The 71,744-nt window shown below is 38.6% G+C and overlaps 5 protein-coding genes across 15 annotated transcripts in view; 3 read left to right on the top strand and 2 right to left on the bottom strand.

Annotated features, from left to right (window-relative positions):
* The window catches only part of olfm1a (olfactomedin 1a), a 12,581-nt gene extending 7,190 nt beyond the window's left edge, over positions 1-5,391 (top strand). For both annotated transcript variants that reach the window (XM_017452594.3, XM_017452593.3), the window contains exons 5-6: positions 2,116-2,222; positions 3,798-5,391. In XM_017452594.3, coding sequence (XP_017308083.1) covers positions 2,116-2,222; positions 3,798-4,466 — 776 coding nt within the window. In that variant the 3' untranslated portion in view covers positions 4,467-5,391. The remainder of the gene's footprint in view (positions 1-2,115; positions 2,223-3,797) is intronic.
* Positions 5,392-21,900: 16,509 nt separating this feature from the next.
* On the bottom strand, positions 21,901-33,142 carry lix1 (limb and CNS expressed 1). 3 transcript variants are annotated; one of them, XM_017451275.3, is made up of 6 exons: positions 32,727-33,137; positions 30,544-30,707; positions 27,169-27,309; positions 25,846-25,941; positions 25,142-25,219; positions 21,901-22,760 (listed from the first exon to the last, which is right to left on the bottom strand). In XM_017451275.3, exons 1-6 carry the CDS (start codon positions 32,770-32,772, stop codon positions 22,362-22,364), a joined length of 924 nt encoding a protein of 307 aa, XP_017306764.1. In that variant the 5' UTR covers positions 32,773-33,137; the 3' UTR covers positions 21,901-22,361. The 3 variants fall into 3 exon arrangements, with proteins under 3 accessions (XP_017306764.1, XP_053530602.1, XP_047005868.1); XM_053674627.1 differs by lacking the exon at positions 32,727-33,137 and adding an exon at positions 31,558-31,930; XM_047149912.2 differs by lacking the exons at positions 25,142-25,219; positions 25,846-25,941 and having other exon boundaries at positions 32,727-33,142.
* A 3,571-nt stretch (positions 33,143-36,713) lies between these two features.
* Positions 36,714-49,574, top strand: lrrc8ab (leucine rich repeat containing 8 VRAC subunit Ab). The gene is made up of 4 exons (XM_017452539.3): positions 36,714-36,874; positions 37,966-38,270; positions 38,395-40,498; positions 45,506-49,574. The coding sequence occupies exons 3-4, from the start codon at positions 38,402-38,404 to the stop codon at positions 45,779-45,781; spliced, it is 2,373 nt and encodes a 790-aa protein (XP_017308028.1). The 5' UTR covers positions 36,714-36,874; positions 37,966-38,270; positions 38,395-38,401; the 3' UTR covers positions 45,782-49,574.
* Positions 49,575-50,970: 1,396 nt separating this feature from the next.
* Positions 50,971-60,524, top strand: zgc:101858 (SDR_c11 domain-containing protein). Of its 3 annotated transcripts, none has more exons than XM_047149737.2 (8): positions 54,597-54,820; positions 54,918-55,134; positions 57,703-57,881; positions 57,996-58,089; positions 58,222-58,291; positions 58,391-58,427; positions 58,520-58,583; positions 60,284-60,524. In XM_047149737.2, the coding sequence occupies exons 2-8, from the start codon at positions 55,081-55,083 to the stop codon at positions 60,440-60,442; spliced, it is 657 nt and encodes a 218-aa protein (XP_047005693.1). In that variant the 5' UTR covers positions 54,597-54,820; positions 54,918-55,080; the 3' UTR covers positions 60,443-60,524. The 3 variants fall into 3 exon arrangements, 2 of the variants coding, with proteins under 2 accessions (XP_047005693.1, XP_017307840.1); XM_017452351.3 differs by having other exon boundaries at positions 54,599-54,820; positions 54,964-55,134; XR_008393244.1 differs by lacking the exons at positions 57,703-57,881; positions 57,996-58,089; positions 58,222-58,291; ... (1 more) ...; positions 58,520-58,583; positions 60,284-60,524 and adding exons at positions 50,971-51,064; positions 51,323-51,397; positions 52,250-52,343; positions 53,251-53,318; positions 53,398-53,516 and having other exon boundaries at positions 53,594-54,820; positions 54,918-55,133.
* A 170-nt stretch (positions 60,525-60,694) lies between these two features.
* On the bottom strand, positions 60,695-65,230 carry zbtb26 (zinc finger and BTB domain containing 26). 6 transcript variants are annotated; one of them, XM_017452348.3, is made up of 3 exons: positions 65,059-65,219; positions 63,565-63,614; positions 60,695-63,425 (listed from the first exon to the last, which is right to left on the bottom strand). In XM_017452348.3, exon 3 carries the CDS (start codon positions 63,408-63,410, stop codon positions 62,184-62,186), a length of 1,227 nt encoding a protein of 408 aa, XP_017307837.1. In that variant the 5' UTR covers positions 63,411-63,425; positions 63,565-63,614; positions 65,059-65,219; the 3' UTR covers positions 60,695-62,183. The 6 variants fall into 6 exon arrangements, with proteins under 6 accessions (XP_017307837.1, XP_017307839.1, XP_017307838.1 ...); XM_017452350.3 differs by having other exon boundaries at positions 65,079-65,096; XM_017452349.3 differs by lacking the exon at positions 63,565-63,614 and having other exon boundaries at positions 65,079-65,230.
* Between the last annotated feature and the right edge of the window lie 6,514 nt (positions 65,231-71,744).

The raw sequence follows: 71,744 nt of genomic DNA, 5'->3' as shown, positions 1-71,744 counted from the left end.
TATCAAACTGCCATAATGAATAAGTCAAGGACTTCTGGACATAAAACCTTAATGCAGTTGGGGGAGGATGGATCAGATGGTGCTGTTAAACACATACAGATCTTCCATTTCTGCTCTGGGAATACGGGATTCATTTAATAGCAAATAGGATACTTTCACAGAAGTACAAAAAATAAATGACCATATATAAATAAAGGACTTCTGGAGACCTTAATGGATCAGATGGTGCAATAAGACATGGGCTCATCCTCCAATTAACACAAACTGTTCTGGGAATAGAAGATTCATTTAAAAGTAAATAGGATTTTTTGTGCACAAAATTACAAAGTAAAAAGAATGAAAGAGGAGTTAATCATACAATTTCCCCTGTGAACAGGATGGTTAATGATATATTTGGGTTGTTTATCTTAACTGGGATACACAATTATTTCCTGTGCAAGATGTAATTTATCTTTTTTTACATTAGTTTAGATACACACACACACACACACACACACACAAAAACACACACACACACACACACACACACAAAAACACACACACACACACACACAAAAACACACACACACACACACACAAAAACACACACACACACACACACACACACACACACACACACACACACACACAATATAATGGAGTCTATACATGCAATCACAAATACCAAGCAGCTCTTAAACAAGAGCTAGTGCGAACTGAGATTATATAAACACAAGACCTAGGTACTAATTTGCTTGCAGTTATATGATTTGTACTCAAAGGGTTTTTCAATTATCAGTCTATGGGAGCCCTTAAGGTTCCCATACAACAGATTGGTTCCCATTTAGAGACTAGAACTATTGACCATTCAAAGAACCATTGTAGTAATATGGTGGGTAGGAAATAATGCCCCCCTTTCATTTTTTGTTCATTTTTAAAAAATTCTATTCATGAGGAGTTATGGTCCTTTGAAATACAGTGTACTTGTCTGACCCATATAGTATATAAATGAGTGATTTTACAGGGCAATATTATTAAAACTAAAAAAATAAAAGGACAAGACCTCAATCTTGTTTACAGCACATTACAGAATAATTACATCAACATGTTCACTGGTTAAGTCCTGTATCTTTTGACCTACTATTTTAATGGGCTGTGTTTAGTTAGACATGCTCTGAAATCTTAGCAAAAAAGCTGGTCATAATTCTCTTTTGTACCACATAGGCCTATTAGCCAACATTTGTACATCAGTCTTCCAGGGATTGCCCATCTGTGATGAATATCTAAAAATTTATATATTAAATATTAAATTCCATAGAGCACTGCTTGAAAATGGGTCATGTTTGCAAAAGTAAAACCCTCAATCCCAAACCTACCCCCCCTCCCTCCTGCCCCCACACACAAAATTTCATAGATTATGGGATTACACTGGTCAATAATAACAGATTGCTGGTGCACATTGTATAGTGCATTGTGTTACACTATATTACACTCTATGCTATAGTCAACTATTTTATTCAATGTGTTGTAAAATGATTTACTACATGTCAGGGTGACATATAAGTCATTTCACCACATAGTATAAATTTGACAGCATGCATTCATTATATTTTACCCTGTTTGGTGAATATCTATACCTATACCTATATAGCAATAACAGAGCAAAAAAAATTAAATCACTGGTCTGAATTGGTGGCAATAAAGGTTTATTTAAGCCAAGCTATACAGATAATGTTTCACTGATGAGCACAAAAATGCTGCAGAGGGGAAGTAGTGTAAGGGCTAAAAATGGAGGTTTGGTAAGAGAATGCAGTGTCTGGTGCTCCCTACGGATTTCATATGAGGAGGGAGAGAAATAATGACAAGTGGAGTTTATTTTCAGCCATGGAAGGATGGCTGAAACCACTAGTGAAACAAAGAATCTGATCCTGACGCTCAAGGGTGTTCCATTGTGTGTGTGTGTGTGTGTGTGTGTGTGTGTGTGTGTGTGTGTGTGTGTGTGTGAGAGTGTGAGTGAGTGAGTGAGTGAGTGAGTTAGGGAGACAGAGAGGGATAGGGAGATAATATTCCACACTGCACATAGCACTTAATGGTCTCACTCATATAATTTTCAGTAATTTTACTTATTATTTGCAGCATGTGGAAAACTAACAGGAATAAGTGACCCTGTCACTATTAAGACATCTGGATCAAGATACGGCTCATGGATGACTGATCCCCTTGCCCCTGATGGTGACACCAGGGTAAGTAAAAAATGTTCCATGTAAATGTTTCAAAGGAACAATAAAGAGTTTAAAGCAGAAGGTGAATTGCATTAACATTGCACTGTGCCCTTGATTTACAGCTGATGCATGATACTGCAGTTTTAGGTCTAAATGTACTTTTTTGCCCCTTATCAGCATGCTTGTTTGTCCCAACATTATATATTGTTCTGAGCATTCTGTGGCTGGACCTATTTTACTAAGGCTCATTTAGATGCAAATGTTTGGTATAAATCTCAAAAGATATCATTAACTCAGCAGCAGAATCATTCCCATTGCCCAGTAAATGAGCACCTGTGTCAGTGCTTCACATACTGCAGTTGTTGTTTTTTTTTTGTTAGTTTATATGTTTATTAATATATATCCAAATAGATCTTCCAAGGCTGTTTTTGCCAGGGCTTTTTAGTGTTCCCTCTTTTAACTTTTTGCAATTTACTGAACATGGACTACTCATAACTCTTTGTTAAATATCAGTAGGGAGGTTGAGAACTAATCTAAGCCCTTTTCATATATTAATACATCACTTCAAAGCAAATAGCCTGCGGTGAGCCTGTAGGTATTTTAACTCCTCCGAGAGTAAGATCTAATAGAAAAGTGCCTGTTTTAACTGACTGATGAAGGGTGAGAATGTTGCCCATCAACTTAAAAGACACAACTCTTTCAACAAAGGTTAAAAGAACACCTATCTCAATTAAGGTTGATTATCATGTTAGGATACAAAATTAGGATTGTGTAAATTAGTTAATAATAATATTTGAATACATAGTTCATCAGTAAATTAATTAATTCATTCATTCATTCATCTTCAGTAACCACTTTATCCTGGTCTGGGTCCCAGTGGATCTGGAACCTATCCCGGGAAAACTGGGCGCTCAGTATTGATTCAGTATTGATTCCTGGATTGCATACATTTCTCACCAAACCTACATCACTTTCAAAATTACCAACCCGATCGCTAATGTCCAGTTTCATTAAAGAAACAGTGGACTTGTGCAAATGCAATTTCAAGCCAATACGGCAATGGGGAACTAGACCAAAGTAAGAGGTTATACACTATATGGCCAAAAGTATGTATACGCCTGACAGAGCACCTGTGCACAAAGCAAGGTCCATGAAAACATTGTGTTGCCAAGGCTGGTATGGAAGAAGTCGAGTGTCCTGTACCGAGCCCTGACCTCAACCCCACTAGAATATCCTTTGGGATAAACTGGAAAGCTGACTGCACACCAGGCCTCCTCACCTGACATCAGGGTCTGACCTCACTGTAATGATCTTGTTTCTGCATGGGCAAATCTCCACAGCATATATTTATATATATATATATATATATATATATATATATATATATATATATATATATATATATATATATATATATATATATATATATAAAGAGAGATAGATAGATAGATAGATACAGATATATATTATCTTTATTTGAATGTAATCTGGCTCAATGCTAAAGATAATTGGTTGTCATAGTATTTGGGTTTGAGAGTCTATCTCTGTAGTGTGATTCATAGCAATTTGATGACCATGCTGTTTTTCCACCATCAGGTTTATTACATGGACGGGTACCATAACAACCGCTTTGTACGTGAGTATCCATCCATGGCGGAATTCATGAACTCAGATAACTTCACCTCTCATCGGCTCCCTCATCCTTGGTCTGGCACAGGTCAGGTGGTCTACAATGGCTCCATTTACTTCAACAAGTTCCAGAGCCACACTATCATTAAGTTTGACATCAAGACGTCCATGATCAGTAAGTCCAGCCAGCTGGATTATGCTGGCTTCAACAACCGCTACCACTATTCCTGGGGTGGCCATTCTGATATTGATCTGATGGTGGATGAAGGAGGACTTTGGGCAGTGTATGCCACCAATCAGAATGCAGGGAACATCGTCATCAGCAAGTTAAACCCAATTACATTGCAGGTAATCAAGAGTTGGACCACTAACCACCCAAAAAGGAGTGCAGGGGAGGCTTTTATGATCTGTGGAACTCTCTATGTAACAAACGGCTACTCTGGAGGAACAAAGGTCTATTATGCCTTCCACACCAATTCCTCCACCTATGAGTACATCGACATCCCTTTCCAGAACAAGTATTCGCACATCTCTATGTTGGACTACAACCCAAAGGACAGAGCACTGTATGCGTGGAACAATGGACACCAGGTTCTGTACAATGTAACTCTGTACCACCTTATCCGCTCTGAGTAGACCCTGTCTGAGTGACTTCTCAAGCCACTTGAGATGTAGATCAGAAGAAGTACTGAAGAGTAGAAAAATAACCAGTGATTGTTCAATAAAAGAAGACGTCAAAATCTATTCAAAGTAATATTAGGCAATGATATAAACAGCTGCCAAAAGGTTATGCCTTTCTTTTTTAATATTTGGACACTGAGGTCACACTTTCTTTGATTGTGTTCTGAATTTTGTATCACAGAGTACTTGTACAGCTTTGTCTATGAATATGAAATAAAGCATCCTATTGGCAGAGAGAGGGAGAGAGGGGAAGTAGGTGCAGAAAGGAAGACATTACTGTTTATTTACACAATCATAGCCTTTGTATCAAAAGCAATCGATAACCTTTCAACACCAACTAAAGATATGAAGGCACTGACTGTTGGAGGAACCGTGTTAAAAAATACAATATCGTTGTGGTTGTATGTACTGTTTTGATTTTCTCAAGTTTTGCATGGACATTTGATAACACTGAGGTTCACATGGATGTATGTATTTCTCAGTAATATGGCACATGTATATGAAAAGGAGAGTAGATTAGCAATGGGTTTACATTATTTGCTGTGTTTTATTTATGTCTACTTTTCATTGACATTAACTGTGCATCTAAAATTGTTTCCATAGAATTTAAAGTTTTTATTTGGTAGTTTGGAATGTAACAAAAAAAAAAGGAATTTATCAAAACAATATATATGTCAGAAAAAAAGTATTACAATAGAATGTATCAAAAATGTATTTATGAGATAGCAGTCTATACTTTGATTGTATTTCAAAATTGACTTCACATATCAACTGTCTTCGTAGTTTAGAAGAGATTGATGGTGGCATCTAAAACTGTTGCGCTTGCATATGTGTTGTATCTGCAATGTGATTGATATCAATAAAACCAGTCTTTATTTTACAGGTGCCTTGTCATGGCTAGGAAATAAATGAGTGTTTGCATAAATAAATAATGAAGCACTATTGCCAAAAACATGTATCTAGCACAATAAACAAAAAAAATTAGTCTAAACAAGCATTAGAAAAAAAAAATCATAGTCATGTCTAATTTGGAGATGAAAGATCTCAATCTAATTTCAAAGTGAGCCCCAAAATCTCAGGGGATGTATGGATTAACCTGAAAAGTCTGATATAAAAATGACTAACCTGAATTAATTCTTCTAGCAGCTGGCGCCAGAATGTGATGACCTCATCTGTTAGACCACGGGGAAACAGCTGATCAGGAAACATACCCAGGCTGTGCCGTGTAAGACAAAGTGGCTCATTAGCCATATTCGGTACCCTAAAGGCTAAATAAAATTGAATTGTCCAGACTTCCTGTGCTACAGCAAAGTGAGCATCAATTTTTACTAGTGGAACACAGTAGCAGCCTGTAAAAGCGTCCAGCTTTCTTGGCAGCAATTCTCAGATTTAAATGGGTTTTTCTGTTTCTTTTTAACAAAAGAATCATCAGAAAAAGTGCAGCTTCAGCAGAATTCTAAGGTTGTTGGATATTACCCATCTTCTGCGGTATTATATAGCATTTTGACATCTAGAGAAAATACAGCTTTACATAAGGTGATTGTTTAGTCTTAAAGCATTCGGACCCACAGCATTCATTTCTTGTTTTCTTTGTATTAAAAGTGATGAGCAGAATATTTCCCGAAAGAAAGTTTCATCATTTCAGTGCCACGAATGGTAAATAAACATTTCACCCAGTAACAACAGTCCTTATTACACTGTAACATTTTCTTAAAGACTAGGGTAATATATAGGCCTTTGCTGCATTTTATATAAGGTTTTGATTGAAATATGACATGGGTCTTAATCTCAGCCAACATACATAATTTCAATCAGGACTGGAGTTCTAGACTTCATCATCAGAGTGACCTTTCAGAAGTAGTCTTCAGTCTCACCAACAGAAATAATACAGGCTTTAAATAACATCCTTACTGCAACCTCCATACTGAAGTAGTTACCCTCTTAGATGCATATTTAGAAAGAAAAGCTCTAATTATGTTTTAACCTGCATTTTTGCTAAGGGGGCAATTTAAAGGGTTCTACTAAGAACCAGTATGCAAATGGATACAGAGGAGCATCATACCCAAAGAAGGGTGCCATATAAACCCCTTTTTTTGCATGTTGGTTTGAAACTGATTATCTGGAAGCTGTATGTGGTTTTGAACTAGTTGCAGAAGAGACATCAGAACTAAGAGGGCAGTAAAATGTAATAAACTCGAGACCAGAAAGGGAAAGTGAATTTGGCACACACTCCAATTCTTTTTTGAATAAATTCCTTACAGGGCCACTTGGCAGACATTTATTTATTTAGTCCGTCATTCTCAGTAACCACTTTATCCTGGTCAGGGTCATGGCATTAGACGAGAATACACCCTCAATCACAGGACACATTGCACTCACTCATTCACACCTAAGCAGCAATTAAGAGAGGGGAGGGGGAGGGGGAGGGGGACCTAGCGAACCCAGGAGAAACTCATCCAGACACAAGGAGAACATGCCAAACTTACACAGCCAGCAACCTGAGCTCAGGATCGAACCAGGGACCCTGGAGCAGAGATGACAACGGCAATGAATTCTTTGGTCAATAAATACAATCGATATGTGTTCAAAAGTCTTTTCAAGCATGTTGTCTTGGTAGAAACTGATGTCTCTTCTGAGCAACAGCTATTGCAGCTTTTAACAGGTGTTACAGGTATAGCCAATGATTTCATTTGTTTTTTACTCCCATTTACAGAGCCAGCACCACAGAGACTGTAGTTTTTCCTCTGAGCAGATATCTTAATGTCAGCTGCCAGAGTGTAAAGAGAATTACAACAAAATGTTCTGGCTTAAACTTTATTTACCCCACCTTTAAATGGAGTCTAGGACAAAGTCAGTAATTACTATTAACTTTGATAAACCAGAAAAAGTGGCCCATTACAATAATCTGTCTAGTATTTTGTGCTCATTGTTTTCCTATTCAAAGAGACATATGCACAAAGCATAAATGACTTGAACTTATCCTAAGTGATAGAAGTCTTATGCACCTGTTTAACAAATCATACGTGCAGTTTTTAACACTGAAATAAGGTTTGCAACAACAGAAACATTAGTAAGTCTGCCCCATAATCATTACTTTAGAGGTGCAGATGGTGTTCTGACCATGAAACTGGAGCCAATAAGTCATTATGTTCCCTGGAGGCGAAATTCATTACTGTGAAAAATGCTTGTGGATTATATAATCAGTGCTTTTATTCATCCACTCTCTGACCTTTTAAATGAAAACAACTGGACTGATATTTAATCTCTGTAATTTCCAGTCAAGCTGAAAATGTTCTTATGTTCTATCAAGCTTATCAAGCAGAAAAACACAGCTGCTCACTTATCTGTTGTTCAGCTCTGTATTTCAAAAGCTGGGTTATTTCAGTAAAATCTGGTTGTATGCCAGTGAATGATGGATGCGAGAAAGAGGTGCACAACTGTAAAGTCATCAGAAAGCTAAGACAGTGGCTGGTTGTCCCTGTAGACATCCTAAATGTGCATTTATATTTTAGACTTGGACAGCATGTAATGTCTTCCTCTGCTGTTTCCACCCTTCATACCAACCACCCCCACCCACTCTCTGAATCCTCTCGTTCTATTCCCACATGGCTGGGTTTGCTTTTAACTGCTGCTTTAACTGTATTTTCATAGGATGTTCTAGCCATCTGATGTATTTGCTTCTAAAGCTTACAAAGCAGCTATGCTGTGTGTTTTCATATCTGCCCTCTATTAATTAAATTCACAAATTATCAGATGCAATTCACTTTTACATCACAAATCACTTTTTATAGTAACCAATCTTTTATGCACATTTTATGCTTCAATAAACATTACCTTCTATTTTGACTTCAATTTAGATATTTGTTCTTGCATTACTCCACAAGGAACATGAATTCCATTAAAATTTAAACCAAAGCCAAACATTTTCTTAACAAAGAATATAATCACCTTACAGTTCCTATCACCATCTTTCTCGTGTGTAATGATTTTACACTCCAGATGTTTCAAACCACTCTAAGTACCTTACCATGTCTGGCACTTACACCTGAGGTAAAAATTCACCCACTGCTAATGAATATATGAGGTTTAAATCTAATCGCTGCTATCAGTGACAAATCTGCAAGCTTTAAGGAAAATTAAACAGTGCAAGAACATTCATAACATTTTGTAAAATACTATTTCCATGCAATATTTTCAATCAAACAAAAAATGTCAATGCAAGAAGAAAGCCCACTTCAGAGAAATGGGTAACAGTTGATTACTCAACAGCATCTCACGTCTGCATGAATGCTGATGTGATTACAAATCCAGAGAGTCGTTGTAAATGTATTATGGTTTTTCATGCTTATCTCACCTTATTCTTACCATCCCCCCTCTCTTCAGACCTACAGTGTCTGCACATACCTCTGCAGCAGCCCCAGAGCAACACCTCGCCTATGACTGATAATGGCTTTCAGAAAGCTGAGCATCTGCTCTATGCTATTTTTGCCCCTTATTTCCTGGTCCAGCTCTGTATTGGGGAAAGTGCTGGGGGTAACAGACCTTACAAACACAAAGACTGAAGCAGCTCATTGAAGATGTCAGGCATAAGACTGCTGGGATCATCCAGACCTGTCCACACTGAAAAGCCTGTAAATGCTTCATAAACACATATCACTGTAACCCATATTAATAATTATTATTTATTTTAATGGTACGTTTCATATTAAAGTCATGTACTGGCGTTAACACCTTCAGGTCCCTTGTTCAATCGTAAGCTCACATTACTGTCTGTGTGGAGTTTCTGTGTGTGTTCTCATGTCTACCTGGGTTTCCCCTAGGTACACATGAGCATGTGAATTTTGTGTGTGTGTGTGTGGGTGGGGTGTGTGCTAGGGAGATGGGGGAAGTGCCCTGTGATGGACTGGTTTATTCTAGCTTCAAGCCCAGTGTTCCAGGGATAAGCTCCATTGTATAGAATGCCTTTGTAAGCTGTAGCATTACAATTTCCATTCAATGAAACTAAATGGCCCAAACCTATTGCAGCATGACAATGCCCCTGTGCAAAAAACAAGCACCATGAAGACATAGTTTGCCAATCTGAGTGTGGAAAATCTCGAGTGGCCTGCGCAGAGCCCTAACCCCAACTCTACTGAGCTTTCAGGTGAATTCGAAAGCCAACTTCCCAGGCCTCAACAATCCCAGACCTCCTCATCCAAACATCAATTCCAGTCTTCACCAATGCTCTTGTGGCTGAATGAAGAAATCCCCATAGCCATGCTTCAAAATCTAGTGGAAAGCCTTCTCAGACGACTGGAGATTATTATAACAGCAAAGGAGGACTAAATCTGGAATGGGATGTTCAACAAGCACATATGGGTGTGATAGTCAGGGGTATTGTATCATGACTGACCCTATGTTATGACCCCAACTTCCTGTCAAGCAGGGAAATGTGAAGAAAAGTATTTCAATGTGCTGTAATGTGTATATGACAAAGTCTTCTTCTTCTTCTTTTGGCATTATAGTGTGCCAGTATGCTGGTATAACTTTCCTAGCTACCCCAATTTAGCAAATGTTTGTTATTAGCACTGTGGTTTAACATCAGGTTCCATGCTAAGTTTAGCTTAGACTTTTAAATACATTCCTGAATTGATAAACATCCATGTGTAACTATAGGCTACATTAATACTGACTTAATTCCCAAGTTCAAAAGGCTAAAGTTTGATTAATATGAAATCCAAGTTAGGATCATTCAAATTCTGATAAATGACAATGTATTGTGGCCTGACTATAATACTGCTAGAATGACAAGACTTCACTTTAAAGCCCTGTCAGCTTTTCTTCATGAAAATGCTTTCTCGTTTATTCTGTTTCAGTGTCAGCTGCAGCTGAACTGAATTACTTGATGCTTTCTTTCATCTAATATTCATTGATGTGTGTTTATCGCCAAGGTCTCTGTTTGATCAAAACCTGCATTAGACCACACAGACAAAGCCAACTGCTGTCCTATTATCCTGGTAGAAGGTGCAAAACATGAACCAGTGAAAAACTAAGAACATGCAAATGAAACACGTAATGATGAATGTTTCTCATTTATATGCTGCATGTCTGTGCAGTGTGGGATGTTCTACTTTCACAGGGATCCCACTCATCCATTAATTAACACCAGAATCCCAGACTTGTGGTCTTCTCGTAGTTTTTGCAGAGGCTCAGGAATAAAGACATTACTTAGTCACAAGAAGATGAATTTTAAAGACTTTAAAGCCGTTACATGGCAGACTTCAACAGTACAGTCAACAAAAGTAGAACAAGAGAACTGACAGTGAAGAGAATCTTATTCCACTGGCAATTGGAGTCCTACTCTGATTTACAAAACACAGTCACTACAGGAATAGTGATAATGAGGTCCCTTGAATTGAATGCAAATGCTAAGATCTCAACAAGCTTCCATGTCCCAGACAAGGCTGTTTATAATTGCAGTGTTACTATGTTACTCCTGTTTATGCTTTTGGTGTCCACACAGCAGCAGTACACCATGCTTGATGTATTTCTGAATATTGCATAAGCACCCTTGTGGCACAAGAACCTTGCAAACACTACAACAGCACAACTGCAGCAAGGTGGCCTTATGAAATATTTTTATATTTTACCATAAGTCTTATATGAGTGCAGATTTTCTAAACAACTCTATATAACACTTAATTGATTATCTGGTGATTGATTAACTATTCAATAAAACTTAAATCATAAAATCTTTTGTTCAAATAAATCTCTCTGTCAATTCACAAAGAACTAGCCATTCACAAATCTAGATTATTTATATTCATGTAGCTATTAATGGTTCATGGTGATGAATTGCTTTGCTTTAATTGCATATTGAAAAGCAATTACCAGCTGTTCAGAGGGCACACAAAATGTTTGTTTCATTGGTCTTCTTAATATTGTGATTTGTTGCAGGTGGAATACAAAATGCAAAACCTTGTAGGCATAAGAGTTTTAAAGAATGCTATTAATCACAAAGGTTTTAGTCTTGGCATATGTGTAAATGTTGATAAATTATGCAAAACGTTTTCCACTTTCATCAGCTTATGAAGTGCAAAAACAAAGTCATTGTGGTAGTTCTTGGTGCACACTAGTGCACTCCAGAATTAATGTTTAAAAAGCCTACATCAGGTTTAAAAAAGAAACTATGTATTTCCTGGGAGCAAATTGGATAAGACAATCCATGACCATGCCAGACAGGCAGGCAGACAGGCAGGCAGACAGACAGGCAGACAGACAGGCAGACAGGTATGCAAATAGGCAGGTAGACAGGCAGGCAGGCAGGCAGGCAGGTAGGCAGGCAGGCAGGTAGGTAGGTAGGTAGGTAGATAGATAGATAGATAGATAGATAGAGTATTCATTTGTAATTCACTATGGTTAAAAGCATCTGCTAAACAAATAAAGGCAAATGTAGACACATAGATATATCGATTTAAATGTGCATGTGAATTCCTTGAATTCTTTTAGTTTTCCACTTTCTCTTTTCTTTTACCTTGTTTAAGAAAGAAAACCTATCAAGAGGATTATGTCACCCTAACCATAGACTGTTCCTGTGTATTTTTTAAAAAATATATATTTCATACCTTTGCATTTTTATAATATATAATGTTCACATAATGTTATGAGGCATGGTTTGCAGCTACTATAAGCCTGAATCCTCCAACGCTCTTAACCTCAAGGTCTTCAGTTATGTGGGCTTCTCTCACCAATCAATACTGCACACTGTGCAGGATAAAGATAGTTCCAAAAGTCAATACACAGACCAGATATAGCAAGGCCACAAAACACAGCCTCAAAGCATTGGTCACACTATTCATCTATCATCAAGAGGTAAAGGGGGCATTAAAATACCTGTTTTTATTCATATGGTCTCGTGTCTGATTGTTGTTGTTGAAATTATATCGGTTTCGTTATACAGAACATTATTGACTGGATGTCCAGTAAATCTTATTTTATATTTTACATATTTTCAAAATAAACTTTCATTTGTAGCTAATTCACAAAGGATGAAACTACATTAATGTGTGGAACAATAAATGGGCTTGGTTCAGTATCTATATGCAGATGCTGATTATTAGATGTGATATCCCACTTATCTGTTTGTCCTACATTCCCCACACATGGAAATGTAATTTGGTAATGAAATCTCATGCCACTGAAGCATCCTTTCACTTATCACCAGCATGTGCCCTAACTCTGACAGGAAGAAAAGACAGAGCAGCAACAGATGCAGCTTCCAGAGAAGTAATTCCTCTTTTATCCTTTGGCATTAGTGTCAAGATCCCACTGAGAATACAGTGATGTCTCATAGTGTGGCTCTGTGGCACAGCAAGGCTGTGTATGACAGACTGAGCTATCAGTCTCACAGAGTCCCAATAGACCCAACCAATCAATTGGCTATTTTAGGAAGAGAAGATTTTGACAGCAAACTTGAGCTGGGGTTGAGAACATTGAAGCAAAACTAGCGCAACTGACAGTGTTGTAAGACAGTGTTTACATTAGATTTACATTACATTTCCAATGTACTTTCAAGGATTAAAAGAAAGATATGATACACATTATATAAATATAAATATTATGAATTTTGGACCAAAAATTTTCTCAAAATAAAATTTCCCTTCATAATAGCTTTAAACAGATACTTGCAGTCTGAAATTTTAGCTTCAATAAAATAAGCAATATATAGATTTTTTTTAAAATTTAAAATTTAAGACATTAATTCAGTTTAATTCTCTTATGACTGTCTATTTATATCCAAGAAATGAGAAGTAATTATAGACAACTTCATTGGCAGAGGTTGCAGTGGAAGCAGTGCCTATCTTAGGAATACAGCCTTGATGGGATACCAGTCACAGTAAGCCACACTAAGCTATCATTTGCATTACATTTACATTTACAGCATTTGTGATTTACCTTGAATTCTCTATCAATAATTACATCCCTAAGAATACCATCAGCCTAAAAAGTCTGTTGGGAGGTAATATAGTAACAAAAACATGCAGACAACACAACCTTTTTTTTAATGAAAGGTGCTTTAGGAAGAGGTAGTCTTTAAACATAGTGTGAAGACTGTCAGTGAATCAGCTGTTTGGACAACTAGGGGAAGTTCATTCCACCACCTAGGTACCAGAACAGAGAAGAGTCTTGATGCATGCTTTCCTTGTACCCTGAGCGATGGTGACACCAATCTAGGGGTGCTAGAGGATCGGAGGGAGCATGGTGCTGTTCAGGGTGTGATAAGTGATTTGAGGTAAGTGGGTGCTGGTCCATTTTTGGCCTGTATGGATAGAAATGGACAAATTCTTCTGATGTTGTAAAGGAGAAATCGACATGATCATGTCAGATTAGCAATGTGAGAGGAAAAGGACATTTGATTGCTACCCCAAGGTTGCATCCAGTAATTGAAGGTGGGATCAGAGAGTTGTCCAGGGAGATCACAAGCTCCTGACAAGGTGATGAATCACCTGGGATGAACAGCAGTTCAGTTTTGCTGGGATTAATTTCAGCTGATGAGCTGACATACATGATGAGATGTCTGCCAGACATGCTGAGATCTGACCAGAATCAAGAGGATCTGAGGGAGGGAAGGGAAGGATGAGTTTAGTGTCATCCAAATAGCAGTGGTATGAGAACCCATGTGAGGATATGACCTCACCAATAGATCATGTATAAAGGGAGAACAGAAAAGGACCAAGTACTGAGCCTTGTGGGATACCAGTGGAGAGTTTGTGGGGAGCAGATGTGGCTCCTCTCCACGCCACCTGGTATGAGCGTTCTTCCAGGTAGGAAACAAACCATTGCCATGCTGCACCACAAATTCCAAGACTCCGGAGGGTGGACAAGAGAGCCTTGTACACCTTCATCCACCCTCATGAGTCTCAGAATTTGTGGTGCAGCATGGCAGTGGTTTACTTCCTACCTGAAGCAACAACCTTGTGTGTGGTTGACTGTATCAAACACTGCTGAAAGGTCAAGGAGGATGAGGACTTATGGCAGTTTGGCTGATCTAGCAGCATTTAGCTTCTCAGTGACAGCCAAAAGGGCAGTCCCTGTGGAATGTGCTGCTTTGAAGCTGGACTGGTTAGGATCTTGAAGGTTGTTCTGTGCATACAGTGCGTTCGAGGATTTTAAGAAAAGACCTAAGTGATACTGGTCGGTAGTTGCTGATGACAGAGGGATCTAGAGTGGGTTTATTCAGGATGGGAATAACCCTTGCTATTGAATGCAGTTGGTACATGACCAAATGATATGGAGTCATTGATGATAGTCATGATGAAGGAGAGGAAGTTTTGTGAGATGGTTTGGAGCATTGTGGAAGGGATTGGATCCCAATGGGCAGGTGGTAGGATTGCAGGACAAGATGACTTGCAGGATCTCTTCTGTTGCTACATTAGAATATTGTGCCAGTGAATGAGAAGGGGAATCCTCAGTGGGTAGTGTAGGAGTTGTGGTAGAAGTGATGGTCTGGCAGATTTTTTCAATCTTCCCATCACAAAAGGTGGCAAAGCCTTCAACAGTCAGGCAGGATGGAACAGGAGGAGCCAGCTGGTGGGTTGAGTAGTGAAGAAAAGATGTTTTGGAGCTTGCAATAGTCTTGTGCAGAAGTTTCCAGTTTTTCTTGTAGAAGACAGCCCTAAGTGGTCATCAAAGGTTTGCCTCACACCTCCAGGATTGAGGGTTCGATTCCTGCCATGGCCCTGTGTGCGCGGATTTTGCATGTTCTCCCCATGCTTCGGGGGGTTTCCTCCAGGTACACCAGTTTGTTCCCCAAGTCCAAAGACATGCATTGTAGGCTGATTGGCATGTCCAAAAGTGTCCTTAGTGTGTGAATGTGTGTGTGTGCCCTGCAATGGATTGGCACCTCATCCAGGGTGTCCCCCACCTTGTGCCCCATGCTCCCTGGAATAAGCAATCTAAATTTGTTAGACGAACTTACTGGTGCCTGCCTAGGCAATGGAATGTGGGGCAGTGGTAGCACAGTGCTTAAGATATTGAACTACTGATTAGAAGATTGTGAGTTCAAATCCCAGCACTGCCATGCTGCCACTGTTGGGCCCTTGAGAAAGGTGCTTAACCCTCAAATGGTCATTGTCTAAATGAGATTAATGTAAGTCACTCTGGATAAGGATGTCCATTTACAGATAGTGATGTGCACAACTCTGCTCTAAGTTCTTAGAATTAAGACCATATGATAACAATGAACGTTTTTTCTTATGTCAAGTTGCCCTTTACACATAGGCCACAGTTCAGCAGTTCACCCGAGTTACATAAAGACCAATATTATAAAATGGATTATATGCAATATAAAATAGGTGATATGAAATATACAATGTATTTTCTAATTATTTTCCACAACTAACACCAAACAATTACTAAAGTTGACTAGCAAGGAAAAGTTATCCCCTTCATAGCAGTGGCAACTCATACACAACTTTTAAATGCTGCAGAATCATAAATTTAATGTATATTTAAGTTCTGTGATAGTTTACAATAAAGAACTGCAAAACATATTTACAGTAAAGTACTGTAATCACTGAGCTGAAGGATAAGAGTCTTCCTCAAGGATCCAACCACAGCAGTTTGGCAGTGCTGGGATTTGAACCCACAATCTCCTGATTGGAAAGTTAAAGTCTTGACAACTAAGCCATCTCAAGTTAGGGCTTTGAGTTACAATCTGGAACATTGTTGGTTCAAATCCCAGGACCACAATCCTGCAGTGGTTGGGTCGTTGAGTAAAACCTTTAACCTTCAGCTCAGTTGTATCCTGTATGGATACATGTATCCTGTATGTATCCAGTATAATCTGTTTTTCAAAATCATCAGCCAAATGAGCAAGTGTACTGAATTATGTGTTATTTTATACTGTGTAAGATTACTATATTTTACTGTAAATATGTTTTACAGTTGTTTACTGTACGATTTTACAGAACATTACTGGCAACTGTGATGCCAACAAATTACTGTACAATTTACAGCCATTTGTTTATTTATTTACAGCTCATCAGAGTTATTATACCTAATGCTCTAAAATGGGAACTACAACAAGCAGTAATGGAGATCTATTGGGGCAGGAAACCCACTGCCACTTACTTGTTCTATGAACATTCTCAGAAAAGGAGGAGCATTTGACAGGACAGTTAATGGGGTTGCGATGCTGGGTTAGTTAAAATACCCAGTGGTTGCCAAGATCTTGTTTTTTAGAATCAAATCTAATAAAAAATAAATCCACAAAAAAAGGTAAGTGTAGTCTAAATTTTCTAAATGCCTACTTTTTTTTTTTTTTTTTTGCTAGATTCATGTCTTTTGTGGGATTTTTGAGATTGGGCAGGAAATTTTGCTGAAACCTGAAAACAATGTTTAACGTTATTCTGTGAGTGACTTGTTAGCAATGGGAAGTGCTTCAACAACGGTTGAACAAAGGAACATTTAGAAAGGTATGCTGAAAATAACCTGCTAGACTGTATGATGGCTATATGTTGCAGACTTTCAATGGCCTATCATGGGCCTATTCACTAGATAGTAGCCTATAGCTTAAGTCAAGTGTGGTACTCTATAGACTTAATTTTGTTTAAGGCTCTGTCATTATTAATGTTGTCCTGCCACACCAAAATCTATGGTCACAACCAAGCTGGTTTATATACCTGGTTACCTGGCTGTGGTGAGTAGGCCTAGCTATTTAGCTCTAAGAAGACTAGTAACTGATATTTGAGTGATTAATATTTTTCATTCATTAATGTTCATGAACTGATTTATCCTGGTAAATCTGGAACCTGGAACACTGGGCACAAGGTGGGAATACACCATGCAGGGTACCATGCACACACACATGCACACCTAGGTGGAATTTAGAGTTACCAAACCACCTACTGACATGTGGAAAAACTGGAGAACCCTGAGGAAACCTGGGGAGAACATGTGAAGATCCACATAGACATTTGTCCAAGTTCAGGATTGAACCTGAAATTATTTAGCAATCATAAACACAATATTTGTTCTTACTTGAAAAGAGACAATGGCCTTCATTTTAAATATCAAACTTAAGCAGCTTTTTTTTTTAGTTATATTTTTATATATATTAAATCTTGCATGCTTGCACCATTATACCAGACTTCCAAAGTCTTTCACATGAACATGAAAGTTTGAACTCTGCTCATCAAACATGCAAATGTCATTGAAGTTATGCTCAGCAAGATGCAGTCATTTGTAATTACTTACTAAATACTACTCAGACCACTGAACTGAGACCTCTGAACGAATGTTTCTCAGGCCACTGAACTCAGGATGCTGAACTATTTTTTCTCAGGCCGCTGAACCCATAGGCATGCAAGCACAAGTTTAATTCACTGGAAACAGAAGAGGAGAGAACACACCATGGCAGGGTGGAAGCTTGCCAATTTATTCCTGCTGAAACACATTGGCCACTGGGAATAGAGCATGGCATTTGTGATAAGCCAAGTGGGAAATCAAGGGAGCTATTCTGCTAAAAAAAAACCTGATTAAAGACCTCATTTGTGCAGCTCACCCTATTATGAAAGCACATCTTTAGCCAAAAATTTTAATTTAATCTCTATCTGTGGTGTTTCTTTGAGGCACTTTTCTTTGCATGGCTGACAGTCGGGAGCAGTAAATAACAGTGTGACTGAGGCTCATGCTGGGTTTCTATTTCAGCGCTGTTCTTCTGTTAGTTATGTGGAATTGATGGCACCATGTCAGTGAAGACGAAGTGTTTATGTTGAGCAAGGCTTCAGCAATAAAGTGGGTGAGGATTCAGAAGCTCAGCTATGCAGAGAGGACAATCTGACAGTTCCATCTGCCTCAGATTTTTCTGAAAAAAAAAAAGAACAACCCTCACGCACATTTTTCCACTGCATCGTTTCACTTGTCAGACATCATTTATAAGAAATTGGTCTCTTAGTGTTGTGTCACTCTTCTCTCTTCTAAAAATGACTATATATATGTATGTATGTATATATATATATATATATATATATATATATATATATATATATATATATATATATATATATATAGAGAGAGAGAGAGAGAGAGAGAGAAATAGATATCTATCTATCAAGATGAGCAGTTTAGTTTCAGATAAGGTCTGCCTCATAATACAAAATGAATTACAAAATGAAGTCCACCACATCCAAGGCAGCACATGGGCTAGTCATGCTGTTGGCTTAATCAGAAAACAGTGTGAATAAAAAGAAAGGAGGAGGAGAAGAGAGGAGTGAGATGTCCTTCATGTGTGAGAACGAGTATTCAGAGGTGGGAGAGAGTGTTGGAGGAAGTGTAGCCACATGGCCCTAAATCTGGGCCCAGCATACACCACCACAAAGATGCCTTGACAGGAGGGCTTATACAAGGTTAACAAGATGCAAAATGCGGTGGACGCTGAGCTCTCTCTCTCTTTTAATAGAGCAGATCAAAACACTGCCTTTTTACACCAAAAAACAACCTAGAATTTGCTGTATCAATTGAATTATTTATTTGTTTGTTTGTTTGTTTGTTTATTTATTTATTTTATTTATTTTTATTAGTAACCATTTCATTCTGTTAAGGGTTACAGAGAATCTGGAGTCTATCCCAGGAATATCTATCCAGAATGTCTATCTCTCTGTGGCAGAGGCGGGAATACGACCTGGATGATATCCATCGCATTGGAACATACACACATACATTTGTACCTAGGGGCAATTTTGAGTAGTCAATCCAACTGCCAGCATGTTTTTGAGAGGTGGGAGGAACCCAGAGAAAACCCAGACAGACATGAGAACATGCACAGAACCTCAGCACAGACAGAAGCCTGAGATCAGGATCAAACTGGTATATATTATACTGGTTATATTATTTCTAATATAGAAAGATCTATATCTTTCTCTGCCAATCACAGCTAAGAGAGCTCGGCATGACAGTTTCAGAGTGATGGGTAATAAAATGGGATTGTGATTAAGAATATAAAAGATGCCCTAGGCTCACTTATTTCCGATGGGAACTACAGTGATTTTATTTGATGACCTTTGCCCTTATCATTCAATCAACCTATAGTGGATACATGGGAAGAATGAAACAGCAGCAAGAAAGTCATGTTATGAAACTAACAAGAGAGATTATTCATATTTGTCAACATGGGTTAGATGCCTGTGGGACATAATGTATTTATTATCACTGAGATTTTCTGCTGTACTCCCTAAAATGTAATTTTTCTGCCCATTCATTTAGTATCTGTAATGGAAATATTTCACTCCCATTTCATCAGCTGCTAACTCATTCTGAAATTCGTAATCTCTTCTGCCTCACAATCAGTATTAGAACAGGACTTTGCAATTTACATTTCATTGCCCTGAGCTGAACACCAGAAAGAATGGAATGTCATGCTATTTGATTTCAAATGGGCTTTAACCCAGTAAATTGGAGAAAGCCAGTCACGTCACAAAGTCTGGTCCATCAGGCCTGTGACAAGCATTAGCTGTAGAAAATTACTCTCCCTCCCTAGAGAGGGGAAGACATGTTCCATTGAAAATAGAGCTAAATATGCTATTATCTAGCCATTTTTTCCTGTATATACCTCTATAACAATTCAATTTGGCACAGCATTTCTCAGAGAAAATAACAAAATAAGTACCAATTTGGCACCAATTGGGTCTCAACTGGCTGTTTCTGAGGAGCAAATTGACCAAAACTGAAGCCGGTTTGTAGTATAACTTGATTAATTTATGCAAAAACCATGTGTTATGCACAAATGATTCACTGGTAAAGAATACTGAGGCTGTTATAGACCGTGAGTGTTGGAAGTAAACAGTTATGAGGGATATTTAACGAGGTGGTAAGCAGATAGAGTGTGGAGGTCCTACCAAGAACTACCAAGTTCTATCAAGAACTAAATGTTTAAAGTTAAAGCAGAAACGAGGTAGAAAAGGGTTAATTAGCATCTTATATAAGAATATCAGTTCCCACCTAGAGCACAGCAGAGGACACATGCCCATCGTGGCTGTAGCTCGTGATTTCTTGCCGTAGGTTCAACAGTCTCCTAGCAACCACTGAAAGAAAAAAAAGTTGAGGAACAAAAAAAACAAGCTCTCATATGGCCTACTTTTTTTTGCAATTGCTCAAGGAATGAATGAACTGGAGAATCTTATACTAATGACTTCCTATGTTTTTTTTTCTTTCTGAACTATGGCTATTGCACTGCCTAAATGGAAATAATGAGCAAATTATGCATGGATGTAATTTGTATCTATATTATTAGGAAGAAATAAGTTGGCCTATAGTTGTCTTAAGGTCCAGTGATGAATTTTCACTGTGAATAGTGGACTAAACTGATTTTATATAATGACTATAATGTCTCTTGTCATTCCATCAACCTAGAGTGGATACACAGGAAGAGTGAAACAGCAACAAAACTGTAATGTGTATAACTAATAAGAGAGATTGTTAATATTTGTTGTCATCTACTGTAGCATATTTTTTCATCTGGACCATCAAGAGTTAGATGCCTGAGAGACATAATGTATTTACCAGCACTGAGATTTTACATTGTACTACCTAAAAAAACCAAGATGTCATATGACCTTTTTTTTTGTTTGTATTTTTTTTTTTGTTCCCCCCCACTAGTTAAACTGATACCCTTGAACTGGAGAATCTTATACTAATGACTCCCTGTGGTTATGTTTTTTTTTTTTCTGAACTAGGGCTATTGCACTCAATAAAAAAATAATTAGCATAAATGTGTGGATGTAATTTGTATCTATAATATTAGGAAGAAATGAGTTGGTCTATAATTGTCTTAAAGTCCTGTGATGAAATTTCTGTTTGTAAACATTAGATTACTATTGAAAAAGAATGTACACACTGAAGATAGTGAAGGTGAATGTATTATGTGTACCCTCCTGCTAAACAACTTTGAATATTTAAGATTGTACTTATGAAATCATTTAGTACCAAATAACTCTTGTTAATGAAGTACACAAGGTGTCTCAGAAATTAGAAACTGCTAGAAACTAAGCATCCGTGATACTGTACGTGAATAAATCCAATATGCAGACTGGTCAATTATAGGCTAGTTAGCTGTATTTTCTTGTTAGTTCAAATAGGTCAAATATAAATCTTAAATTTCACTATTAGAAAATGTTCACTATTAAATGTATAATGATTTGTCCCTCTGGGGGAACCCATAAAAGTTCTATGAAGAACCATAAAAATGACTGTTTACCTATTTAAAAATGGTTCAAGTAGAACCTCTTTAGGAATCTAATAAATCTTAACTATCAAAAGATTTAAGAGTGTTCACAATGACAAAATGCATATGAAGTACTATTAAAGAGAGGCATTCAGACACAAAACATTCAGGGTTTTTTAAAACTGCTTTTCATTCAGTTTATTAGGAAAATGACCTGTACATATCTGGGGAAGAAATATCTTATACCATAGTTGTGGGCACCAGCCATTCACAGGATATGGCGGCACCCTGTGGCCGAAGCAAAAAGTATCAGTGTTTACTTACATTCCCTTCCACATCCCAAGGCAATACAAAATGATTTTTGCGCAACAAAAACCAAGTTATAATATTCTCAGTCCAAACAATAAGAGAGCTGGCGCTGCTCTCCAGAAGTTCGAACCCTAAATGTACTACTAACACATTTACTACTAAATAAATCTGATTTACACAGCAGCTCATTTGGCTGTAAACATATTACAGTACACTGAAAAAGAACTCTACAGAGGAGTAGAAAATATACAACATGGAGGCTCTTTTCCTGAATGTGAGTCCTTGCCTTCACCCAAACCCCACCACACACACACACACGCACGCAAACACGCCCGAACACTTCAGCCCAGTGACTCTTTGTCACTCCCACTCTCCAGGTAATAAAACTGGCAATGTTCTAACGGATCCACCATGCTACCCTCCAGACAGTGGCCCCCACGCGCAAGATACTCCAATGCAGCTTCTCCTTTCCTCCAGCACTTTACGTCTTCCTCCCCACAGTAGGCCTGCAGTTCCTCAGTGGAGGCCTGACTGAGCGCCAGGCTGAGGATCTCCTTCTTTTCCTTGTAGAAGCGGAGCTCTCGGCCGGCCTGCCGACCCTGGGCCAACTCTCTAAGGGCCAGCTGCAACTCACGTGAGAGCAGCCCTGGTCTCTTCCTCTCCCTTTGCAGCCAGTCCAGAGCCATGTAACTACGCATACACTCATCCAGCCGTTTCTCAGAGTAGTAGCTGATCACCTCCTGTTCAGCACACACACACACACACACATACACACACACACACAGACACAGATCAGAAATCATGTTACCACCTTGAAGTGGATTATTTTCCTATAATAGGACATCCTGAATAACTTTATTCCTCTTATGCCACAACAATTTGGTAAAACTAACATTATTTTTTTATTTATCTGAGAACATGTCATACATTTTATCATTTTATAGTTACAGTGGTGTGAAAAAGTATTTGCCTGATTTCTTCTGTTTTTGTGAATATCTCATACTAAATAGTTTTAGATCTTCAAACGAAATACAACATAAAACAAGGCAATCTGAGTAAACACTAGAGTTGGAGTACTCAAATCCAATTATGAACGGACTTTTCACAAACTCGGGTAAATTTGTACTCGAACTTGACACGGACTCAGACATTTTGGACTCAGACATTTTGTAATTTTTTCCGGTAGAGAGCAGAATATTTCCCTCAATTATTGCAAGTTGCCCAGGCCCTGAAGCAGCAAAGCATTCCCACACCTCACACTTCCACCACCATCCACCACCATCCACCACCATGCTTGACCGTAGGTATGACGTTCTTTTTGTGGAATTCTGTGTTTGGTTTACGTCAGATGTAACGGGACCCTGTCTTCCAAACAGTTCCACTTTTGACTCATTAATCCACAGAACATTCTCCCAAAATGTTTGAGGATCATCAAGGTGTGCTTTTTCAAAATTCAGATGAGCCTTAATGTTCTTCTGGGTTAGCAGTGATTTTCACCTCACCACTCTTCCATGGATGCCATTTTTGCCCAGTGTCTTTCTGATAGTGGAGTCATGAACAGTGAAATTTATTGACGCAAGAGAGGCCTGTAGTTCCTTGGATGTTGTCCTTGGCTCTTTTGTGACTTCCTGGATGAGTAGTTACTGTGCTCTTGGAGGAATTTTGGAAGGTCGTCCACTTCAGGAATGGTTCACTACTGTGCTGAGTTTTTTTCCATTTGGAGATAATGGCTCTCACTGTGGTTCTTTGGAGTCTCAGAGGCTTTGAAATAACTTTGTAACCCTTCCCAGACTGAAGTATTTCACCTTTTTCCTCATCATTTCTGGAATTTCTTTCCAGTGTGTAATTGAGCAAGACCTTTCAACCAACTTCATGCTGTTGAAAAAGTGTTTAATTAAGTCGATTTAAGTGTTGATTTCATTGAACAGGGTTTGCAGTCATCAGACCTGGTTATGTCTAGTCCAGCTGAACCCCCTTATGAATGCAGTTTCATAGATTTTGGGAATTAGTAACTTTTTTACTTCAATAAATAGCATTATCAATTAAAAATTGTATTTTGTGTTTACTCAGGTTGCCTTTGTTTTATCTTAGATTTTGTTTTAATTTCTGAAACAATTCAGTATGGAACATCCACAAGGCAAGTTAGTTTCTATTATCCATTGTCACAGGTTTCAGTATTTTCCCTACTCCCAAAATTCAAGTGATTCAATTAATCATCTAATTTACAGCCTGGTATGAGTTGCAGTTGGTGTGTTAGAGCAGGGAAACCACTTAAATCTACAGGACAGGAAGGACTGCAGGGTTGGGAACATGTGACTTTCATTATAAACAGCTATAAACAATTGTTTTGTCACTTGAATATAATAAGAAAAAAAATAGATTATTATTTGGCTTAGATTAGTATATGGCGCATCCACCATACAAGTTATTACTACAGAAACAATAACAGAACAGAAGAAGTGGCTTAATATATATATGTGATTTTCCTTGCAGCCAGGATAACACCTTCTGACTAATCAGTTTCAAGAATTTAACAGTGTAGTGGTACTACAATACTAAAAGTGATTTTAACGTTTATTTGTGCTTAAAATGCTTTAAAAGTTATACTTGTCACAGTTTATCTACTGAACATTAAAAAAATAACCAAATGACATGTAACATTACACAGATCAGGTTCAGATCAGGTAATGATGTTAAATGAAAGTGTTCAAACATTATGTATGCAAATGAAGCAAAATCTAAATTTCATAATTTATCTACTTTCATGAAGCATGGGAGAAGTGTCTATTTGTGTGTATATTTCCAAACATATTGTTTTTTAAATTATATATATATATATATATATATATATATATATATATATATATATATATATATATATATATATATATATATATATATATATATATATATATTGGATATATTAGATATTTTAAAATGCAGTACATTTGAATTGATATAAATTCAGTTGTGGTGATGGCGAGACATATCTTGAACAGAACATCCGGCTTCTACAACCTTTACTACTCTCACCACAATAAAAAATAAAATAAAATAAAGTTTAAAAAAAAAAAAAAAAAAAAGATCTCCCATTTTTAGAAAGTTGTAGAGTTAGACATACCTGACGACTACATCGCCTCTCCCTAAAAGCCTTCAGTGTCCCATTCCAGTGTAACAGCTGAAACACTGTCATTAATTCCTTAAAAAAGAGAATTTTTTTTGTAACTTTTCATTACTATTCACTATTTTCACATCTTGATCATGACTAGTCATACCACTAATGACTCTAATTCAACACAAATGTGCAAGCTTGGTAACTTGTCTCTAGAGCTTAGCACATTGTAACATCAACATTTAAAGTTACATTGATCTAGCATTGTTTTTTCATAACTAAGACTAATGCGGACCCCATAAGTATTTCAAAATACAGTACTTGAGTTATTTTTCAACAAGTTAACTGTGCATGCATCATGTCTAGGGTCATGACATGCGTCATATGGGATAGGAAATTGAATGTATTTTTTGGATAGAATCCATGCATTGCACTCGAAGTTGAGAAGATTCTGTCCTCCAAACCTCTGATTAGCTTAAGGTAAAAATTTTAAGAAAGATTTATGCTACTGAGCGGAGGGGCTGCTATCGTTGCATATCAGCCTCAGCTTCTCTCGTATTGTAGGTCTAAGTTCATTACAAGCAATTAGAAACATCACGGGCCATCTAACTGCATTAGAATCACTACAAAGTATTATCTCATTTGACTATAGTAAAGATATTTTTTTCAAAATAATATCTTTTTAAGATAATGAGATTTTTTTTTCTTCACACCTGAAATTCCAGCATGGTTTTTCCTGTGTTGGATTTCAGCATGAGATAATAAGCTCCTAAACTGGTGCTCGGGTCTGACACATCCGCCATGTTACCCTGAAAACAGTGAATCACAGTGACTTCTTGGCCAGTAATCACTCATCCTGAAGGAGACACAAATGCAGTGGGAGGGCTGGATCCTGCAACTTGTCTTTTGCTTTGTCATCAAAGCAAGTTGTAATCGTTGCTGGGGAATAAAAGGCTCAGACAGAACATGAGAAATGGCAGGAGAGTGAGGAGGGAACACACACACACAAACACACACACACACACGCACACGCATGCACACAGATTGTAAAACTTGGCAAGTTTTGGGGGAAGCTAGGAAGTCCATTGGGAGTGTAAGGGACAGAACTTTTTGTGTTGGATTTTTGTAGGTTTTGGAATCAATTGCATTCCTCCTTGCTAATTTGGACTATGTAAACACCCTTCTTAAGTATAGACAGTGTGTGAATACTCATTCAATGTGGTGACTGAGTATACGTCTTCTTCAAGAAGTGTATAGGCCCTACAAACTCAATTCTATGGCAATGCCACTATCTCAGTCTGTATCTGTTTAGTGCTCCAAATATTTCTGTATTTGTATCCAGATTTAAAACCAAAGATGGTGTGGTCTAAACCAGAAGTGTTTTTGGAATTAAAAATGCATCCTGAAACACTGGAAAACACTGGAAAAACTCAGCAGTAGAAATGCCAGCACTGTCAGCATGCTGTTTGAATTTTGGCTGTGACATTTCCTCAACCTCTCATAACTGGTCTTAACTAGAGATATGAGCAGGACTGTGCAAAATTAATACATTTCTTTGTAATTTTCTAACAAATTTAGCTAGGTCTATTTTCCAAAATATAAACCAACTTGTAGACTAAGCTAAACCAACTAAACCCTGATCAGGCAGCTGCTAAGGGGGAAACTTGTAAATGCATACTGCACTGACTCATGTTCATGTTAATGAATGTGATTTTTGTTCCCTAAGCTTCATATCTGCTTGATTGCCTGCATGAAATTTGATTGCTGCATGAATTTTTTTTTTTTTTTTTTTTTTTTTTTTTTTTTTTTTTTGCTGTGTTCTCACCACAGGAGCCTTCAAAAAAAAAAAAAAAAAAAAAAGATAACAAAAAAATCGTGCGCCCCCTACAGTGTATTTCTATTTGTATCTATTTAGGACACATGAATTTTTCAGTCCAAATAATATATTCTTTTTTTTTTGGTTACATAAATAAAAAAATCTTTTATTTTCCTTTATTAAAACTATGCAGTGGACATAAGGAGTTGGGTTTTCTTACGCTGGTGGTAGCGACAGCCTCCTCTATGCTGCGGGCGATGAATTCTGGAGTGATACGACGACAGGGCAAATCATTGAATGTTGAGTTCATCAGAGCAATACGAGCTGCATCACGCCTGGCTTCTGCCTTTGTGTAGCAATACTAATAAGAACAGATGTACAGGAAAGAGGGAGTGAAATATTCAAATTGAAATCATCACATTTTGAAGTACAATCATAGATAGATAGATAGATCACTTTATTCACCCCAGAGGGAAATTCACCTATTACAGCAGCACAGGTGCCATATTATATATATATATATATATATATATATATATATATATATATATATATATATATATATATATATATATATATATATATATATATATATGACAGATAGATAGATATACTTACACCAGTCATCCAGTTCAAACGTTTACATCCCCCTGGCTTTTACTGTATCATGTTGCCTTTTTGAAAATCAGTGAATGTTTACACCATTTGTAATAGTTGTGTATGAATCCCTCAACTGTCATCAGTGTGAAAAGATGGATCTCAAAATTATATAACCACCATTGGAAAGGGGTCAAATATGCAGAAGATGCTGGAAAAGCAAAGAATGTGCAGGACCTGTAGGATTTTTCTGAAGAACAGTAGACAGTTTAACTGCTCAGGACAAACAAGGGACTCATGAACAACTATCACAAAACATAAAAAAAAAGTCACTGATCAATCCAGGTAACAACACAGTATTAAGAATCAATCATATGTAAACTTTTGAACTTGTTCATTTGTGTAAATTAATTTAGTATTGTGTTTTGGGGACTACACGTAAATATTTGTTATGTGAAATAGCTTATTCTGGGCAGGATTAAATAAAAAAAACAAAATGCAATTTTAACGATCCCTCTTTTAAAAAAAAAAAAAAAAAAGATTAATATTTAGCAGATTCTGGTGGGTGTAAATATTGTCGATAAAAGCAGCAGACTTGAGTGGAATTAATTAATGCAAATTATTTAAAAAATTCATAATTAGAATACTGGTCTCCATCATATGAGGTTTTCCTAAGCTGATTTCATTTCCTAATGCCCATTTTATTTTAAGAAGCTTGTCTCAAGCATAGGCACATACCCACAATCTTAGAAATGTGAATTGGTTTGGAATTCTGGAGTGATCAGAGTGAGTTTGGAGGTAGCCTGAGCTGAGATCACTCACTAGCAATGCCAAAAACACAAACTGTGAGCCACACCATTCCTATTCATAATGATGAATGAAGACTATGTACAAAGAGACAGAAAAAATGAGACAACCAACTCATGTGAAAGGAGTAAACATGAGGAATTATCAAGGCTAGCTATAGTATGATTTCTTTGATCTGAAGGGAAAGGCTAAAGAAAGCCTCTCGCGTTAGTCTGTTGTGTTCCGGACGTGAAACGAGGCCATTGAAAGGAAACGCTCGCAGGGCAGGCGACGTGGAAGCCTCCGTTGCCCACAGGCTGATCAAAGGAGCCGAAAGCTATTCAAACAGGCAGCTCAGCACATTGGCTTTAACTCCCTGGTGTTTCTCAGTTCCTCTAAAGGGCAGCAGCTGGCCCTCAGTGTTCCTCAAATAGCAGAAGTCTCAAGCTGGAGCTATGGTTACTGAACATCATGGCAAGGGTTTCTGGATTAGCTGACAGCACTCGACTATGCAATCTGTGTCACACTTCAGACTAAGTGATTGTTCTCAAAGACTTAGTGTTTACCATGACATTTAAGTGTTCATTTTTTATATACCTATGTTCCTAGTGATAAATGTACAAAAAATCCAATAATCCTCTTTTTGATTCAGGTAATCCTAGGGCTGGGTGATAAAACAGTATCGGTTTTTATCAACGGTACAACTTTATTGGTAACGATACACAAAAAAATTATTCAGTATAACGCTCGATAAAATGTAAACAGACATGAAGTTTGGTTGCATGAACAACCCTCAAGCGTGCACCATCCCTGGATCATAAACAGCCTATCATATGCCTTGATAAAGGAGTGCGCTGCGAGTGACCAGCAAACAGCCAATAACAAGGTGCGTATCTGTGGTGTTTCGTTGCGCCATCACTACGTGACATCAGAACAGATGCGAAAATGAGTTCAGAACCTGCCGAGGAGATTGTGGGAAAAGGACGTGTCGGCTCACCAGTGTGGCAGTTTTTTTTTTTTTGGATTCTTTTCGTCTGACCAACATCATAACACCGTTGTGTATAAGCTTTGCCAAAAAAAAAAAAAAACACGTCCTGGCCAAGTACAGAGAAACAAGCTGCGAGAGACTTGTAGTGCGTATGTGCAGTTCTCCGCACATGTACAGTACGTGTGACTCTGAACAGCAGGCAAGAAAGAAAAGTGACATTTGCTGCTTTTTGTATTTTCTGTTTAAAATGTCAGCTCTGGGGAGGACAGTGAGTGTCCTCAGAGCAGGAGCTTGACTCCTCAGACACAGACCTCAGCGCAGTGTTATCCAGAAGTAAGTGCTAAAGAGGAAGATTTATATGAGGCTAGGCTAATTATGCTAACAGGTTTAGCACAAACCAGAGCACCAGAGCACCATGTTGATCTCCCTTAAAGTTTGCCTTGATTGTTCTATGTTTACACTTTTACACTGCACACATTTTGTAACATTTTATTTATTAAATTCAAGAGTTTCTTTAACACTTATTTATTTAATCTTCATTTAAAATGAAGACTGACTGTTAAAGCTAAATTTTTGTTGTTTGTCTTAATAAAGTGGGTAAATTAAAAATACAGTGGTTAAATTCAAACCCTTACTTTCTACTGGTCTTTGTTTAAAAAAAAGATTAAAATTTTTCAATAATTACTGATACAGAACGACATGAAACGTTACATTTTTTTAGCTGTACCGCCCAGCCCTTGGTAATTCTAATCCATAGCTACACTAAAAATAAAATGAATGAATTCTAAAATGCAAAAAATGTAACGTTACCCAACATTATGTGAAAAAAAAAGAAAGAAAAAAACAGATAAATAAACCAAAAGCATTAGGGTGTTTTTTCTAGGTTCTGTTCCCTCAAACATTCCTCTTCAGCTGAAAGAAATCGTTTTGCGTAGTGGGTTGAAGTAATTGGGCTAATAAGAACCACCTGTTAAGCCTAGTTTTCACACAAGACTCTCTTTTCCTGGGCTGGAGGAATAGTGTTGATGGGACTGATTGAACAGAGCCGCAGGACCACACTGAGACATGCCCTTTGCACCGTTACCACCTGTCAAGACCAAAATTGTTGCCAAATGGTCAACCGGAGGTTAATTTCCCACAAATATTCTGCACACTGATAGTGAAATAGATCATCTGCCCTGGCAGTCTTCCTGCACATTATGTGGTCAAATTCAATTCACTTACCTTGTAGTTGCCAAAGCAGCTCCCTCCTGGTAAGGTGACATAGCAGATAAATGGAGGTCCTGGTGAGGGAATACATTCATAAACGACTAGGTTCTCTATCTCGATTGTGCCACTGTTCACCTGTTTTTGCTTCCAGAACTGGTGCAGCATTCCAACAGCGTTCACTGCAAACACATAGACAAACAAGACAAATGAGTTTTTAATCATTATTTGTCTTTGATTAGATTTTGACATATTTGTTCTTAGTGAGAAGTTATTGAGAGACATGCTTAGCCATGAAAACTGAAGTAGTTCCCCATCTTTTAAATTATTCATTTACTTTGTATTCCTGCAGCAGACTCTCTGAGGTGCATGTCAAACACTGATAAGAGGTGTGTAAGTTTAATTGCTTATAATGACATGCTTATAAAACTATCAGTGCCAGAAATGAGTATATATCTACAGCCAAGTATTCATACCCGGGTGTTTATTGAACTTGTGCTGCTTGCCAAAGAATTCACCGTGTACTGTAATAACAGAGCTATTCATCAACCGGCATAAAGTAAAAAAATGTGGAGTTTTATGCTGGTCTAGGACCAGATATTCTTTCCTAAATCCTCATTTTTAATATCATGAGACATAGAACAAATAGATCTTATATCAGTGTGATGGGCCAGGTTCTGTCAACACTGGGCCAAGCAACGAAAATGGCCCTTATTGTGAAATTTACAGGGTTAGGTCCAGTTTAGTGTTTTGTACTAAAGCCAGCTTTACTGCTGAAATGTCATCAGGGAAGAAACTTGAGCATGTGCTAAAGGAATTCTCAAGTTTTGGTGTGTGCTCTCTCACACGTTCTGTCTTCATTGCGTGAGTTGTTTGCACAAATCCCTCAAAAGGTTCTGCATGTCTTGTAATACATTACTATCACCATATTCAATATACACCTTGTATATCATAGATATTCAGCACAGCTGTGGAGTAGAAGTACCCTAGGTTAAATATTATTTTCCAACATTTTTCCCAGTGTGTTTTTACCTTTTTTTATCATGTGGTTTCAGACCTCTGGTAAATCTCCCACACTTGAAGTGTGCCACAGAGAGCTGATGTCATGCCTCAAACAGAAAAGATTTATCTCCAGCTTAGGCCTGTCACTTATCTCAACTGCAATGTAAGAGTTGTCCAACATCAACACAAGGGAACACTTATTTATCAAATTAAGCAGGTGTTCTGGCTCTGAATGTGTGGTATAGACCAATGTCGAAAGCTGGAGTGATAGCAATATCTGTGTGATGGCTTCAATGTGTTTCATAACCCCAAGTAACGGTTTGAGCAGTGTACTTTAATCAAATCCATCCCATGTAGAGAGTCAGCAAAAATATTATGAAGAAAACCCCCAACACACTGGGTACTATTTTAAGGGGAGCATATTTGTAAGAACAGAGAGTTGTTTTATAATGGAGCCCTGTCTACTTTTTTGTTTATGTGAATAAAACTAACCACAGAGACCGCCACCGATATTTTTGAAATGCTATATTCATGGCAGGAAGTGAATACTACATGCTGTTGTAAAATCAATATATTTTATCAGACATATAAAACTCACACAAACACAAATCTATTTGAACCAAATAATTATTTTAATAGTTGTTAACTGGTGACTAACTGGTCTGGTCATTCATTCATTTATTCCATTCTTTTTATATATATATATATTTTTATTTTTTATGTATACTGTATATGTTGTTTAAATATGCCAGTTGCGATTTCTGATGTTTGTGTGATTATGCTGAAATCCATTTTCTAACTAACTAACTAACTAACAAATACAAATGACGGAATTATCTGGGTCTATTTCATTCTCAGTCTTTTTAAATCCCACTTTCTATAATATACTTTTTTTTAAGAGCTTAATTAGCATGTGAGAAAACTTGAGTTGCTTGTACTAAAGTTTAAGCTCAATTTAATTTTATTTCCACATTTGTATATATTTAATCTTTCCTTTAATAAGTTGATAAATTCAATTAGTTTGAAAAGTTTTAACAGTTGAATTTAATAGTAGTGTGGAAAACCTAATCATTTAATTCATATTAGTAATGCGTAGTTCAATCAGATAATTATCCATCTTTGAGGCAGGTGGCATTATAAAACTCAACACTCTTATTAAGTGGTACAGATGCAGCTCTGGATTAACAAATTATACTCACAGTCTTTAAAGGCTCTGTCATCATCTGAGTCTTGTGTGGAAGTCATCTCGCATGTCCCAAAGGCACTGTTGCTATGCCTGTGAGCCTTCTCATATGTTCTGGGGTGAGGAACAGCAGTTCTTTACAAACCCTATCTCTGATTGGGAAAGTATGAGGGGAACCCTTCTCCTCTTCTCTCCTGCAGACTCGAGTGCAGTGTGTGGAGCCCTGTTAAGCTCGCACTACGGCTCCCTTTCTGTGGCTGGCCCACCTTTGTCAAAAGCTGAACTAATTAGCTGTGAGGCTGGCCATCAGATTTCAACCCCCTTCTCTACACACACATACACACATGCGCTCACACACACACTCACACACACACACACACACAGCCTGTTGAACGCATCCACTGAGCTGAGTTGGGTAAGCCCCGACAAAGGAATGTGACCCCCGTCTCTGTTCATTCATGCTATGTCTTAAGCTTTCAACATGCCCATGCATCATCTAACTCAAAAGGCAAATGATTAAAGTACATTGAGCAACTATTTGTTTTTCATACGCCATCGAAGGGATGCTATCAGGAGTATTATAGATTGTGTAAGAAAAAGGTGCTGTAATGGAAAAGAAAAATATTTCACAAGTGCAAACTTCACCCTACTTACAGAAGTGTAACATAACACTTATATTTAAAAAAAAAAAAAACTTTTCTAAAATGACATATTAAAAAACAAACATTGTATTGGACTTAAAATTCATAGAGTATGTGTTCATAAGATTGTGAAAGCAGCATCACATTATTAGTGCACTCTGTCCTTAGTTAATCCCACTATACAATTTTCTTCTGAAACTAAAGCAGTGGTGCAGCTCAGACCATGGTGTAGGCCAGACTGTACAAAATGCATTTCAAATGAATTTACTCTGCCTGAATGGTTATTGTTCAGTGAACAGGCCTCAGCAGCCAAAAGCATGCTTGTGAATAGAGCCCTCGATATGAAGAATTTTCTTGTACAGGCCTCCACACTAAGCATTTTAAGCTCTATTCAGTATAGACCATTAACCAAAGTGCATTTAAAAAAAAAAAAAAAAAGAAAGAAACATCTAATGCTCCTTTCTAAACTTCCCTGAGTCTTCCCTCCTTGGTTTCTTGGGAATTGGGAGTCCATTCAGGGCAAAGACCTATTGTGAGCCTGCCTTGGGAAAGGAGAGAGGTGTTTAGCATAAATGACAATCACTTTTTGGGGTGGATTGGTGCAAATAATACTGCCTATTGAATGAACAGTGAAGGATGACAAGAAAACAAACACACCACATGGTTCTATGATTAATTTTAATTTAGAACTACATTAGAAATACAAATACATTCTCACTTATGTGGAAACTTTACATTTTCTGTTAATCTGGAACCTTTTTTGTGCTGATTCCTGCCAGAAAATAATTTACTGTTTGTACTAGATTGGTTCTGAGATATTATAATGGATATTATTCAATGTTAGGCAATGATGAGAGTGACATCACAGGGCATTACATCCTACTCAGCTCAAAACCAGAACAAATTATAACCCAGTTATGATCATTTATTTGTCCTGTACAAAAATAATTTATGTCTGTTATGTGGTACATATTTCACAATATTGTGAAATATTGACACTTAATATTTCTATTACGTCAATCGGACACTATTAACACAGTCAATATTGATACTATTAAGTCACTGGTCTTAATAGTGTTTAACTGATTTGCAACTGGTTTCAACTGAGTTACGCTGATATGTGATCCTATAAAAATTCTAAAAAAATAAATAAAAAAAACCCAAACAAACAAACAAACAAACAAACAAACAAAAACAGCATAAACAAATGGGAGTTTTTAAAAAGATTCCTGTTCCCAACAATCAGCATGAAACTATCCATGCACAAAGAAACTTCTTTAAAAGTGCATATGTGCGTGCATGTATGAGCACACCTCTGTGTCCATCATATGAATCGTGAACTATCTTTACTGTAGTCATGGTAAACGTCTGCAAAGGAAATACCACTGTCTGGATGGGAAATACAGAGACACATTGTCTTTAGCTATTGATTTATAGGTTCCCACACTTAGACCTTATAATTACGAGGTATTGTTCTTAGTGGTCTTCGCACCCAGGGCAAAGTTGAAAAATAAATATTGTATACAGCATGTAAGCCATCATTTGTATCATTGTATTAGGCAGTGTTTAAACGATGGTGTCAGGGCAGATCCTGGCCAAGCGGAGTAAGGGGTTATGTTAACATAACCTTCAGGCTTCCTGCATGAAGTGGCCCTTGTTTAAGCCTCCCGCTGTGAGAAATGTAATCAGTTAAGCATGGGAGTCTGCCTGAATCTGGCACTTCCTCCTGGTAGAGATGCTGGCAAAGGCTACTTCATTTTGTTTCTCCAAGCATGATTCAGGTTTAGAATTGGATGGATATAGTAGATCTTAGAGCAGAAGGAAAAAACAAAAGGAAGCCTTTCATACACAGTACTGAAACATTTCAGTTTTTCTCATTTTTACCTGCCAAGCAAATAAATGTATCGTGTAAAGAACTATACAATGTTTACAATTAACAACCCAAACTTATGGGTTGACAAAGCACAAAGATTTTGTGGTAATGTGTTTTGGAATCCTATTACCATTGCATGACATATACTGGCATATATGCATTGTCCTGAAGATCTTTGAGATTTAAAAGTTTGCAAATAAGTGATGCATGCTTGGCTATTTGACATCTTTTATGGAAATCAGCAAGAATTTAATATAGAATATGAAACTGTGAAACACATACAAGTGTTATTTTGACCAAAAATATATGGAGATGTTGTGGAGTAATATTTTATTTATTTAATTAATTAATAATGTTTCTGAATGTAAATGAAGTTTCATGGTTACAGAGCTGCACTATTTGACCATATAATATTAGCAGATTTATAGAAGAGATTTATTTATAATCGCACTATCTGGTGTCACCCAGATGAAGATGGGCTCCCTTTTGACTCTGGCTCCCTTTTGAGTCTCAACGTTTGTTCCTCATATTGTTTCGGGGAGTTTTGCGACCGTCGCCTCTGGCTTGCTCATTAGGGATAAAGGCATACATTTATATTCTGAATTTATATATTTATCTCAAGCTGATTTGGGACAATGTCCATTGTTGAAAGCGTTATACAAATAAAACTGAATTGAAGTAACTTTTCTGCAAAACACTCATTTTTTAAAATGACGACCTCCCACAAAATAATATATACATGTAGAACATCTTTGTATTCTTAGGGTTATGTATATGGAATTTGTGTATGAGGTTCTCATTAGGGTTGTAATTCAGAGTTAGAGATGATCAAGGTAAAACACAAATTTTGTGTTGTGTAACTAATTCTGTGTTGATTTGGATGTATGTTTGAGGTATTAAATTTTGAAGGATCCATTGATAACTAAGTCTGTACTTCTTCCAAGAAGCAACCAGGTTTTTGGCTATCCAGAGATATCCAGATAATTAACAAAATTAATGATGCCATTAATCTTCACAAAAGCCTGTGGACCACTAGGTGCGAAACAGTCCCAAAATGATGCATCACCATATTTTACAGTAGATATCGGTGTTTTTGTACTTGCTTTGAACCAGAGAAGCATAAAGTGTCTACTGAAAAAGAAAGAATGAATAAACAAACAAATAATCAAAAATAAATCAATTTCATTTATATTGCTGTAAGGGGGACAATAGGGTGGGCCTGAGATGTTATTTTATTTATTTTTTTAAAAGTAAACCTAACTAAAAAATGATCTAAAATACACCTGTATAACAGTACACTGGTATACTCCATCTCTTTAGATCATTTTAAATCACTTACAGTTTTATTTGCTGCTCTTTTCTGTGTTACGAGTGTGGTGTTCGTGTTGTTATTTCTCTCTCTGGTCACACGGTGGCGGTAGCGATTTATTATAGTTATAAGCGCATTCCGCACACACGAGTTTGCACACACTACTGCTCCCTCGCGTCCTGGGGGTGAAACGACACTGAGAAGAAAGAAGAGCGGCTCTTTCCAGTTTATTCCCGTCTCCAGCGGTGCCTTTTTTTTAAAGGGATAAATAACCTGACGGGAAAAAAATATCTTTGATGATCAAATTTGACCAAATATGATAATCAAAAATACAAATCCCGGTAAGTCCATGTCACTACTATTGTCAGGTTTTCTTCAGCATGTTTAGATGTATTTGATGTTGAAGAATAACGTGACAATATTAATAACAGTAATAATAATAGCTTGCCGGAGTGAAGGTGCTAGCAGGCTAACCGAGCATGGCTCTGTCCCAAACCGCACACTAACCTATTAACACCAGGTCAACTAGTACTATAGTGTTTTTATCATCCTAGCACGGTATTAATGTAGGAAACACCATTTGTGTTCAAATAACTGTCCCGAACCGGTTCCTCAGTCCCTAACATTGACTTGATTCATCAATAGCTTAAAGTTGCGTTTAATGATAATACTTTATAATTATAAAGTGATTTATTTAAGCTGAACATGGATATTAAAGGGCCGTGTTGGTACTTGTTGACTTGCGGTTTACTGAAATAGCATCATGTGGCTACATGTTGCTAAATCATCTAGTTTCAGTGACCTGGCCAGTAGTGATGATGCTAGTTGTGTGAATCTTTTTTTCTTTCTTTTCTTTCTTTCTTTCTTTCTTTCTTTCTTTCTTTCTTTCTTTCTTTCTTTCTTTCTTTTTTTTTAAAAAAAAAAAGTATTTAAGGGTTTTTGTAAATATAAGGTTTATTTTTTTTACTTTTCAACAGGGCTAAAGAACAGGTTTATTTGGTTACATTCAGTATAAAAGGCCAAGTTTAAGGAAAGCCTTTTCCACAAATTGCCCACATTACATACAAATAATATAGCAAACAAACAAAAAAGTGTCAATTGTATCTATCCATCTATTTGTGTGTGTGTGTGTGTGTGTGTGTGTGTGTGTGTGCGCGCGCCCGTGCGTATATATATATATATACACACAAAATATATATAATGTGTGTGTGTGTGTGTGTGTGTGTGTGTGTGTGTGTGTGTGTGTGTGTACTGTGCAAAAGTTTTAGGCACCCTATTTGTTTTTGACAAACTTTGTTATAGATTTATAAATATAATTTACACTGTTTTTGTTTGTTTGCTATATTCTTTACAATATATAAATTAATAGTCAGCGTTCAGTAAAATGAGCTGTGCTGGGGGTGTTGACGTTGGTGTGCCATTATCTTGACAGGAAATCTGTGCTTCATCCTGACACGCCGGCCTGTGATGAGTGCAGATTCCTGACTGACCATGTGCGCTGTTAGGTAACATAACGGCGCACAGAGGAGCCACTGCTGAGCCTCTGCCCCTCCCAAAGACAAACAGGATCTGAACTTTGGGGTCATGGACTCCCTTTCCATAGCGAGAAGAGACAATTCTTGAGTGTTATTAGCGGAAGCGGTTAATAATAGCTGACAAGAAAGCCAAATTGTTCTCTTGGTGGAGCCTTGTTCTTACATATGAAGCCAGAACAGAGAGGCACCGCATCATCCTCTGGTAAAGCTGCTTTATTTTTTATTCAAATCATATCACAAGATGCAGAAGAAAAAAAGGTTGAGGTCCTGCTGTTATTTATTTATTTATTTATTTATTTATTTATTTATTTATTTATTTATTTCAGATCAACAATGATTCCCATCACCGAGTTGCGGTACTTTGTGGATACTCAGCCTGCGTACCGCATTTTGAAGCCGTGGTGGGATGTATTCACAGACTATCTGTCTGTCGTGATGCTGATGATCGCAGTGTTTGGAGGAACCTTGCAAGTCACCCAGGACAAGATGATCTGCCTGCCTTGCAAATGGGTAGTAAACGAAACCTGTCGAAAGTATTTCGAGGCTGCTTTTGAACCACAGGGAATCCGATACGACCTTGACAGACACCAGTACAACTACGTTGATGCTGTGTGCTATGAAAACAAGCTTCACTGGTTTGCTAAGTATTTTCCATATTTGGTGCTGCTGCACACACTGATCTTCCTGGCTTGCAGCAACTTTTGGTTCAAGTTCCCTTGGACTAGTTCCAAACTGGAACATTTTGTCTCCATTCTTTTGAAGTGTTTTGATTCTCCATGGACCACACGAGCATTGTCTGAGACAGTGGTTGAGGAAAGTGATCCTAAAGCTCTAGGGAAAATGAACGGCTCAATTGACAAAAAGGCATCGTGTGTGAGTGAAGATGTGGAGGCCAGTGTTTCCATGCTGTCCACCACCAAGTTTCGATTTGACCAGGGGATTGTCGACCACTCTGAAAACGGCGTCCTGGACAAAAAAGAGGGTGAACAGGCTAAGGCATTGTTTGAAAAGGTTAAGAAATTTAGGCTTCATGTTGAGGAAGGAGACATAGTCTACAGGCTTTACATCCGACAAACAATTATCAAAGTTGTTAAATTCATCCTTATCATCTGTTACACTGGTTACTACGTCCACAATATTCAATTCAGTGTTGATTGTAGTGTAGACATTGAAAATCTTACTGGTTATCAGATGTTTAATTGCGCCCATCCACTTGCCACACTTTTCAAAATCCTGGCATGCTTCTACATAAGTCTTGTTGTTGTGTATGGGATGATCTGCATGTACACACTCAGCTGGATGCTCCGGCGTTCCCTCAAGAAATACTCCTTTGAGTCTATCAGAGAAGAGAGCAGCTACAGTGACATTCCAGATGTGAAGAATGACTTTGCCTTCATGTTACACATGATTGACCAGTATGATCCCCTCTACTCAAAGCGCTTTGCTGTCTTCCTCTCAGAAGTCAGCGAAAACAAACTTCGCCAGCTTAACCTCAACAACGAGTGGACACTGGAGAAGCTTCGACAAAGAATCACGAAGAACTCTCAAGAGAAGTTAGAGCTGCATCTGTTTATGCTTAGTGGAATTCCGGATACAGTCTTCGACTTGCTGGAGCTGGAGGTTCTTAAGTTGGAGCTTATCCCTGATATCACCATCCCACCCATTATCGCCCAGCTCATAAACCTGAGCGAGATGTGGTTGTATCACACCCCGGCTAAAATAGAAGCACCAGCACTTGCGTTTTTGAGAGAAAATCTGAAATCCTTGCACATAAAGTTCACTGACATCAAGGAAATACCTCTTTGGATCTACAGTTTGAAGAACCTGACCGAGCTGCAGCTTACAGGGAATCTCAGTGCTGAGAACAATCGCTACATTGTGATTGATGGACTGCGAGAACTAAAAGGTCTCAAGGTTCTTAGACTGAAGAGCAACCTGACTAAACTGCCACAGGTCGTCACTGACGTTGGGATGCACCTGCAAAAGCTCTCCATCAACAACGAGGGCACCAAACTGATGGTTCTTAATAGCCTGAAGAAGATGGTGAATCTGACGGAGCTGGAGCTCATTCGCTGCGACTTGGAGCGCATCCCCCATTCCATCTTCAGCCTCCACAACCTGCAGGAGATCGATCTGAAGGACAACAACCTGAAGACCATCGAGGAAATCATCAGCTTTCAGCATCTTTATCGACTCGTGTGCCTGAAACTGTGGTACAACAAGATTGCCTACATCCCTATCCAGATAGGCACTTTGACCAACCTTGAGCGTCTATACCTGAACCGGAACAAGATTGAGAAAATCCCAAGTCAGCTGTTTTTCTGTCGCAAGCTGAGGTATCTTGATTTAAGTTACAACAATCTATCGAACATCCCAGCTGACATCGGGAGTCTTCAAAATCTGCAGTATTTCGCTGTAACTGCAAACAGGGTGAGTCAGAATACTTATGTGCTGTTTTAGCTGAACATTTTAGATTAAATATACCTTTTGAATCTGAGAGTTGTAAGCACTACTATAGATTCATCTTACTCTTACTGGTAATGCATTACCAGTTTGAATAAATGAATTATTCTGCATGAGAAAAGAATGGAAATGAAACTGTTTGATGTGGTGTTAATATGGCTGTAGGTCAAGTCAGATATTTATCAAATATTGAATATTTAAGGGTATTTACATCCATATTGAGTGAATGGTGTAGGATTTGCGTATATTGACATTGACACAGATACATCTTACATCTCCTAGAGGGTGTCCTTGATCTGGCCAACTGTTGTGAAGAGGTTTTTCTTCACCGGGGAAAGAATTCTTCTTCACAAAACAAAGGCTTTCACCACATGGTTTTCCATGCTCTTTTGGGTCTTCTGGTGTTCCTGAGCTCACCAGTGCAACATTTCTTTTTCAGAATGTACTAAGTAGATTTGGCCACACCTAATATTTTTACTCCCTCTCTGATGGATGTGTTTTGAATTTCCAGCCTAATGATTGCTTGCGTCACTGGAAGTGGCAGCTGGTTGGACTTCATATTGAGAGTTAACAGCAACAGATTCCAAAAGCAAAATCCACTCTAGACCTTTCATCTTCTTGTAAGTGAAATAATGAGGAAATAACACACACCTGGCCATGGAACAGCTGAGCAGCCAGCTCCCAATTTACTTTTCGTCCATTTAAAAGGGAGGTCTACTTATAAAAACTGCCATAATACATACAGAGTTCATCCGATTTGGATGTAAATACCCTCAAATTAAATACGGAAGGTCTTTGATAATTTAATTTCAACCCCAGTATTCTGTGGTAGATAGCTAAAATGACAGTAACTTTGTCGATGTCCAAATATTTATGGAACTGACTGTATATGGATATATTGGTGTTTTTCGCACAATTCTCTGAAGACTCTAGAGTCTCAAACTCCTAATGTTGTTGGTAAAAATGGTCACAGAATAAAGATCAAGTACATTAACATCATATGAATGGGAGAACACTGTTTGGTTTTAACCTGACCCAAACACTGCCTTACTGATCTCCAAAATAAAACCATATTTCTGTATAAGCATAAGAAATTTACTAGCATATTTTGAGCTGCTGCTCCACAGATCTCACACAGATCTCATGCTATGCAAAAAGCTGCATTTCTCTTTGGGGCTCTCCAATAAAATAAATATTTAATTAATATATTTTTTAATTATTATATTTTTACAGTGATGCCTTTTCACTTCTGTGGAGTTTTACCTAGATGGTCTCTTTCTTTTTTGTAATTTTGTATTTATTTGTAGTTAGTTGTACAGCACAATGGTCAACTAGTGTTGTTTTTATTTGTGGTTCTTTCTGTTTCATTATTAAAATACAATCATCTTGGAAAACAGCATAATAGATAAAAATAGTAATTGTAAAATTGTAAAGATTAGCAGAGATTTGTTTATTTGTTTTGAATGACCGTTTTGTCTGTCCTGGTCTAGAATACAGTAATGTTAAAAAAATAAGTACACCCCATGGGAATTGTTGGCTTTTTTTTAAATACATATTTGGACAAGCAAAGATTTGATCCTCTTTGTAACAGTGTAACAGTGCCTATTAATGAAGTTGATATAGTAGGGGAAATAAGTAATGAATGCGTCAACATTTTTTTTTCAGGAAATATATTTCCAGTGATATTTCACCAACCATCAGTATTAACTCAAGAAGTCCACACGTATAAAGAAATCCAAACATTAAAGTCCATATATAAAGTTATGTGTAATAAAGTGGAATGACACAGGAAAAAAGTATTGAACACACTAACTGAAATTTATTTAATACTTACTGGAGAAGCCTTGGGCACACGGTGACTTAGTGGATAGCACGTTCGCCTCACATCGGGGGTTCGATTCCCACCATGGCCCTGTGTGTGCGGAGTTTGCATGTTCTCCCTGTGCTACGGGGATTTCCTCCGGGTACTCCGGTTTCCTCCCCAGTCCAAAGACATGCATGGTAGGCTGATTGGCATGTCCAAAGTGTCCGTAGTGTATGAATGGGTGTGTGAGTGTGCCCTGTGATGGATTGGCACCCTGTCTAGGGTGTACCCCGCCTTGTGCCCGATGCTCCCTGGGATAGGCTCCAGGTTTCCCCGTGACCCTGAAGGAAGGATAAGCGGTATAGGAGATGGATGGAGAAGCCTTTGTTTGTAATGATGGCCTAAAGGTAAATTGAATTGATAAGAAATTATATTTTCTTTAAATCTTGTTCAGTTGGATTTTTTTTTTTTTCTCTGAAAACAATTGAGAGTTTCCTTTGCTGTACGCTTTGGGTCGTTGTCCCGCTGGAAGGTCCACCCATGTCTCATCTTCATCATCCAGATGGATGGCAGCAGAATCTTCTCAAGAATCTCCCGGTATAGGGCTCCATTCATCGTTCCTTCAATTATATGAAGTTTGCCAGTACCATGTGATGAAAAACAGCCCCACACCATGATGCTTCCACCTCCAAACTTCACTGTTGGTATGGTGTTTTTAGGGTGATGTGCAGTGCCATTTCTTCTCCAAACATGGTGTGTAGTACGACAGCCAAAAAGTTCAATTTTGCTCTCATCTGACCAGACTACACTCTCCCAGTATTTCATAGGCTTGTCCAAATAAGTTGTAGCAAACTTTAAATGAGCTTCGTCATGCCTTTTCTTTAGTAATGGAGTCTTGTGGGATGAGCGTGAGCAGTGGAGTGCACTGCCTATTGTTTTCTTTGTGACGATGTTACCTGCTGCCTCCAAGTGTTTCTGGAGCTCTTTCCGAGTGGTCTTTGGCTCCTGGGCTACTCTTCTGACTATTCTTCTGACTCCCTGGTCAGAAATCTTGCGAGGAGCTCCTGTGCGTGGCCGGTTGATGATGGAGTGATGTTGCTTCCACTTGTGGATAATGGCCCCAGAGGTGCTTACTGGAAGATTCAGAAGTTTTGAAATATGTCTGTATCCGATTCCATCAATATGTTTTGCAACAATCAGTTTGCAATGGTCTTGGGAGAGCTCTTTGCTTTTATTCAATTAATTTAAATTCAATTTTATTTGTATAGCGCTTTTTACAACGGTCATTCTCAAAGCATCATGAGATGTTTCTTGTGTGACACCTTGGTAACAAAAAGCCTTTTAATAGACCATCAATTTACTAACCCAGCTGATATTAATTTGCACAGATAAGAGGGTATAATTACTTCCTTGACTTACCTTGCCTTGGAGAACTTTTTGTTGGCATGTAACTTTTTTCCTGTGTCATTCCACTTTATTACACATAACTTCATTTATGGACTTTAATGTTGTGAATTCTTTATTTTTTCTGGATTTCTTGAGTTAATACAGATGTCTGGTGAAAATTTCATGTGAATACCCCATTGAAAATATATTTCCTGAAAGAAATGTTGATGCTGAATACTTATTTTCCCCACTGTAGACCTGAACAAAACCACAAGGAAAATTAGCATTTTCAATCAATAGACGTGATATTCTTCTGTGGAAAAATTAATTACACCCTTTTGCCTCAGAAGCTAATATTGCCCCCTTTAGCAGAAATAACTTCTTGTAGGCGGTTTGCATTATTGTCCACCAGGCTTGCTGGAATTTTTTAACACTGTTCCATGTAATATTCTTTCAGTTGCAAGATGTTGGAGGTTTTCTTGCATGTACTGCCTGTTTCAAATCCCCCCATAACATTTCAATGGGATTCAGATCCGGGCTTTGACCAGGCCATTCCATAACTCTCCATTTCTTCTTTCTGAGTCATTCCTTGTTGGATTTGCTAGTGTGCGTAAGATCATTATCCTGTTGAAATGTCCACTTTCGGTTCAACCTTCGGATAGATTGCCTCACATTATCTTCAAGCACTCTTTTGATATGATGCAGAATTCATAGTTGAATCAATGAATGTAAGCTGTCCAGTCCCTGAGGCAATGAAGCAACCCCAAACCATAACATTTCCACCACCGTGCATCACAGTTGGTATGAGGTGCTTCTTCTGAAAAGATGTCTTTGGTCTGCACCAAACTTGTCTGCTGTTACTGTGGCCAGACAACTCTATCTTTGTTTCTTCTGTCCAGAGAACATTATACCAAAAGGCCTGGTCATTGCCTATATGCTCATTGGCAAACTGTAGTCTTGCAAAGGCTTTGCAAAGGCTCTCTCATGCAGGTCAATTTTTTCAATCTCTTTCTGATTGTAGAAGCATGAACTTTAACAGTTGCAAGACTTACTAGCAGATCCTTTGATTCGATTTTGGGGTTCTTGGAGACTTCTTTTTGCATAAGACAGTCTGATCTTGGGCTGAATTTGATGAGACGGCCATTTATTTATTTATTTAAATCTGTGCCACTTGTAAATAATTTTCCTTACACTGGAATAATGTATTTTAAATAACTTGGAGATCTTTTTAAATCCCTTGCAGGAGTCTTAGGCCTCCAATCTGAAGGCCTTACCGAACTCTTTATATCTTTGCATGATACCACACACCTCAATAGCAAAGGGAACACCAGACACTAGATATGAGGGGTATAAATAAGACAGGTTCCACCTGCACTCCCTAAGCAGGTTCTAATCACTGGCATCCAATCTTCAACACCTGATTCTAATTTTATGGGTTTGAAGGTGTGATAAATGTAGGGGTGTACTTACATTTTCCATGTGACTGATCTGTTGCCATTTAAATTGTGACAGTTATTACAAAATGTCAATTTTATATGTCATTTGATAGTGTATAATCTTTATTAATAGGCATTGATTGAAAGAGCATCGTGTTTGCTTGTCCAAATATGTAAAAAAATAAATAAATAAATAAATAAATAAGACCTATATATAAATGAATTGATCCGCATTCTCCACCTTTATTACACTGAAGTTTGTAATTTATTCCCTGTGTTATTCTGTACTTGTATTCTATATGTATTACTCTATTAATTCATGTCCTCTCCATGTTGTTTTCCACGCAGATTGAGAAGCTTCCTCCTGAGCTGTTCCAGTGTAAGAAGCTGCGCACACTGAACTTGGGGAATAACTACCTACAGTCTTTGCCATCTCGTTTCGGTGAGCTGGTCAACCTGACGCAGCTGGAGCTCAGAGGGAACGGGCTTGAGTGTCTGCCTGTGGAGCTGGGAGAGTGTAAACTGCTGAAGCGCAGCGGCCTGATCGTCGAGGAGGCTATTTTCAATACCCTTCCCACTGAGGTCAAAGAGCAGCTCTGGAGGGCTGAAAAAGAGGCAGCGTGAGAGCAGTACACGTATGAAACACACAGCTGTATTTGAATCCAGAGCTGTATGGAGAAAAAGAGCACATGGCGTCATAGAGCAGAGTTTCAACATTCAGGACAAGATCTAAAGCAACAGTTCTTAATAACCAGTGGTGGAAAGAGTACAAAACACACTGACTTGAGTAAAAGTACTGGCACTCTAGTAATAAGTCACTTGAGTAAAAGTAGTCATAAAGAAAGTTACTCAAAAATGTTTTCTTTTCTATTCTGTTCTTATGTTAACTAACCAAGTGAACGATGCTGAAGTGAACACACTTCGTTTATTAATAGTGTGTAAAGAAAGGTAATGTTAGCAGCTAAATGCTGAGCTGGCTAGGTTCATTACCTGGCTAGTTAACGTTAAAGATACCCCTTACAAACTTTCCTGAGTGTTACCTAAAGGCAGGGGATTCAAACTCAAATTCTGCCTGGGCCACATCAGCATTGTGTGAGTCCTCGAAGGGCCATAATGTAAGGCTATAAATTATTTTTAACTTATTATTAATTCCATCAACTACCCCTATTAACCAAGGCATGGAAATGATATAACATTAACAAAGAGATTTAATAATATTTTAATAATAACTCACACTGCCTTATCTCTGCTAAGAACATGTCCTTAGTCTACCATCTCTCTTGTCTTTGTGCTACATTTAACTTTTTTTTCCCCCTCAGTATACCTGTATGTCTCTACACTGCCTGATATTTTCAGGATTAGGAGTCACAATTTTTTTACACTTGGATCTGACTTTATCAAATTTCAGCAGATTTTAACCAGAGTTTCAGCGCTGTGACACGTGAACCCATGCACACCGTACAGTGTAGCATGCCGAATATGAGCGGATTCTGGTGTAAATTCTAGGTATAGTGGAAATATGAATTAGTAGAGTACTACAGGCTGTTTTAGTATTATTTTTTGCAAGGTCACCCGAACAGAATGAAACGAGACAGCCTGCTGTGTTCGGCTCATGGGCTTTGAGTTTGCCAAGGGCTATAACCCATAGCAGCACTTAGATATATTTAACAACAGGCAATCACTGCCAAACACTGAAATGACATCTTAGGATTTCATATTGTAAAACATCTGGCTAGCTAGTCTACAGTAGCTCACTCGGCTAGGAAATGGCTTATCTGTGCATGTTTCTGGTGTTTGGGTGTTGAGCTGTGAATGACGATATCTCCACAGGTTTTGGCTAATCATTTACAGATCATAATCGGACTGTTTCCTTAGACGTGTTTAACACTGAAGATAACTGATAAATTGGGGCAGGGATGCTCATCTGCTTCCACTGTCCCTACTGTTCCAGACATTACTGCTGCTGACTAAAGCACTTGTCACCTGAAGTGTAGACATTTTGGCAGAATACTGCTTTATTTTGATTTAGTCTCAAAATTTAATTATATAAAATTTGCACCTACTGTCATTCCACTGACTTGCAGTCTTTTGGAGTTAAATTCATTATTATTATTATTATTATTATTATTTTATTTTAACTGAAAATAAAGCAACAAAGTTTAATATTTTAATAATATTTAGAAAAAAATATATAATCAAAATGAGTACTGTTACAGTGAACCATGTACTCGAGTACTGTAATTATGTACATGTACTTTCCACCCCTGGTTAAATAGTATGAAGAAAATATGTTGCATTAAGCAGCATAGTAAAGTAAAGCTGGAAGCACTGAAAGCACCGAGCTCTCTCTTCTTTTGGGGGTCTGGATTCAGAATTAATAGAGCCAGGTAAAAAAAAAAAAAAAGAAAGAAAGAAAAGTGCAGCTCCTCTTTATTCTCCATCGTGTTGATATACCATTTAAAATGAGAGCATATATCTACACTTTTGGTAAATTAACGTGTCATGAGCACTTTATGGTCTTGATTGTGAAGATTGATCACAGTTTATGACCTTTACAGGACTGCTTAGAAATGTAAATCGGAAGTCTAAAATTACATACTGGGACTTATTTACAACTTACAAACATATGATAAACTTTGCTAATAGGAACTATTATCCATTCATTATGTCTAAATGCATGCAAGAACTAAGTGTTTGTGGATACATGGTGTGTGTGTGTGTGTGTGTGTGTGTGTGTGTGTGTACACTTAATATAACCTGACTATCATAGCACTGTAACTGGTTATAAAGCCATTTTTAACAACTACGTTATAAATGTCAGACATTCTGTTATGTGGAAGGGGTCTGTACCACAGGGTTAAACATATTTATTCAGTGCACTTAATTATCGTTTCTGCAGTGAAACCTTAATTCATTGAAAAGCAGCAGTCGAGCCACCAGTTCATACACTGTTCGTATTTGTGATGTAAAATGTGCCACTTTGTTCTACAGTGTGTGTGTGTGAGTGTGTGTTTTATCTCTCTGCAATTGTATGCGAGACTCGGGTCAGTATTCTGTGTACTGTAAGTGTTATCGGAGCGTTTGCATGTTTACAGCACTCGATTTAACAATGCAAATACGACAAACAAGCTGAAACTCATATTTATGAGTGTTCATGTACACACATCTTTCTACCGTATATTACATGTGGGAGAATGATTTCTCATAGAAGAAAATGTAGGGGTTTTTTTTGTTACATTTTGTTTTTCAGTGTCAAAATGATGCTTTCACCTGTGCATTATTGTACAATGTTGAAGGGCAATTTGTCAACCAGAGGCTCTGTTCCTCGGTGTTCATGTTTAGTGTTTCACATTTAGTGTTGCACTTAACATCAATGTAATTCACAACGTATAATTTCGTTTCTGAATGACGGAAAATGCACTGCTGATGAGACAATCGGAAACATTTCGTGAAGTGCCCTGCGCTCCGCTGGCTTTGTTCATTTTTATTTGAACTTGTTCTAGCCCACTTTAATAGAACGAATGCTGTAGATTATGTAGCACTGACTTTTCGTGTAGCAAGTTAAGCTGTTTCTTTCATACCTTTTTCCAGAATTTTTTTTTCAGTTGTGTTTTATGTTACCTCAGTGTTGAATTTGTGTTAGTACAATACACAGTTTCCTACAGGTTTCCCAGAGTTTTACAGTTTAAAAGTATTACTCAGGTAAATTCCACTCAGCTTCATACTGACTGGTTCATGAATCTGTTTTTTTTCCCCCTAAGTGATTAAGTAAAGGATATTCATGCAGTGCCATTTCTAATACAGAATATTTGACTACTTGTTCACTTTTTTTCATGTACAATGTTTTCTTTTTAATGGATTATCATGTAACTATACTGCCACCTATAATCATCTTTCTCTGGTGATGTTAATGGTTATAGTGAAGTGCATAAAGACGTACAGACCGCTGGCTCCAGAATGATCTTAATCAAGTCCACCAAACTCTTTCTATATGATTTTATAGTTTTAGACATTTAATAGTTTAGGTGAATAATCTGTAGCTACACAGACTGCTCTTGGCATTTGAATGTGAGTAATTCTACACGTCCGGTTTTATTGCGGTGTAGTAAATTTCTCTAGCTGACTAAAAGCAATATGATTGCTTGTACATTGTTTTTTACCTCTGGGTAGTTTTTGTTCTTCCATTTTGACCCAGGTCCTTGTTGGTTGGCACAAATATGAAAACATGCTTGATTTGCCTAAACAGCACCAACTAGTGTAACAATATTAGATATCATGTTCATGTACATTTTATTGATCTGGCATCAGTGTGTGGATCTTTACATCCTAAACTGTTTAATTACTGATTTACTTGTCATGATGTGGTAAATTTCTCATTCGCACCAGATTGAAATTTAATAAACTCAAATGTAATGAATTCCATTGTTTCATATCATTGTCCTTTTTGTAACTTATTAACGATTAACTGTTACTGATAAAGTGTATAAATGCAACTGTATTGTCAGTTTGTACAGGATTGCGAGGAGTTTTTTGTGATTACTGCCACCAAAAATGCTTGATATCATGCTGCGTTTTTTTTTTTTTTTTTTTCAAACTTAAAATGTTTTGGTTATTTTTGCAGAAAACTTCTTGAATTGATGAAATTGCAGTTTCATGAAATTGTTTTGCATGATCTTTCAGTGTTTTTTTTTGTTTGTTTGTTTGTTGGTAAATGAGACCTGTTAGCTGTACTCATGTTTGACGCACATGAATCGAAGAGGGCTTTGGCTGAATGCACGTTGTGATGACGTCACATAACTCATCTTGGCCCAAATCTTTGGTAATTTTGAAAAATTGCAAGCTCCTCTGCATATTGCATGATTTTGCAATATTTTCACTGAACGCAAAATTTTGGAGGGACTGAAGTGTCATGTCATACTGGATGGGGCCAGTAGACCACTGCAAGTGATCCAGAATGCAGCTGAACACCTCATGTTCACCTCATCCCACATCATTCAGTCCCTACACTGACTTCCTGTAGTTGCCTGCACCAGATTTTAAATACTGATGCTTTCATACTCAACCAAAAATAGACCCCTAATAGCCTGAAGGCACTTATCAAACCAACATGATCCCTCTAACAATGAAACCTCATGAAACCTTTAACCTGGCTTGACTTCTGCCATCATCCCTCAAGGTACGAGGAAATCATACATCAAGACTCTTCTCTATCTTGGCCTCCAGGAGGTGGAATGAACCCCTCCATGGGAGTCGTCAAAGACTGAGAATCCATCTTTTCATCAAACACTTAAAAAAGCGCTTTATAAGTTCAATTTACAATGACCATTTTACCATAATGCATTGTAGACTGCCATTTCCAAATGGTCTGTAGTGTGAATGTGTGTGTGACTGTGCCCTGTGATTAGTTCCCATCTTTTGCCCCAAATTCCCTGGGATAGGCTCCGGGCTCCCCCACGAGCTAGTGTAGGATAAGTGGTATGGAAAATTGATGGATGGATTTTTTTTTTTTTTTCTTGCAATGCTAGCTCCTTTCTAGCAAAGTTTTCAGTTTCATAGTGTTCTTAGATCCTGACCTATTATTACTAGCATGAGGATGCTACAAAGCACTTCTCTAAGTCGCTCTGGATAAGGCAGTCTGCTAAATGCTGTAAATAATGAGACAATAGTGAAGTAAAAAAGAAAGAACGAGACTTCCATTGTCTCTGCTGTGTACCTATTTCCACTTTATTCTCAGTATGTGTTTATCACATGCGCTACCACTAGGTGGCAGCAAGCCGCTGCGGTCACGGAACAGAAGGGGAACTATAATTTAGTATTCATTTTCTTCCGGAATGTTTTTAATGAGGCACTAACACCGCCACATTCAACCAAGTGGAGTGAAACTTCAACTCAAGTCGGTTTACAATGGTAATGTTGGTTTTGAGTATTGTGTCTTTCATTATCCAGTATAATCTTATTAAACAGCAGATAATATACGTGTTATATTTATAGTTTAATCACAGGCCGGTTAGCCGCCAGTTTCTTTATTTATATTGCTGTAGCGTTACTGTGTGTTACAGTATCTGTTAGTTTACTGCCAGCCTACTTCACTATACTTTTATATTCAATATGAAAGTAAGTACCTAACGTTAACTAAATACTGATGCTCCATTATTTTTTTTCCAGTCTGTCACTTTGCATACAGACCTCGGGGATATCAAAATCGAGCTGTTCTGTGAGCGGACTCCAAAAAGCTGTGAGGTGGGACACAGTAATGTCACATACTGTTCATGGCAGGTTTACTAATTCATAAAGGTGCAATCGTCGAATTGTTTTATTCTTTACTTGTACACATAACCTAGATGATATGTAGAACATGGTTAAAGAAGAAAAAAAAGAATTAAGCTATGGCCTTTAAAAAAGTGTGAAAAAAGAAAATCAGATTGGAAAACGAACTGAGGTCCGGTCTGGAATACTTGTTTGTGTTTGGATGGGCTTCCTGTCAATCATTTTATAGACACTCGTGTACTGTGACAGTACCTACTGCAGTCTATTCAGTACCTGCTCCTCAGCCATTGATGCACTAAACCAGGGGTTCCCAAACTTTTCCAGGGCAAGGCCCCCCAAATGCCATTAACATTTGACCGAGGCCCCCCTTTTGCAAGATATCTTTAAAACACATAAAAAATACAGACTTCTGAATATACCCCCCCCCCCTTTTATTAATAATTACATCTTACATCTTTACATAACATAGGAATTGATTGTGTGTGTGGTTGTCTGAGAGTGAGAAAGAGAAAACGCACTTTTGGGAGGGATGGGCTTGGTGGCTTCGACCAAATTGTTGAGGCCCCCTGGGCGCACCCTGGCGGCCCCCATTTTACAATTCGGACATACTACTCCTTTGGTGTACTGCTTTCCGCCCACTTTATAGTAGGGTAATGGGGATATTTAGATGCAGCTTCAATGTCATAGTTACTGTAGATCCTGGGGGTGGGGGGTGTTAAAAGACTAATCTTACGTAATGCTCCATCTTACTGTGTACTTAACTGTTTACTCATATCCCCAACTGTACTGTGTAAAAGTCAATACACTGAATTGATCATTTTACAGAATTTTCTAGCCTTGTGTGCCAGCGGTTTCTACAACGGGTGTATCTTTCATCGAAACATAAAAGGGTTTATGGTCCAGACAGGAGACCCCACAGGTAAATATCATATAATTGTAAAATTCCTGATTTTAATGGAAAAGTCCACCCTGAAAAAACGTTAAATATATTTATATTGAAATATTTTTTATGTACTTAGTGATAATGGTGTTAATTGGTTGGCTGATGCTGTATTTTCATTATTCCCGTGAGAAGTTAAAGGTTGTGTGCCAAACTGACGTCCTATTGCTAATGCAGTTACAATGGGGTTTAATAGGAGAAACAAAATAATCAATCTCAAACATAAGGGGTACCAGTCAGATTTCGCTGTTAGCTGCCAAATCAAAAGAGCAATAACTTCTTTTCTCTCACACCTATTCTCAACAAGTTTCAATGTAATATTCATTTGAAATCGAATGTAAAAGCAACGGAGACAGGAAACGCTGGACTCAGTTATACAACGTAGTTGTGCTGAGTTATAGCAAAGCCTCGGCTGGGCTGGTTAGAGATCTGTGAGATGGCTTTAGAGTTGGTGGTGATATTAGCATGAAAGTTGAAGCTTTGGAAGCTGAACGGTTTGAGCAGCATGTACAGATGAGGGATATGAGAGCGATGGGCAGACTAAAGGACTAAAGCTGTAGTTAGGTAGAGGTGAATTCCAGCCTTCACCACTATCAGTGTACAGGTGAAATGCATTGTGGATCATTTAGGAAAGAAAGCAAAAAATAACTGAATCATAAAATAAAGCTTCTGCACCATTGAAGATCACATTCAACTTTATTAGAAATATTTTCATTCAGGGTGAAAATTGTTTAAGTTTAAAATAAAATTCTGACTGTGTTCTCAGATTGGTTGCTTTTTAGTATTATTATTATTTTATACCTTACTGAGTTCATATTCCTGATATTGTGTATACCTGGCTAACTAATTCTTACATGCCCTTGTTTTTCTCTCCATCGTAATGCAGGTACAGGAAAAGGAGGAGCAAGTATTTGGGGAAGAAAATTTGAAGATGAATTTAACGAACATTTAAAAGTATGTTGTCAAACCAAAAAAACTGCCTCTGTCTAAAGAAGACATTTGTTTAAAGTGCCTTGTTTTTGTTTTTGAGCAGCACAATGTCAGGGGGGTGGTGGCGATGGCAAATAATGGACCCAATACCAACGCGTCACAGTTCTATTTCACCTACGCCAAACAGCCTCACCTGGACATGAAATACACAGTGTTTGGAAAGTATGTAATTGTCCATTTGTTAAATCCAGTACATAATAGAGTACAGATCACTAATTAACATTGTTTTGCTTCCTTAGAATAATAGATGGTTTGGAAACTCTGGATGAGTTGGAGAAACTCCCTGTTCATGAAAAGACATTTCGGCCTTTGAATGAAGTCCACATTAAGGATGTGACTATTCACGCAAACCCATTTGCTGGTTAACATTCGGTGGATTGTGATGGTCCATAAGGACAGTCCTTTAATAATGATGGGGTTTAATGTTTGTACAGAACACTGTGGAACTTTTTCCAAAGTTGTGAATTTTTTATGTGTATTTTCCCATTCTGTTTATGTTCTTTGTTTGCAAACAGGATTTGTAACCATGTATCACTTTTTTTTAACATAACTAAAATAATAATATTAAAAAAAATAAAATAAAATTAAAAAAAAGTACAGAGATTGTCTAGAGTTTTGTGAAGAGGGCTCTGGTTGAATGTGTGTTGTGTTGTGATGTGACATGACTTGCCTTGGCCCAGATCTGCAGAACATCTGTGGTGATTTTGAAGAAATTACAAGCTTCTCAGAATATTGCTTGATTGGTGCTTGATTTTGTGTCAATTTCTGCGATTGAATCCTGGAGGGATTGAACAAATCAGCATATTCACCTATAACCTATGTTACATTACCTCCATGCCTTTTTTCACTCGTACTTAATGACACACACTTGCTGGTAGGATCATCCCCTGGTATGAGGTGTAGTATTGTGTCTTTTCTGTTCCCAAAACACAGATGTAGTCAAGGTTATTTCACATATTTCAGATATTAATCACTGACTCAGCTGCCCAATGTCAACATAATCAGTGGACAGCTCAGCCATTGCTAAATAGCAAACAAAACACAGTGGATATTATCCTACATAAAATAATTATTTAGATAAGAAGCACGTTTTTGCCTTGGAGTTTCTTTGCTAAGTTTTTAAATTAGCATGACTTTTAACACATTTCGTTGAAGAGAACAGATTTGGGGACTTTTATTTTGGGCATTGCCTAGGCCACTTCGACCCGGAACACATACAATGTGGAAATTGTTTTTAATTTTGTTTCAGTGGATATTTGTATACATGTTTGTATATGGGCGAAATTGTAATAGTTTGCATTTTAATGTAATATTTTGTGCATTTTTTTTTTTGGCTGGTCTATTTCGGTGTTTTTGTCTGTGACCACGCCCACTCTATACGTTGAGTTCCTGAGTTAAAGGTGTTTGTGCGCGTGAGAAGCTCGTGAACTTGACAATCAGCGATGGCGACGTCGGGAGCGATTCGTGTAAGTTTATTTTCTGTACAGTCCTTCACGTGCACGGTTTTATTACAGTTAGTTTCAGTTCAGATGCATGACTTCTACATGTGACCTCCGGTACCAGTGCTGCTGAGTGTAAAGTGCCCGGTGATGGTGGTGTACTTGCTCAGGTTTGCTCGCTGGAGGATAAAGTGGCGTTAATCACTGGAGCGAGTTCAGGTATTGGAGCTGGAACTGCTCTACTCTTCGCCAGACTCGGAGCTCAACTCGCTCTCAATGGCCGTGACATGGACAAGCTCAGCAAACTCGCCAAAGAGTGTGAAGAGTGCGGGGGCAAAAAGGTAAAAAAAAACATTATTCAGTCGCCATGAAATCTACACTTATAGAAACACTACACTGCTATCATCATCATCATCATCATCATCATCATCACCACCACCACCACCACAATATGGCTTCCCCTGCTGAAAAATCCAGCTTCCAGAACACACCAGGCTGGTTGAACTGGTAGACCGTCTCTGCCAGCTGTTATTTATTTCCTAGCTCCTTTTTTCACTTCTCTGATTTTACAATAGCCTTTCTATAGTGTTCATTCGTTCCTTCATCTTCAGTAACTGTTTTAACCTGGTCAGGGTGGTAGAAGGTGGATCTGGAGTCTATCCCAGGTAAGTTACATACACTCACTGAACACTTTATTAGCTGGAACATTATACTAATACTTAGAGCCCCACCTTGCTCTCAAAACAGCCTCGATTCTTCGTGGCATGGGTTCCACAAAATGTTGGAAACGTTCCTTTGAGATTCTGCTCCATGTTGATATGATTGTATCATGCAATTCCTGCAGGTTTTTCAGCTGCACGTTCATGCTGCGAGTCTCTTGTTCGACCACATGCCGAAGGTGTTCTAGTGGATTCAGATCTGGTGACTGGAAGGACACTGAAGAACACTGAACTCATTGTCATGAGATGACTTTTGCTTTGTGACATGGTGCATGATCATGCTGGAAGTAGCTTGGGTATTAGGGACTCATGTTGTGGCCATAAAGGGATGCACATGGTTAACAGCAATACTCGTATATGTTGTGGCATTCAAAGCTATTATTTATTGGTTCAAAAGTGAACCTAGATTATGTGGTGGCCGCAGGCAAAAATAAATATATGGGGCCCTTCTGACAGATTTATGTTATGTCTTCATGTTACCCAGAGATATTGTTGTGAAGCTTTACTTCCATGGAGGAATCACAGTAGACATGTCACCAGTTTGGGTTAGCCTGTGCACCTTGCAGCCTCAGCTTTTCTGTTCTTGGCTGACGGAAGTAAAATCTGAAGTGGTCTTCTGCTATTGTAGCCCATCTACCTCAAGGTTTGTGTGTTGTGGTGTTGTGCATTCTGAGACGCTTTTCTGCTCACCACAATAGTACAGAGTAGTTACCTGAGTTGCTGTAGCCTTTCTGTCAGCCTATTCTCCGTGGACCTCTCTCATTAACAAGGTGTTTCCAGCTGTGGAACTGATGCTCACTGGATGTTTTTTCTTTATTGCACCATTCTGAGTAAAATCCAGAGTTGTGTGTGAAAATCCCAGGAGATCAGCAGTTACAGATCAAAAATCACATTTGTGATCACATTTTTCCCCCATTCTGATGGTTGATGTGAACATGCAGACACATCTGTATGATTTTATTCATTGCACTGCTGCTACACGATTGGCTGATTTAGATCATTGCATGAATGTGTAGGTGTACAGGTGTTCCTAATTAAGTGCTTTGTGACTGTAGCTAGTACACATCACATGTGTGTAACTTAAACTTCCAGAACCCCCAATGTAAAACACCTTCCTATGTCCCTGTGCCTGGGAACACCGGGTGTGAACACCGGGTGTGAACACCTGGATGAGACAGCAAGCTGGATTTTTACTGCAGCGCTGAGAAGCTGTCCTAATTTCGATGGAGTGAAAAAACAATATGTCCAAAACTGCATTCTGCTCCCTATTCCCTATAAAATGTCCTATGGGTGCCGAGCATCCCCTGTGGTACATCATTTGGACATTGCTGTATTGCAGATATTACTTACAAAATGTCAACACCGAAACAGTGCACTTGTATACTATAGTATATAATATACTGTAGTACAATAATATTAGCGTAGTTAATAGAGTCACAATTTCAATGTATCAATAAACATTGCGGCAAATAAAATCCTGGGTAGAGCTTGACTTGCCACTTGTCCTCGCACATCACCTTGGCTATCACCGGAAAGGGACCACCAAGAGAGAAACTCAGACAAGACCAATTTAAAACTGCTGGACCATTTTGTCAATGGGAAGACAGCGACTTATCAGTTGGATTGCAATCAGTAATAGTATACCTACCAGGTGCATCTAATATTGTATGTTCGCCAGATGAAATGACCAGTAATGCTGGTGGAAGGTAGTATGTAATAAATTGGCAGCTCATTTTATTTCGGGGTCTGAGCGTTATGACAATGTGACTGCTATTTTAAGTCTATGAACAGAAAGTATGAAATTCAATTCAGTTTTATTTGTATGGCACTTTTAACAATGGACATTGTCCCAAAGCAGCTTAACATAAATGTATAAATTCAGAATAGAATTTTTTTAATTTATGAAATTGTCCCTAATGAGCAAGCCAGAGACAACGGTGGTGAGGAAAAACTCCTAGAGAAAGTAGAACTGAAAGAGTGTTTTTTTTTTTTTTTTTTCCCCCAGGAGTAAGTTGAGAATAAATTCTCACAAGTTTGTCATTCTAAGTAGCTGGTTATTTGAAGATCTTTGCTGGTTAAACTTTGGGGGGGGGGGGGGGGGGGTCAAGTATGGTGAAACAAATGTAATGGGTAAAAACTCATCCATTAAGTATATAATATGCAGGCTATGTTTGTGTGGTATTCTGTCAGCCACTCTTGGTGCCAGGAGACTTGACTGACGAGGACACCGTGAAGAAAACCGTTGAAGAGACCGTTGCTCATTTTGGGCGCCTGGACGTTCTCATTAACAGTGCAGGAATCCTCGCTATGGGCACCATAGAGACCACCGACTTGGCACAATATGATAAAGTGATGAATGTTAACGTCAGGTAAGAGTTTTAGTTTAGGTTTCATTCTGCTGCCTTTGACATTGACGTTTGGCTAAGAATTTTGAGGAAACTTTTGTCTTGACTGAAACCTTTTAAAGCCTTTGTGTGTTTCAGATCAGTTTATCACCTTACACACTTGTGTGTGCCGCATTTGATTCAAACCAAGGGCTCTATTGTAAACGTGTCCAGTGTAAATGGCCAACGATCAGTGAGTTTGTGTTTTCCTGCAGAAATTGAATTGTCTTTTATTGAATTGTAAATGTGTTGCAATGGATGTTTTGGTTTCTATAATTTCTTCTATAGTTAGAAATTTTACACAGTGATTCGTATCATCCTGCAGTTTCCTGGAGTGCTCGCATACTGCATGTCCAAGTCTGCTATTGACCAGTTTACACGCTGTGTCGCTCTTGGTAAGGAAATCTTTTCTATTCATCCTGCTAGAATGTATCTGAAGTGTTAAGATTATGACATAGCATGTGTAATTGTGATGTGTTCAAATTATATTTCAGAGCTGGCACCAAAGCAAGTACGAGTCAACTCTGTTGGGTAAGTTCATTTATCCTGTTACTTGAGTTGTAGTGAGGCTACATGACTGTTATCTTGTTCACTGTTGTAATGCTGATATCTTTCTTTTACAGGCCTGGTGTGATCATAACAGAGGTCCACAAGCGTGCAGGTCTAGATGAAGAACAGTATAAACAGGTAAGGCCTGATGTGGATCATTACAGTGTCTCGTCATAATATTTTTACCTTTCTATATCTTATTTAACATTTGAAACCTGGTGACCCTGATAATTACAGTGCTGTGAAAAGTAACTGATTTCTTCTGGTTTTTGTGTATATATCTCGTTCTAAATTGTTTCAGAAATTAAAACTAAATCTAAGATAAAACAACCTGAGTGAACATATGAGTGAAAATACTGTTTTTTAAATGATAGTTAGTCTTTGAAGTAAAAAAGTTATACAATACCAACTGGGCCTGTGTGAAAATATTTGCCCCCATATTTACTAATTCCCCAAATCTATGAAACTGCATTCATAATGGGGTTCAGCTGGACTAGACTCAACCAGGCCTGATTGCTGCAAACCCTGTTCAATCAAATCAACACTTAAATAGAACTTTTTCAACAGCATGAAGTTGGTTAAAAGGTCTTACCCAGTAACACAGTATGCCAAAGTTGAAAGAAATTCCAGAAATGATTAAGAAGCTATTGCAAAGGCTCTAAGACTCCAAAGAATCACAGTGAAAGCCATTCTCTCCAAATGGGAAAATCTCAACACAATAGTGAACCTTTCCAGAAGTGTCCGGCTTTCCAAATTTCCTCCAAGAGCACAGCAACGACTCATCCAGCAAGTCACATAAGAGCCAAAGACAACATCAAAGGACCTACAGGCCTCGCTTGCATCAATAAAGGTCACTGTTCATGACTCCGCTATCAGAAAGACACTGAGCAAAAATGGCATCCATGGAAGAGTGGTGAAGTGAAAACTACTGCTAACCCAGAACAACATTAAGGCTTGTATTAATTTTGCCAAAACACACCTTGATGATCCTCAAACCTTTTGAGATAGTGGATTGACAAATCAAAAGTGGAACTGTTTGGAAGACAGCTGTTCCGTTACATTTGGCATAAACTAAACACAGAATTCCACAAAACGAAAAAGAAAAAAAAAAACCTGCGATCAAGCATGGTGGTGGGAGTGTGATGGTGTGGGGATGCATTGCTGTTTCAGAGCCTGGGAAACTTGCAATAATTGAGGAAAACATGAATTCTGCTCTCTACCAGAAAATCCTAAAGGAGAATGTCTGTCTTCAGTCCATAAATTGAAACTCAAATGCAGCTGGATTATGTAGCAAGACAATGATCCAAAGCATAGGATCATTAGAGTAAGCTCACCTCTGAATGACTCAAAAAAAGGAGAATGAAAGTTTTGGAGTGGCCTAGTCAAAGTCCTGACTTTAACCAATTGAGATGCTGTGGCAGGACCTTAAATGGGCAGGTCATGCTTGAAAAATGTCCAATGTGGCTGACCTAAAGCAGTTCTGCAAAGAAGACTGGGCCAAAATTCCACCACAGTGCTGTGAAGGACTGATCTCCAGTTATCGAAAGTGTTTGGTTACAGTTATTGGTGGCACAGCCAGATTTTAAGTTTAAGGAGGCAATTAGTTTTTCACATGGTTTATAGGTATTGGGTAACTTTTTTTGGCAGGGGGACTTCAGTAAAAAAAAATAAATGAATAAAGTGTATAGTGTGTTTACTCAGGTTGCCTTTGTATTTCATTTGAAGATCTAAAACTATTTAGTATGAGCTGTACACAAAAACAGTAGAAATCAAATACTTTTTCACAGCACTGTAACTATTACTGTATGTGTGTTGTCCTTCCCTTCCTTTTGCTGTAGTTTCTTGAGAAGTGTAAAGTCACGCATGCCCTTGGCCGACCCGGTGAGGTGGGGGAAGTGGCTCAGGCAATTGCCTTCCTGGCCTCAGATGCTGCTACCTTTATTACAGGTGTGACTCTCCCAGTAGACGGAGGCCGTCATGCCATGTGTCCACGATAGTCACATCACTCCAAAAAATCAGATTTTTAATTTTTTAAAATAATTTCTTGTAGTAAAGAGTCTTGGGTAAATCATTCATAAATTTTTGACTCTTCTTGTTTTTCTCTGTTCTCCCATACACACATGAATTAGACTGTATTTCATTATGATTAGGTGATAAAGGATACACTTTTCCTGTAGGTCTGCAAAGGACAGCATCTTTCACAATTCTAAAATCACTTCTTCAAATAATCAAAATTAAGGTGAATTAACTGATTTATAATTGACACTTTATTTAATGAATCACAAGTTTGCCAGTAACCTCACAGGTAGAATTAGAAAAATCATTCTATTTCAGTATGAATTTACACTGTTGGAAAAGACAGTTGAGGAAATAACATGAATCATGACTGAGGTTTCATGCGGATTTTGCAGAGGTCCCACTAAAAACACTTTAAGGATAGCTGGTATCTATCCAGGACAGAATAGCTGATGCTTTTAATTAAAGTGACTAACAGCTGAGAAAGTATACAACTAAGCAGTTGAGGTTTAAGGGCCCAACTTAGTGTAACCATGACAAGCCAACCATTCATTTAAAATGATTAAAAACAGCAGCTGTTGAATACAGTACAATGACCAACTACATAACCATACAAGTAATGGAGTTCATATTAGGGCTGGACGATATGACCTAAAATCAAAGTCTCGATTAATTGATCGTTTTATCGCGATTACTATTAATGAACGATTATTTGGGGGGGCTGGGTTGCCCTCATAGTTTACTGACAAGATTTGTACTGTGAATATGCTCAACTATTAAAGTTGGGATATTTTTTTCTAATGAAAGCGTGCATTTCTTGTCTTTTTGACTTCAAAATAATTAAAGGGAAACACAAATTATTCAGCTACTATTCTATACTATTAAATTATATAAACCATGGTCCTACTTGAGCAGAGATCAGATGTGGCTGCAAACTGCAGACTTCAGTGCAGCAGCTACCTTTTTATGACATGTTTTGTACATGTTGGCCAGTGCAGTTTGGGGAAAATATAGTTGCAATGGCATAGTCTATGTTCTGTCGAGAGTTTTAACGAGGTATTTAAACCCACTGCGCTCCACTGTAGCTATGGGAGCCATATCTTTCACGATGTAGTAACAAATGGCATCAGTTATTTCTTTCCATCTTCTTGAATCTTTTTCATATTGTGTAGCAACTTTTAAATGCTTGTGTTATCGACACATGCTTTGTGGAGGCACTTGTTGCTGGGTGGTATTGGTGATATTGGTGGTATTATCACCAATAAACCGCATTACCAGAACAGTTTTTCTGCAATGTTTACATTTGATGTCTTTTTGTTCGGTGTCTTCTTTACTGAAGCAAAAATGTGTCCAAACAAGACAGTGTTTTTCTTTGATACAAACTGCTTCTGTTGCTCAGTTAACTCTGTGTTCGAGTCCACCTCCTAGTTGCTTCCATGCCGCTGACTGGATGGTGCGGAGTCACGTGACTACATATGCGTTGGTATGTTCTTAAGGAGAAAGTAGTAACAGGATTTTAAAAATGAAATAATCAACAAGGGGAAATTACGTCGGTTAGAGGTTCTGAATTTCGGTTTCGATTAATCGTCCAGCCCTAGTTCATATGATGGGTACATATTTAACAATTTGTGTGCATAAAAGGCCATATATACAGGATGATTTTCAGTTTCATAAACCATAAAGGTCTTTACACAAGTTTTTAGTAGCCATAGTACTGTAGATTTAAAACCCTTCAAGCATACTACCTTCATTGGCATTGTCAAAACTGTTCTTGCCATGGATCTGCTTCAAATGTTTGCGCAGGACAGGTTTGTGAGCGAACACCATTTCACAGTAGTTGCAGCGGTGCGGTTTGTCGCCGCTGTGCAGGTTCAAGTGGTCAAGCAGTGAGCACTTTTGCGTGAATGTCTTGCCACAAATTTTGCACTGGAATGGCTTGATTCCGGCATGGACGCGCATGTGCCGGTGCAGGTTCCCTTTCTGGGTAAATGTCTTGCCACAGAGGAGGCACATAAACAGCTTGTGCATCTTCAGGTGGTTGGCATAGTTCTCTAACTGGCGGAAGACGCGGGCGCATTTTGGGCACTGGTGGTACCATTGCATGCCTTTGTCAGTATTCCGAGAACAGCTCCACACATTCTCCTTCCCCAAGCCGCTGGGTCCAGGAGAGGAGAGCGCATAGTCGAGAATGGCATTAGGGGCCATCTCAGCAGGCCGCGTCTCTACGGTCGAGTTAATCAGCGAGTGCTGGGGCTCTGGGGAGCACAGTGCAGGGGACCGAGCAGGACCACTCTGTAAATTTTGAGACATCTGCATTCGATCGTCCACTGATTCCACTTTAATGATATTGATGGGGCTCTCCTCTCCTTGGCATTTCCTCTGAAACACAGGAGGTGATCTTGGTTCAATGATTACATCGTCGTCATTGTCGTCTTCAATCACATTGTCCGCCTCTTCTTCATCATCATCATCATCATCATCATCAAACACTGTTTGAATATGTGGTAGCTCTTGCTGCTGTGTGTTAATGTTGGAAGGCTGATGGGAATCCTCAATTTTCTGAGGCTTAATAAACTTATTCAGGGCCTTTGTGCATTGCTCCACAATGTGGCCCATCTGTAAAAAACTGGCTACGGTCAAATAATGGACCAGTTCCAGCTCCGGGAACTCAAGAGTCCCTGTATAGCAAGAGAGAAGTAGTCTCCGTCCAACTTCTGCGTCCTGCAGTGTCGATATCTCAACTTCGTGCGAGTCCTGAAGGAAAAATTGGTCTCTGAGGAAAGGAGAGCCAGCAGCAAACACAACTTTGTGACCAGGAATCTCGATGTCATTGATGTGCACAATGACATCGCAGAAACGTCTGTCTTTTCGAAGCACGTCCATCTTCTGGAGCATGGAGTCACCAAATGTGGCGAAACTGAATTGCAAAATAACACCATCCTGTGCCATGGCTGCTGGCGCTACCTAAAATACAGCATGTCTGTTAGCAGAATGATCAGTTTATTTACAATTAAGTTATTAGGTAAAGGACTCTATTGTATTTCTCCTCTAACATAAGCTACACAAGCATTACTACTTGTTTGAGGCAATGAAATAATCCAACCAAATTAACACAGGTTGTCCAGAGTGACCGCTCGATGTTAAACTTCCCGGCTGAAAAAAAACAACAGAAACCATCACACTTTCCACTACAACTACCATTACAAACCATCAGCTAACCATTAAAACCATTAACATTATTGGTCATTAATGGTATCTAGACTAGCAACAACTAATCGATTATGAAAATCGTAGTCAATGAATAGAGAGTATGCCAAGGAGGGTGGTCAGTGGTGTAATTGCAGGGGGTCTGTAGGAAACTTTTTAAAATGTTTAAATAATATTCTATATATTTTTGTTAATGACAGGTTCTACCAATCAACCAGGGATCGCTAGGTCTGTAGAATTCAATGCTTTTTATAGATGAAAAAAAAAAGCATGGAATTAAACTACAGAACTAAATTAATAATATATATTCTGGTGTGTGTCTGTTTCTTCTGTTCTTTTCAGTCTTATATATTTGGACAAACAGTTGGGTAAAGTTTTAGTCTTAAGTTTATATTTGTAACTCAGTTTGTGGATTTTATTTAAAATATATGAAAAAATGGCACTGAAAGTTTTCCCTCATCTGATTAATCGATTAAATAATAATAAATTAATAATAATCGGACAACTAATTGATTATGAAAATAATCGTTAGTTGCAACTCTAATGGTATCCACTAGACATAACATGCAACCTATATACTGTAAGGGAACAAGTCACCAGTAGAAACCCACAGGGACCACTACAGAGTCCATTAATACCAATACAACTCCCATTAAAACTATTTCCCCCATCACTAATTTCACATAAAACATAAATATAACTACTGTCTCATTTTTAAGTTACTGTCTGCTCCAAAAGACTTAATTTGACAGAAAATCAGTTATGACTATGGCTACATGCTATATATGATTTATTTCAGACTTATCTGCCTATTACAAGTGTTTGTAGGAAGAATTATGCGAAAGGGCAAAACCGTCCATTTAGTCATGCCATGTATAAACTTTTAAAAGAGAAAAGATCAGTGTTACAGTCTGTGTTAAGGTAATTCTGGTGAGGCAGTTTTTACAATACATGGCGTTCACATCACATTTCCACTGTTTCTTAACAACTAGACTGATAAACAGCAGATATATATATATATTAAAAAAAAAAACAAATACGAGTCAGTTATATCCTGAAACATTGCAGATGATAAGAAACCCAGCGACAATTGCAGCCTGATGTACAGGTGTTTACTCCTATATATCACTGATGTATTACTGGAGCGGACCACAGCACTTTATCAGCTACAAAACATGAAAACACATCCGCAATTCTGTAGCTACATTAGCTAAATGTTAGCCAGTTAGCTAGCTTGGTGGCTGTCTTTTTTTCACAATTATCTCGCCTGAACAGATAAATACATCCTGGAAGAGCACAGCTAAGCTGCAATACAAGGCTGAAATCAGCTACAAAGACACAATGATATGAGGAGACACACCATCTGAGAAATAAAGGAAAGCGAGCTAACCGTTATGGGCGGATTAATACCTGAGACAACAGCTATGTCCGATACCGCATACTAGCATACTAAAGAGTGCGGTTGAAGCAACACGCCACCTATGAGTCTCATACTATTTTGAGATACTATTTAGTATCGTAGTACGCAGTTCAGGAAGTACCCAATGGCGCAGTCATGTGATGAAGGAAGTGGGTGGGGCTAGGAGGCGGAAGTGGTTTTTCGGTCTTATTTATTTTAATGTGTAAAAAAAATCTTTAACTCACTTCTACTCTTAAAAAATATAATAATACTATTATATTAAACTAATGTAATAAAATATTATAATGCTATTAAATAAAAAGATCAATGTTACATTTGTCTATCATATTGTTTACTGTTATTCAGTTGACACATATTTTGCACAAGGGGGCAGTATAAGATAATTCAATAATCTGAGCCGGGTGGTGTCACTTGCCATAGGCTATAGCCAACTATAAAAATTAAGAAATTACTGTTGTCATTACCAATTCCTTTTGCTTTACATGAATAGGGCGATTTGAGTAAGAATTCGTGCATTTCACCGTTATTTATAATTATACAGTTATTTAATTACAACAGTTATTCATCTTCAGCAAGTGCCAGGAACCTATCCTGGGTATACACTGGATGAGTCACCATTTCATTGCAGGAAACCATGCACCGACATTTAAACCTGTGGGCAATTTAAAGTCATCAATCCATCATGATTTGGGGAGGAAACCAGAGAACCCAGAGGAAATCCACATGGACACTGCAAAAACATGCACAGAAACAGAACAGACTCCGGTAACCCAAGCTCAGGCTCAAACCAGAGACCTCGGAGCTGTGATGTTTCACCACCATGCCACACCATTAGAGCAATTAATTTCTAGCAAATTCAAGCATGATTGAAGGGCAAATTTATGTTTATACACAAAAACTTTGGTAAAAATTATGCAAGCATTTAGCATTAATGTCATCAATGTTTTTTACGAGGAGAGAATAGGTGAATGACAGTTGGTCTGTTTCTTAATAGTTTTACCACCATTATTTATATATAAAATACCAATATATTGGTATTTTAAAATAACCAGCACATCCTGCTTCATTCATAAATTTAACTGCAAGTGATATGGGTGCAATGTGTGCTTTTGCAACCTCTACTGTTGTAAATGGCGCACTTATATAGCGCTTTTATCCAAAGCACTTTACACTGTGTCTCATTCACCCATTCACACACACACCAGTGGTAGCAGGAGCTGTCATGCAAGGCGCTAGCTTACCATCAGGAGCAACTTGGGGTACAGTGTCTTGCCCAAGGACACTTTGACATGTGGAGTCACCCAGGCTGGGAATCAAACCGCCAACCCTACAATTAGTGGACAACCCACTCTACCAACTGAGCCACAGCCGCCCCTGTTATGGCATCATCATTTGAGCTTGCACTGTGTGATAATTACAATTAGCCAATTAAATGGTAAGGTTTTAAAATCTAAAGATTTAGAATAAATAAATTGGTAGGGTATATATTTTATTCTAAAGATACCGTGGCGTCAGTGAGGAAAAGGGTTGAACAAGGTGGCTCGTAAAAACAATACACCTTGTCTTTTATAGGCAAACTTACAGTGCAAACACAGCCTTGGTGAATAGCCACAAAACCAGGTCAGTGAAGAATAGTTAGCACAAACAAATATAAACACCACAACCTGTAAACACATATCTTCATTAAAAAATATATGCTAATATAAACAAAAACTTTAAATATCATATTAATGAGGCAGCCATGGGACATTAGTTATTTTAAATTTTTTTTAATTAATTAATTTTTTTTTAAACTACGATGCAGCTACACTACAATACAAACATCACCCAAAATGTGTCATTTCTTCATGCCTTCTTTGACAAATTTCAAGTTAAAACTTGTGTCATTTAGGTGAACAGATAGAAGATTTACCTACCAGAAAGCACTTTTTTTTATAGGCATTCTGCATGCTGACATTTCACAAATTAAATATTTTATTTGTTTTGTCCCAATATATGTAACTGTTTATTGCATGGTTTGGGGTAAAACCGAAATAGCTAGTTTTTATGGTTGACTTTTCCCATTTTCTATTTCTTTTAAAATGTTCTTTCTTTTCAGAAGAGTTTGGAATTTGTGTCATCATATTTTTCTTAAAAGTCATTGGAATATACATTTTAAAAATGCACAAAATTAAACACTGGGCTAACTTCAGATGTGATTAAAAATGAACATGAGTAAGAGTATAAGTAAATTATAAGTAATTTAAAAAAAAAAAAAAGTTGCTCAAGTAAATGTAACGAAGTACATGTAGCACATTACTACCCACCTCTGCACGACAAGTAACACTATGAAAATCTAACGTAACATCCAGTGCAGCTAGCCATGAACATTTCTCCATCAGTTTCCTTTAGACTGAGATTGACTGACAGAAATTTCTTCAGGGCATTGAATGCATTCATCATGTTCATCATTACGAACCCAGCTGTAACACTTATATAACCCAGCTGTGGCAACAGATATGTGTTATTTCAGCAACTGAATTTAATTGTCATCTTAAAATATTAGGCTCTCTCAGAAGCAGGCTTTTGATTCCTTCTAATTAAGTTACCTCCCTTTTTCTGTTTTGACATCTTCACTCAAAACTATTCATTCTTATTCAAGTGCATGCAATGCATAAACTGATGCAACAATGTTTGTGAACAGTGTTTCTATTTGAAGACCGTAAAAAGACCAGGTGATTTTTTTTCTAGTCTTCAACTGTCCAGTTTGGGTGAGCCTGTGCCCATTATAGCCTTGGATTCCCGTTCTTGGTTTATGGGAGTGGAACCTGATGTGGTCTCCTGCTGTTGTAGCCCATCCACCTCAAGGTTTGATGTCTTGTGCATGCTTTTTGATCAACATGTTTGTAAAGAGTGATTATTTGAGTTAACTATAGACTTTCTGGCTGCTCAAACCAATCTGGCCATTTTCCTCTCTTATCAAGTCATTTTCACCCACAGATCTGTCACTCACTCAGTGTTTTTTTGTTTTTCACACAATTTTTGGCAAACTCTAGAGGTTGTTGTGTGTGAAAATCTCACAAGATCAGCAGTTTGTGAAATTCTCAAACCAGCCTGTCACATGATTGGCTGATTGGATAACTGCGTAAATGTGCAGCTGTAGAGGTGGTCTGAATAAAGTGGTTAGTGATTATATACTTCTTAGTGTTATTTATATTTTTGGGTCTTTATCTATTTTATGATGAATAGGTAAATATCTCATCATGTAATCATATTTTGCCAAAGTTCTATGCACTATGTGTCACAGCTCAGTCAGATCAGAACTCAAATTCCCAAGATGCAACACTCACTAATCATGCACGCATGCGCTCATGCTGATCACGCTCTGATCAGACACACCTGGCACCAATCACACACACACACACACACACACACACACTCACTCTCACCGCTACTACTTAGGGATGTCATTCACCCAGAATCTATGCGAAGTATACGTTCAGTCAACTTGTTTCTCTGCGTTACCAAGCCGTTCTAGTTAGTTTGTCTTCTCGTGAACCCTTGTTTCCGGTTTCGGCTACGCTCTCTGCCTGACCCCGTTTGTGTTGTTCGTCCGATCGCTTGACCTTTGCCTGTCTTACGACTACGTTTCTTGTATTTCCCGATACGACGCTCTACACCTGCCGCCCGCTCCTGCTTCTGTGCCGATTCGAGGTTCGTGAAAGAATACTTCGCCTTCCAATGGAAGCAGCGGGAGAGCCCCATTGGCCGCAAGCCATCGAGGGACATGGCCCGATGATTAGTGACCATGATCACCGTCTCGCAAACCTGACTAAGCAGGTAGCTCGGCTAAACCAAGCCGCGCAGCTTTCTATGGCACCGACCACACGCTTACCTCCCACTCCAGCGCCGGAGAAGTACGACGGAGATCCGGCACGCTGCCGAAGTTTTTTACTCCAGTGCTCCCTGTTTTTTTCCACGTACCCAGACATGACGGAGAATCGGAAAATAATCCACTTCATGGAACTCTTAACCGGGAGAGCTCTCCTCTGGGCCACCGCGGAATGGGAACAGGAAGGGAACGTCATCAGCACATATGATCAGCTGACATCACGTTTCCGCACTGTATTCGATCATTCTCCAGACAACCGGGAGACTGGGGAGGAATTATTATCCTTGACGCAGGGATCACGTTGTGTGGCGGATTACGCTCTTGAATTTCGTACTGTGGCCGCTAGGAGTGGATGGAATCAACCCGCTCTAAAGACTATGTTTCGCCGGGGATTAAATGCCAACATCGTAACGGAGCTGGCGTGCCGCGATGATCATCAGCTGACTCTCGACTCACTCATCAACGTAGCTATACGCCTGGATCGTCTACTACGGAGCCGCCACTCCATACCCAGCGAGGCGGAAGCACCAGCATCTGAGAGCCCTAGTGAAACCATGCAGCTGGGACAGACTCGGGTGAGCATGCAGGAGAGAGCACGACGGCGCCGTGAACATTTTGTTTCTACTGGCGAGAAGGGCCACTTCGTGCAACAATGCCCTCTCAAACAGTGCTCTACCCGAGGGGAAGCCAAAACTGCCAAACAACCTCAGCCAGGGGTGAGTTTAGAACCCATTGCCCAGTACTCAGTTCAGTCTGCGTTCGTATTACCATTTATTTTGGAATACTCAAGCGTTTCCTGTAGTTTAGAGGTGCTGATCGACTCTGGAGTGGCGGGGAACTTCATTGACCAAGAGACAATACTCCAATATAACGTCCCCGTTCATCCTCTCAGTACCCCCTGCCGTGTCCAAGCCATTGATGGAGCTCCCATTGGAGATGGTTTAATAACTGCACCGAACCTATTAACCTCCGCACCAGCGCTCTTCATCAAGAGAAAATTATGTTCCATGTCATTGTGACGGCACGGCATCCAGTGGTTCTCGGTCTTCCTTGGCTCGAACATCACAACCCACAAATTTCATGGAATCAAAGGGAGATCACTCGCTGGTCAGCTCACTGCATCAATCACTGTCTCCAAGCCCCTGTGATCTCCTTAGCATCCACATCCGTTGAGAGCCCTGACCAGGCGGACAACGTTCTGATCCCCAGTGTTTACCACGACCTCATTGAAGTATTCAGTAAGAGGAAGGCTAGTGGACTACCTCCTCATCGAGTTTACGACTGCGCAATCGATTTGCTTCCAGGCCCTACACCACCACGAGGGAGAGTCTATCTGTTAATGGTAACCGAACAAAAAGCCATGGAGGAGTACATTCAGGAAGCGTTGCACCAAGGTTATATACGACCATCTACTTCTCCAGCATCCGCGGGGTTTTTATTCATAGAAAAGAAGGGAGGAGGTTTACGACCATGAGTTTGACTACGGAGGACTAAACCGGTGTTGCATCAAATACCCTTACCCACTAACTCCAGTACCAGCCGCTCTGGAACATTTATGCACGGCCACCATCTTCACGTAACTGGACTTACGCAGTGCATACAACTTGGTCCGGATTCGAGAAGGAGATGAATGGAAGACTGGGTTCAGCACAACTTCAGGTCACTATGAGTATCAGGTCATGCCGTATGGGCTTTCTAACGCTCCCTCGGTCTTCCAATGTCTAATTAACGACGTGTTACGTGACATGCTGGGACGCCATGTGATCGCCTACATAGACGACATTCTAATATAATCTGACTCCCGGGAGGAACATGTTCACCACGTCCGCCAAGTTCTACAATGACTGCTCCGTCATCAGTTATATGTCAAAGCTGAGAAATGCGAATTTCATAGAACCACCATTGCGTTTCTGGGATATGTCATCAGTCCCGAGGGGATCTCCATGGACCAAGAAAAGGTCCAGGCAGTAGTAAACTGGCCCCCACCCACGATGATCAAGGAACTACAGAGGTTTCAGGGGTTTGCGAACTTCTACAGAAGGTTTATTAGAAATTTCAGTGCCATCGCCAACCCCCTCACGTCCCTTCTAAAGGGGAAACCCAAACGTCTATCATGGAATCCAACCGCCCAAACCGCCTTCGACAAGCTCAAGAAAGCCTACACTACTGCACCCATCATCAAACATCCGGACCCATCTAGATCGTTTATAGTGGCGGTGGACGCGTCAGAGACCGGGGTAGGAGCCATTTTATCCCAGCGATTCGGAGAGAAGCCAAAGCTCCATCCGGTGGCGTTCTTCTCGCAAAAGCTTTCCCCCAGTGAGAGAAACTACGATTCGGGAAATCGTGAACTCTTGGCAATTAAGTTAGCGCTGGAGGAGTGGAGAGGGGGCTACTCATCCCTTTGTCATTTTCACAGACCATAAGAACCTGGAGTACCTTCGCACTGCAAAGCGACTCACACCCCGCCAGGCCCGATGGGCCCTGTTCTTCACCAGGTTTCCCTTCACCTTATCCTATAGACCAGGGTCCAAGAACATAAAAGCTGATGCCCTGTCTCGTCTCGACCACACAGAACATGTCAACGAGCATGAAGAGTATATCATCCATCCTTCATGTATTATCAATGCGCTAGAGTGGGATCTGGACCAGGAGCTAGAGCAGATTCCCCAGTCACAAGTACCCGTAAAGTGCCCCCCGAACAAACTATTTGTACCCGAAGAGTACCGCCAAGAACTCATCATCTGGGCACACACGGTACTCGGTACAGGGCATCCAAGGGTAC

The sequence above is a fragment of the Ictalurus punctatus genome, chromosome 22, assembly GCF_001660625.3.
Source record: "Ictalurus punctatus breed USDA103 chromosome 22, Coco_2.0, whole genome shotgun sequence".
Lineage (NCBI taxonomy): Eukaryota > Metazoa > Chordata > Actinopteri > Siluriformes > Ictaluridae > Ictalurus > Ictalurus punctatus.
Note: the sequence above shows the minus strand (reverse complement) of the source record. Positions and strands in the feature narration are given on the sequence as shown.

Bases quoted from the DNA above. Each gene is read 5' to 3' on its own strand.
- lix1 (XM_017451275.3), bottom strand. From the start codon at position 32,772: ATGACTTCCACACAAGACTCAGATGATGACAGAGCCTTTAAAGACT. The intron at 27,310-30,543 runs GTAAGTGAATTG...TGTTCTTATTAG, and splicing joins GCTGCTTTGGCAACTACAAG to TATTGCTACACAAAGGCAGA. The intron at 22,761-25,141 runs GTATGTCTAACT...TGTGCTGAACAG, and splicing joins AGAGGCGATGTAGTCGTCAG to GAGGTGATCAGCTACTACTC.
- lrrc8ab (XM_017452539.3), top strand. From the start codon at position 38,402: ATGATTCCCATCACCGAGTTGCGGTACTTTGTGGATACTCAGCCTGCG. The intron at 40,499-45,505 runs GTGAGTCAGAAT...TTTTCCACGCAG, and splicing joins TCGCTGTAACTGCAAACAGG to ATTGAGAAGCTTCCTCCTGA.
- zgc:101858 (XM_017452351.3), top strand. From the start codon at position 54,797: ATGGCGACGTCGGGAGCGATTCGT. The intron at 54,821-54,963 runs GTAAGTTTATTT...GTACTTGCTCAG, and splicing joins CGACGTCGGGAGCGATTCGT to GTTTGCTCGCTGGAGGATAA. The intron at 58,292-58,390 runs GTAAGGAAATCT...ATTATATTTCAG, and splicing joins TACACGCTGTGTCGCTCTTG to AGCTGGCACCAAAGCAAGTA.
- zbtb26 (XM_017452344.3), bottom strand. From the start codon at position 63,672: ATGGTTTGTAATGGTAGTTGTAGTGGAAAGTGTGATGGTTTCTGTTGT. The intron at 63,426-63,564 runs GTTGGATTATTT...GCTGTATTTTAG, and splicing joins GGACAACCTGTGTTAATTTG to GTAGCGCCAGCAGCCATGGC.